The sequence below is a fragment of the Nycticebus coucang genome, chromosome 6, assembly GCF_027406575.1.
Source record: "Nycticebus coucang isolate mNycCou1 chromosome 6, mNycCou1.pri, whole genome shotgun sequence".
Classification (NCBI taxonomy): domain Eukaryota; kingdom Metazoa; phylum Chordata; class Mammalia; order Primates; family Lorisidae; genus Nycticebus; species Nycticebus coucang.
The window spans coordinates 34,594,465-34,650,862 of record NC_069785.1 but is presented as its reverse complement, the minus strand read 5'-3'; the positions used below and the strand labels follow the sequence as shown (position 1 = coordinate 34,650,862).

Here is a 56,398-nt window from a genome sequence, read left to right as displayed (position 1 = left end):
GAATAATCAAACTTTTTATTATTAATGGTATTTCATTTCTCAATACTTTTTTTTTGCAGTTTTGACCGGGGTCAGGTTTGAACCTGCCACCTCCAGTATATGGAGCTGGAGCCCTAATCCTTGAGCCATGGGTGCCACCCTTTTCTCAATTCTTTTTAACATATAATTAGTTCTTCTCTGACCCTCTATATCAGATCTTAGCTCCCTATGGCAAAATTTTTACATGTGAATGGATGTTTATTCCATTGTTTTTATCAGTACCACATTATAAAAACCAAATAATTTTTTTTCTGAGCCCTAGAAATAATTCATACTCAATAAAAATACCACTAATCCTGTTTACAAAGAAAGTCAGCGAGACCCAAGACTCTCTCTTACCTGATTTAGATCAAAGAATCCAATCTAGTCTCTTCAGACAGTAGGTCAATTCCCTCCAAATTTTGTGAGAAGATAAAAATTTCAATCATTTCAGAGCTACAATTTCTAAAGAGAAAAATAAGAATTAGTTTGACGCTGAGAACCGAATGACAGATGTTGGGAGTTTACACAACACAGACACCGAAAATATCACCTAGAATTTATCTGCTATGAAAAGTCAAAAGGAAATACAGAATACAGGAGTAGAAAGAGATACAGAATAGAAAGGGTGAAATTACCATCTGGTTTCCCTCTTCTAGAACTTCTCTTTTGGTCAAAATCCTACCATTCATTTAAGATCCAGTTTAGTGTCATCTTCTCAGAAAAGTTTTTTTTTTTTTCCTAATGAGCCATAGTTTGCTCATCTTGATACTTTTACTCTGTGCTTTGCCCAGAATACATATATTAAAAATATCTAAGATAAGAATTGAATTATTGCTTCAATTAGGAGAGGAAATATTTACTGAGCAATGGCCAGAGATCAACTATGCAAGGATGTGTTGGATTTATATCCAGTCTGCTAAACTGTAAAACATTTGTTTTACATATGTTTTACGGGTTAGTACTTTAGGAACATTTTTCTAGGTTCAGAAGACGATAATTTCACATCCTGACTGAGTCTGTAATCTTTTCAAAAACAAAGAGCTTTATGATGTTTTTCTCAAGTAAAATGGATTCTAATTAACAACCTTGAATATTGGTGACCAAATGATGGTACTGAGTCTTGGGAATAGTAAGTCTTTCCTTGATTGGATTTTCCTGGGAATTGTTTGTAGTACCTAAGAGTGTATACTGATTTTCATCCAGGGAATGAAAAGGACAAAAAAGACCAGGAGAAAAAAAAAAGTAGCTTCTGGGTACTAAAATGTAATAGTGCCTTAGCTTAATGTGCAGATTTAGCCAGAATTGCCCTTAGAAAAATATTAATGTGCACCAATGTTTTTGCATTAAAGTCAGTCAGTATAAGTAAGTGACTGAAAAATCCGGCAGTTTAAAATACTAAGGAAGAACAGCTGGAAGGTGAGAGTAACTATTCTAGTGCTAACTAGAGGTTTCATGACAGAAACACCCTTTTATTTTAAAATTTTTTTAAAGAAACACCCTTTTCAAGGAGGACAAGGAAGTGATAAGAAATGAGAAGCCACAGACTATATCACTATTTTTTACTTTACCAATTTTGCTTTTCTAAATATTTTGAGGCCCAAACCCCAGGACTTTATTACAATTTTTTTTTAATCAAAGGGCACTGTCAAGCTATAAAGTGTTAATTACTGGAGTATAAAGAGACCCACGTGAGAATGTTTTCAATTATATTCACCTTTTCTAGAAAAATCTTTGCTCACATCTAATAAGAGTTTCATATACTCTTCTTTCACAGTCCTATTATCTTTCCCTGATTATCTTCCCTGTTGCTATTCTTGCCATCATCCATCAGGTTTATTGCTTCATAGTAACTCTAACAAAGAACTGTCATTGATCAACACCAGCACCAACAGGACGCATCACCATCCGCTCATCACCTGAGCGGGAAGGCAAGCAGGCAGCATTGTATAATGCAGAGCACGTTGTCAATCTTTAACAAAGAATTGTTTTAAAAATCTGTCTCATATTTTTTCTGACCTAAGTTAGAATAATTTTTACAATTAAAAAATGGAACCAAATGGTTGATTCTCATAAACACAGACTGTACCAAAGAATAGCTATTATAAAAATTCAGTGAAGTAAAGCCATTGTCTGTGCTTTACATTTTTGCAGATGTCAAAATTTACTTTAAAAATTAATATATATGCTATTTACAAGACACATACCTAAAGACAAAGATACAGAAAGGTTGAAAGTAAAATAAGGGAAAAATGGTCATAATGGTGCAAGATTCAGTTCACCAGGAACATTTCAAACATGTACAGAAAAGTTTAGTACATTTTTTATACCACTTATAAGTCAAGCAAACAAAAAAATCAGTAATGCTATGGATTTGAACAATCACGAGCAATATTAATGATTAAATAAAGAACCATTATCTGAATGAAAAATATAGAACTCTATTCCCCACAATTAGAGAATATGCATTTAAAAAAAAAACACTAAAGCAATTATAAAAACTTATCAATATCTTGTATTAGGTAGTTAAAAAGAAAAAAAGAACCTACTGACTAAGAGAACATAGGTCTTAAAATTGAAAGAATATTATGACCTCAATATCTGATTATAATATTATAAACTTTTAAGTTTATAAAAACGTGTATTTTAAAATTCCCATACATTTGGAATTTCTAAAATTCTTAAATAATTTTTCAGTGAAGGATTTGTGAAAATTTTAGAATTCTTAAAATTTATCTTATGAGACTTAGAAACTAATGTTTACTTCAATGGAAATAAATGACTTCATGAAAAACAAGAAAGCCAAAATTAGTATCTAACTTTCCAGCATAAGAACTTAGAAAAAGCACACAATAAATTCAAAGAAAACAGATAGATAAAAGCAAAATCAAAGACGTCAAAAATAAAGATAAAATAGAAGAAACCAACCAAAGCTAGAAGTTAGTTCTTTGAAAAAACTAATAACTAAGCAGGTAATCCTCTGGTTAACTTGATCAAGGAAAACAAAAATATGTATATACACCCACATAATTCAAGGAGATAGCGATAGAGAGACAAGAGACAGAGATAAATAGAACCAAGGAGACAATATATATCTCTACATAATGTAGCAGATTATTTTAAAAAAGATAATCTTTGACTACAATGAATTTTAAAACTTAGATGAAATAGACACATTTTTAAACAAGTATATAATTTTTTCAGAACTCATTCAAGAAAACATAACCTGAAAAGTCTTAGAGAAACTAAATAAATAATTAGAGTATTTCCCCAAAGAGAAAACCCAGCTCAGGTAGTTTCTTTTCTTTCTTTTTTTTTTTTTGAAACGGAGTCTCACTATGTTGCCCTTGGTAGGGTGTTGTGTCGTCACGGCTCACAGGAACCTCTAACTCCTGGGCTCAGGTGATTCTCTTACCTCAGCCTCCCAAGGAGCTGGGACTACAGTCGCCTTACATAACAAACACCAGGCTATTTTTTGTTGCAGTTGTCATTATTGTTTAGTGGGCCCAGACTGGGTTTGAACCTGCCAGTCTCAGTGTATGTGGCTGTCGCCCTAACCATTGTGTGACAGGGCACCGAGTCGAGCTCAGGTAGTTTCATGAAGCAAGCAACTCTACCAACTTTGAAGAAATAGATCATTCTAATCTTATACAGACTCTCTACTGATAACAAAAAAGAATGAATATTCTTCTAATTATCTATGAAGGAAGTATTAACATAACATTGATACCAAAACCAATCAAATATAGAAAAAAAGATGAGTAAGAAAAACTATAGGCCCATTCAGACAACCCTACTAAAAAGTGGGCAAAAGATATAAAGAGAAGTTTTTTAAAAGAAGATTGATGTATGGCCAAGAAACATAGAAAAATGCTTAACATCACTTAATCATCAGGGAAATGAAAATTAAAACCATAATGAGATATCTATCACCTCACTCCTGTCAGGATGGCCATTACTAAAAAGTAAAAAAAACAATAGATGCTGACATAGATGTAGAGAAAAAGGAATGCTTATACTCTGTAGGTGGGAGTGCAAATTAGTACAAACTCAATGGAAAATAGTATGGAAATTCCTCAAAGACATAACTGTAAACTTACTATTCAACCCAGCAATCTCACTATTGGGTATCTACCCAAAGGAAAAGAAGTCATTTTATCAAAAAGGCAGTGGAACTTTGGATGCTTATTTGCAGCACAATTCACAACTGCAAAGATGTGGAATCAATCCAAGTGCCTATCAAGTTATGATAGTTTAACAACATGGAGTACTATTCAGTCACCAAAAGGCGTGAAATAATGTCTTTTGCAGCAATTTAGTTGGAACTGGGGACCATTGTCTTAAGTGAAGTATGTCAGGAGTAGAAAAACAAACACCATATTCTCTCACTAATAGTGGGTTCAAGTGATAGGTACACATGGGCATAAAGAGATGTAAAAGACATTGGAAAGCCAGAAGAGGGGAGGGGCACAGTAAAAACCTATTGTACCATGAACATTATTTAGGTGACATTGACAGCCCTGACTTAAGCATTATAAAAGCTAGCCATGTAATGAAAAACATTTGTATCCCCTTAATCCCTTAATATTTTATTTTTATTTGTTTTGTTGAAATATTTTCAAATAAAAAATAAAAATTATAAGCCACTCCAGTCATGAACATAGATACAAAAATCAATATATATATATGTACACATACAATTTTATGCAGTCATATATATTGCATTATATATTGTTTTCTTATATATCTAAGAAAAACACATCATGAATAATTTGGATTTATTCTAGGACTGTAAGATTGACTTAAATGTCAAAAATAATAATCCTAGTGACAATAATGATCCTACTGACAAATTAAAGAAAAATATTTGATTATCTTTTAGATGAAAACAAAAAGCACCTGGTAAAATTTATCACCCATTCATGATTTAAAAGAAAAAATTAGTTAATAATTGGTCAATCCTTTGGAATTTCCTTATTACAAAAAACATAAAAATTAAAAGGGAATTACCTTAACCTGACACAGCTATCTCCCAAAAATCTACAGAAAATGTCATTCTTAATAAAGAAAAGAGAAAAATGTAAATTTGGACCACACTAAGACAACGCATATTAGCAAAATTAATGAATTTTACACCGGAATGTGTTGGCAAAGATGGAGTAATCACTGCAAGTATTAGTTAATGCAACTCTGGAATACAAATTAATATTATTTTATAATGTCTTATTATTATTTCAAATGTCTTCATTTCAATATTTCCTTTATCTTTGGGTAAAGAAAAAAGTCATTGAGGGCCAGATCAGGAGAGCAGGGAGGGAGTTCCTATACAGTTATTTGTTTACTGGCCAAAAACTCCCTCACAGTGCCGTGTGAATTGGTGCATTGTGGTGCACTGTGCTGATGGTGCCTTTTCAAAACTCTTGTCTAACTACCTAATTTGGGTGTGCTATCTCTTGGTATCCTGGCAGGCAGTATACAAAATTGAAAGTAAATCTTTTTCTTGCCTAAAAAGCTCACTTTTTGAAGTACTTAAGGAAAAGAATCTGTCTGCTTGTCCAGACACTTACATGTGTGTCTGCACAGCAACATGCTACATGATGTGTTTTAATCCATAGTTTCACTCAGTAGTTTGTTGTGGTTGTCTTTGATCATTTAGATTTTCTGGGATTAATTTTTTATTTTAAAATATGCAGAATATGATAAATTTGACTTACATTCTTTTTTTATTGTTTCAGGTTTACTGAGGGTACAAAGAATTAGGTCACACTGATGGCATTTGTTAGGTAAAGTCCCTCTTATAATAATGTCCCACCCTCAAGAGAAATTGGGCACTTGCCAGACAGTTTGCCATACACTGTAACCCCATTTCCCCACTCTCTTCCCCTCTGATCATTTAGATTTTGAACTTTATTCCCTAATGTCTTGAGGGAATTTGATCATGTGGATGGATGTAGCATAATTTCTTTAGTTTATCATAGGTAGATATTTTAGTGTTTCATTCACTTTTAAGTTCTGTTCACTTGCATAAAGTTTTGTACAGCTAAATTTCTGTACGCATCTATAATTAATCCATTTATAATTATATAAAAATGAAGAGTTGTGCTAAAAATTTGGCACATTGTATGTTTTGGAGATAATCAGGTGATTAGAAGTTTTTTTGAGTTAATATTTCCTAATTTTTTTTTTTTTTATTGTTGGGGATTCATTGAGGGTACAATAAGCCAGGTTACACTGATTGCAATTGTTAGGTAAAGTCCCTCTTGCAATCATGTCTTGCCCCCATAAAGTGTGACCCACACCAAGGCCCCACCCCCCTCCCTCCGTCCCTCTTTCTGCTTCCCCCCCATAACCTTAATTGTCATTAATTGTCCTCATATCAAAATTGAGTACATAGGATTCATGCTTCTCCATTCTTGTGATGCTTTACTAAGAATAATATCTTCCACTTCCATCCAGGTTAATACGAAGGATGTAAAGTCTCCATTAATATTTCCTAATTTTAAGACTATAATGAGTAATTACTAATATTTGTAAAATATCCAACAATATAGTACAAAGATGTTCAATAAAAATGTTTCACTTTGTTTCCTTTTTTCTCTCTACTGTCATGTAATACGTTTTTATGTTCTTTGGTTGCCCTGGCTGAAGCAAGTGATTCTCTAGAGGCAAAGTCTAGTAGGTGCTCAAACTATCATAGTTTTTATAGTATTACTTGGTCACTGTACTCTTGAGGTCTGTGTAATTACCTTTAATTCTTCCTTTGGAAGGATATTATATGACACTTCATGTTAGAAAACACAGGAAAGTCTCAGAGCCTCTGAAGATGAGGTCCTCTTTATACAGGTAAAATGAAAGGATAGAAATAAATTTAACAGTAGGAAGAGTGGCTTTGGTCTCAGACATGTTTCTGTTGTTAAAACTGCTATGGACACAACATCAGTTTTATCCTAAGGAGCATGAATGTCATCCCAGAGCAAAGTAGATAGAATCCGGAATAAGGAATTGAGTAGCATAGGAGGATAATTGTGAAAAAGTTTACAGACATATAAGAGAAGGGTAACTGACCTTGACTTTGAGCTAGAAAAACTTTGGCCTTGGGAAATGTGAAACACATTAGAAAGAGTCAAATATCTTTGCAATTTTTTGGATTCAGTATAGATTGCAATTAATCACTCTGTTCTCGGTAATGATTACATCAATGATTCTCATCTTCCGCCATGTGGTAAACAGGCAAGGAAACTGGTAACATAACAAGGGTTATTATATTTTTATTTTAGTTGGCTTTTAAAAAGAGATGAGTATAAATTGATAATCTTCTGTAACAAGGAAAGCATATTTGTTATGATCTTGTCCAGTTTTCAAGGTGGAAAAGAGTCTCAAAGACATCTCAATAGAAATAAAAGACATGGAAGCAAAAACACTTAAAGCTGAATAAATATTTTTTAATATAATATTTAAAAATGTGATGTGGAAAACTTAATAACAAAATAATAGGTAAAGCTGCTATGAGATCGCTTTAGTTTTTCTTTTCCTTATATGATTTAGAATTAGAGCATTTGTATTAATTTTATTTCTAAATATGAGCAGAATGAAAAATGGTTTTTGAGAATGCTTATGAATGAAAATTTCGGAAAGGAAATAGAAGGCAAATGAGAAAGTCTTTCTAAGAGGAAATATAAAATGCATAGCAAAAGACTTAAAGAGGAAATATAAAATGTATAGCAAAAGACTTAACTGAATAAGGTCTTCTTGAAAAAGACCTCAATAGTACAGGCAACCAATGTGAACATGGACAAAATGGATAATATCAACCTAAAAACATCTGCTCAGTAAAGGAACCAGTCCACAAAGTGAGGAGACAATATACAGAATGTGAGAAAATATTTCTAAATATTCAACTGGCAAGTTGAATAGCAACTCAACTCAATAGCAACCCCCCACCCTAAATAATCCAGTTGAAAATTGGACTGAAGATCTGAGTAGATATTTCTCAAAAGGAGGCATACAGTATCTCAAGAATGAAAGAAAAAGTATCCAATGTACTCAGTACTATTGTGAAACTAATTTATAATCACCCCCACTTTCATATGCAAGGTAAAACATAATGATAGCCCAGGATGAAGGAGGGAAGAGGAGGGGGAAGGGAGGGGACAGCGGAGGGTGCATGGAGGGAGGGTAAACGGTGCAACCACACTTATGATGATATTGTAAGGGTGCATGTCAAGTCTATTAAGTGTAGAGTATAAATATCTTGACACAATAATTAAATGAGGTGAAGGCTATGTTAACTAGTTTGATGTAAGCATTCCAAAATGTATATAAAATCAGCACATTGTACCCCACAAATGCTTCAATGTATACAGTTATGATTTAATTAAAAAAAAAAGAAGGCACACAAATGGCCAACAGGTGCTCAACATCACTAATTATTAGGGAAATGCAAACCAAAACCACCATGAGGTCTTATCGCATCTCAGTTAAAATATTTTATCAAAAAGATAGAAAGCAGTAAATGCTGATGAGGGGAACCTTGTACACTGCCAGTTTGAAAAACAATATAAAGATTCCTCAAAAAACTGGAAATAGGGCTACTGTATGATCCAGCAATCCCACTGATTGGTATATATCCCAGAGAAAGAAAATCGGTGTACCAAAGAGACATCTGTACTCCCATGTTTATTGCAGCACTATTCATAATAAGCTAAGATTTGGAATCAATCTAAGTGTTTATCACGAGATGAATGGATGAAGAAAATGTGACTATTATTCAGCTACCCAAAACGAAATTCTGTCATTTGCAACAACATGGACGGAACTGGAGAACATTATGTTAAGTGAAATAAACCATGCAAAGATAAATGTATGTTCTCACTCATATGTGGGAACTATAAAAGTTGATTTCATGAAAATATAGAGTAGAATGATGCTGGGAAAGAAGAGATAAAAATGATGGGTTAATAGTTACAAAAATACAATTATATGCAAGTAATTAAGATCTAGTGTTCAGTAGCACAATAGGGCAATGGTAGTTAACACTAACTTATTGTATATTTCAAAATAGGTGGAAGAAGATTTGGAGTTTCACACCACAAAGAAAAAATAAATGTTTGAGGTGATGGATATCCCAATTACAAGAACATGAATTCAGAACACAATCATCCAGGAGTTCTTCCCTGAGGACGTTGTGATTTCTATATACATACAGATCATATTCTTGAGTCTCCATCTAGAAACTGCTGCATGACTTTTTTGGTGAGTTGAGATTTGGTTATTATGTCTTCAGCGACCTTAAAGCTCCTAAACTTTATGAGTTTCTATGGTCTCTGATATTCAAATGCATATATTTTCATCTTTTTAGTTCACATAGTTTCCATATTTACATTCTGCTTTAATTCACTTTTCATAAAATTCTAGGTTATTACATCATTGATCAAGACTCAGGAGACAAATACATTCGCAGTGTTGTATACAACTGACAGAGGTCTTTAAGAAATTCTTCCATGAGCTGTAGCACTTAAACCTGCTTGGACATATAGTGGTATAATTTGTTTATAATTATAAACTTTTAGAAAAGTAGGTCTAAAAGGTAATCTAAGTTGTAGCTTATATACTATTAAAGAAACCTTTACTGTTTATGTCATATATCCCCACCTTCCTAATGTCTTAGTCCTTTTTAGATTTTCATTTTAATCTCTTTTATTTCTTCTTTTCCTCTACTATTTCTTCACGATTATCAGGCTTTATTTTCAATTTTTCCTTGTTAGTTAGAAATTCTGCACAGTCTCTTTGCCTATCTTCTCTGATAGATACATAACCAGGTAAATTTTTTTTTTTTTTTTTTTTTTTTGTAGAGACAGAGTCTCACTGTACTGCCCTCGGTAGAGTGCCGTGGCGTCACATGGCTCACAGCAACCTCCAGCTCTTGGGCTTACATGATTCTCTTGCCTCAGCCTCCCGAGTAGCTGGGACTATAGGCACCCGCCACAACGCCCGGCTATTTTTTTGTTGCAGTTTGGCTGGGGCTGGGTTTGAACCCGCCACCCTCGGCATATGGGGCCGGCGCCCTACTCACTGAGCCACAGGCACCGCCCCCCAGGTAAATTTTTATGAATTTTTAATTATTCAAATGCATCCTTTTCTATCTTTAAGCAAATGTTTATTTGTCCTTATTGCGTATCTGGTATAATTTTCAGTTTGGGATAACAAGACAGATGTAGTCCCTAACTTCATGAGGGTTGTAGTTTTGTTGGGAAACAGAACTTAAATGATGAATTACTTTTGTTTTTTTTATTTTATTTATTTTATTTTTTTATTAAATCATAGCTGTGTACATTGATATGATCATGGGGCATCATTCACTAGCTTTATAGACCATTTACCAAGTTTCACATATACCCTTGTAAGATGCACCCCTGGTGTAAATGAATTACTTTTGGAGTGAGTACTACAAGGAAATACGGTGTTCTTTGAGAGCAAATATGTTGAATTTACACAAGTAAGTTTATATTTTGATTACTATTAGAACATTATTATCTCCAATTATTATGTAGAAGGAGATAATCATAATTTGTGATTAAAATATCTTATAGATATAGAATTTTGATAGTCTCTGCTCCACCTCTGGCCACTTTGAAGGCTCCCCTTGCATCTCCTTCTTGTATCTTGGCATCTGAAAAAGCTTTTCTTCTGTTACTTCCACAGTCTGCTGACACTCTCTGTGGGAGGAAGTTTGAAATGTCTTTACGCAGCTTGCATGCTCTTTAGCATATTTAATAACTTTTAGCTTAAAGCTTGCAGTGTATAAAAACTTTTTTTGACATTTTCCAAGGGATTCTCCATTAACTTTTATAAAAACATGAGCTAGATTATTACCTCACACCAGAAATGTAGGAAGAGACATATGTTGCTCTTTGTTGGCTGAAAATACTTATGTAACAAGTTGGTTGTAAGTTCAACAAAACCAATTACTGTATTCCAGGTTATCATTTTGCATACCAATAACCTCTGCTGGCCAACACCATCTCATTTCTTATTAATTCTTTAGTATAATGTATTAAACATTATCATTGGAGAATAAAAGAAAGGCAAGTAAAACTAACATTTACTGAATAAAATATTATAAAACTTTATTTTACTCCTACAATATACCTTGGGACATTATTATTATTATTTGCAATTTCATAAACATATAAAATAAGGCTTAAGAGTTTAGGTAACTTGGCCAGTATCACTTCGTCAGTGGTTGAACCATGGTACAAACCTTGGTTTTCTTTTAGAAATCTTGGTTTTTGAATCCAAAATCTTTATGCTTTCCATTATACTATGTTGGTTCTTCTAAATAAAACTGAAATTACAATAAAATGTGATAAATATTTACATAGATATTTGAACAAGATGCCCTCCACTGTATCAAAATGCCCTTCATAGTTTTAAGTTTTTAAGGTCATGTGTTAAGCACCCTAGAGTATTGCTTATCCAATTATCTTCTCGAATTATCTGTCTCACATATATTTTTTCCAATGCTTCTGGAACTGATACTTTAGTAGAATATGAGAACATACAATTTGATTTTCCTATAATGTCGCATTGCTAGAGAAGTTTCTAAACATGCTCAAATTCAGTAGCTAAGATGATACAGACTGGTAACTGATTGTTCATGGATCTGCTCCTCTCTGCGCATCAGTTTTCTTGGCTTCAGAGAATCCAGAAGTGAATGAGTCATAATCCACTTGAGTCATTAAGTGAGTCATGATTTCTGCTGTTAAGAAGCTTTCAGCAGGGCGGTGCCTGTGGCTCAAGGAGTAGGGCGCCGGTCCCATACGCCGGAGGTGGCGGGTTCAAACCCAGCCCCGGCCAAAAACCACAAGAAGCTTTCAGCCTCCTTGGTGAGTTAGACTTCTATCCAGTTTACTACAATATAAGGGACAGTAAAATAAATACAGCAAGACCTCCCAGCTGCAGTAAACATTGAATAAATCTTGAAGATGGACATTTTTCAGAGGTGGGGTGTAGGAAAGAAGACTTGTTTGCTAGAATGTGGATGCAGTCTTAGAGTGAATGCAATAGTTGAGAAAAGGTGAATAGTCTTGTGTGATTAGGGCCAGGCCATAGGAGTCATGAAGCAAAACCCAAAAAAGTTTGAGAGTAGAATTGCTGTTACTTACTTATGCAATCTTTTGTCTTACAAGGCAACTACCTCAAGAGAAAGCAGAGGGATTCTAAATGCAAAGACAACTTAGTGAAAGAGAACTTCAGACAATAGCCACCACTTCTCTGTGTGATCACAATTTCAGAGTCTGTGAGCATATTAGGTTGTTCCCCTCTGCCCCAGCTTTATTAAGGTATAATTGACAAAGATTGCATTTGTGGTGAACAATGGGATGTTTTGTTATATGCATATGTTGTGAAATGATAAATCAAGCTAATTAACATATTTATTATCTCACATACATTTTTCTAGTTAGAACATTTAATATCTATTCTCTTAGTGCTTTTCAAGTGTGCAATGTATTATTACCTACAATAACCAAGTTGCCTCATATATCTCAGACACTCTTCATCCATTTCTAAATGAAACTTTGTGTCCTGTGATCAACATCTCCCCATTCTCTGTCAGATCTCAATCAGCGGCTGGCAACCACCACTGTACTCTTTGCTTCTATGAATTTGAATTTTTTATTTTAAAAAATTGTTATTTTTTAAAAATTCAAAGTATTAAGGGGGTACATGCGATTTTGTTACATGGATGAATTCTTTAGATTTTATAGATAAGTAAGATTTTTCTGTATTTTCCTCTCCGTATTTGTCTTATTTCACTACACATAATGCTCTCCATTTAATCCATGATATTATAAATGACATGACCACCTTTTCACAGGTTGAAGAGCATTTCATTGTACATCTGCCACATTTTTATTATCCTTTCATGCATTGATAGACCCTTAGATTGGTTCCAGGTTTTGGCTATTGTGAATAATGCTGCAGTAAAATGGGAATACAGATACGTCTTCAACATACTTATTCCATTTACTTTGAGAATATACCCAGTAGTGCGATTGCCGAATCATATAGTAGTTACATTTTTTTTAACTTTTAAAATAATCTCCACATCGTTTTTACTATTGGTGGTCGAAGTTTATTTTCTTGCCATCAGTGTACAAGGGTTAACTTACTGTTCAACCTTAACAAACTTACTGTCTTTTTGATGACAGCCTTTCTAACATCATATTTCATTGTAGTCTTATTTATTTTTCCTAGATAATTGGTGATGTTGACAGCTTTTTCATACCTATTGGATGTTAGAATGGTATTAATGCTGCATTAGAAATAGGCTTTCATAACTTTGATTTCTCTCTGTCTAGTTTATTAATACAATTGCTGTAATTTACATTCTGGCCTGTTGTTCTCCTTCAGGTAGCACTGCTAAGAAAGTCAATGGATGGAGCCAATCACTCTGTGGTGTCAGAGTTTGTGTTCCTGGGACTCACCAACTCCTGGGAGACCCAGCTGCTCCTGTTTGTGTTCTGCTCTGTGTTTTATGTGGCAAGCGTGACGGGAAACTCTCTCATCGTGTTCACTGTGACCTCTGACCCTCACCTACACTCCCCCATGTACTTTCTGTTGGCCAACCTCTCCTTCATTGACCTGGGTGTTTCTTCTGTCACTTCCCCCAGGATGATTTATGACCTTTTCAGAAAGCGCAAAGCCATCTCCTTTGGAGGCTGCATTGCTCAGATCTTCTTCATCCATGTCATTGGTGGGGTGGAGATGGTGCTGCTCATAGCCATGGCCTTTGACAGATACGTGGCCATATGTAAGCCTCTCCACTACCTGGCCATCATGAACCCACGAGTGTGCATCTTCTTTTTAGTGGCTGCCTGGATGACTGGCCTCATCCACTCCATGGTTCAGTTGGCTTTTGTGGTAAACTTACCCTTCTGTGGTCCTAATGTGTTGGACAGCTTTTACTGTGACCTTCCTCGGTTTATCAAACTTGCCTGCACAAACACCTACTGGCTGGAATTCATAGTCACAGCCAACAGTGGATTCATCTCTGTGGGCTCCTTCTTTATATTGATCATTTCCTACATTGTCATCATTCTCAGTGTTCAGAAACACTCTTCAGCTGGTTCATCCAAGGCTATGTCCACACTTTCAGCTCACGTCACTGTGGTAGTCTTGTTCTTTGGTCCTTTGATATTCTTTTATACGTGGCCATCTCCTTCCATACACCTGGATAAGTTTCTGGCCCTCTTTGATGCAGTTCTCACTCCTCTTCTGAATCCTATCATCTACACATTCAGGAATCAAGAAATGAAGGTGGCAATGAGGAAAGTATGCAGACAGCTAGTGAGTTACAGAAAGATCTCTTAAATGAATGTCTGTACTGTGAAGAGTTCTCATTAGGTATTGAAGCTCATTGTGAAGGTCAAACTCAGAGAAAAGCCTCTTTTCTCTGAGGAATAATATTTGTATGAAGTAATTATTATTAATACATAAGATTGCAGAAACTTTAAGGCCTTCAGAATGGGAGAAATCTTCCCATAATCCGTTGTAATCCAGTATGACCTCATCTTCAATCAACCATATCTGCACCAACCTAACTTGCCAATGTGGTCTTATTCACAGGAGGTACTCCGTTTTATAACCCCAACATATCTATTTGGTGGAAACAAACCAAACCACAGTAGTATAGGTATCTGGGAACAGAAACAGTTGTAGTATAGCAATTTATTTAAGCAGAAATATATTCAAAATAAACAGCAGAAGTAACAATTATTCTTTTTTTGCAGTTTTTGGCTGGGGCTGGGTTTGAACTTGCCACCTCCAGCATATGGGGCCAGCGCCCTATCCCTTTGAGCCATAGGTGCTGCCCTATTCTTTTTTTAAAAAATGGAAACTATAAAGTCAATAGCTCAAAAAGTTATTTGTGTTTTAAGATACAGAATCTCTGACTACTAGGAAGATTACACAGAAGGTAAAGAAACAATTACTGCTTTTTTTTTATTATCAGAATTTATCGTTAGGGTCAGTTCCTATCTACTAGGGAGTACAACTACGTCTCAATATGTGCTATAGTCACTCTAGGGTAACAGCCATTCTGCAAAATAGTGGTACTGGGGCTCTGTTAGGCACAGATCATAATTAAGTCAGTGGAAAATGAACCCATAAAAACCCTGACATTAGTCAGCCATTACTCTAGGAAAGTTCCAGTGCTATGCAACCTGTAAGGCATCATCTCTCAGCTGATGATGAGGCTCACGGAGGTGTTGGTGGTGGAATGAAACAGGAGTTGAATCCATTTTCTACTCATCTTGACTGAGTACTATGGCTTCAAGACCGGAACCAGAAATTAGGTCTGGTAAAATCTTTTAAGCCCCCAAAGCAAGTGAAATAACACATAAAGAAGAAAAGGTCAGTAGCTAGGACAGTAAACCCAAAATTAGGTAGAACTTCAAAGAATGGAGACTTCTGGAATGGAAAAGTAGTTGGGTTTAGATGCCATTTGAGATGACCAAGAATACAACATAGGTAAAAGCAATTAGGGAAACAAATCAAATATTGAAAGTCATGCAGATACTCAGAAGTTAAGTGAAATTCTCCCCTCACCCCCTTGGGGGAAAAACTGGTTTAAAAAGATCAGAAAGATGGATCACTAACAGGAAAATGAATACCTGAGTAGAAACTGGTGTTTCAAGATGCCAAGAATATTTTATAATATACAGGTGAGCTGAGTCTGCAGGAAGGAAACATGGTTATGGCAGCCTGTTAGCCAGATTTGACATTGCAATGACATTTCTAGCAATGGCTTTGTCTTATGAGGTTCTGGCATATTTTTTGTAGCACAGATAGAGCTTTGAAGGAATGTTTTTATAACAACAATCACTGCTTCTTTGAGAGAAGAAAGAATATATTTTTCATGTGATTTAAATATAAAGTAAACCAAATTCCAGTCTTGATTTGCCATACTATTTGGCAATAAAGCATTCTTAAAATTTTTTAACATAGACGCATCAAAGCTAAGTTGTATAAACTTTGCTAAAATTTTAACATATATTGATGTTTCTATTCAGATTCATTATTTGAAGTTATATATATGTAAGGAGGGCAAATAAAATTTACTTGTTGAATCTTCTACAGCTATCTCTATCCATTGGGTGTTATTTTTTTCTGTTGACTTTTGAATTTTGGAACACCATATTTTGCTGTGTATAATGCACGTGGAATGTCCCGGGTAGAATGTGCACCTACGTTTCTGACCCAAACTTTTATTTAATTAATTAATTAATTAATTTTTTAATTTTTTAATTAATTAATTAAAGAGTCTCACCATGTCGCCCTCGATAGAGTGCTGTGCTCACAGCAACCTCAAACTCTTGGGCTTCAGTGATTCTCTTGCCTCAGCCTTCCAAGTAGCTGGGATTATAGGTGCCCACCACAATGCTTGGCTATTTTTTGTTGTTGTTTAGCTGGCCCGGGCCAGGTTCGAATCGCCAGTGTTGGTGCATGTGGCTGGCGCTGTAACCACTGTGCTATAAGGCCACTGTGCTATGGGCACCAAGCCTTGACCCAAACTTTTAGAAAGAAAATCTTATGTTTTAATTTTTTAACTCAAATTTTATTTGTTCATAATTAGGTACTTTTTGTGTTATAAAAGAATTTTGGAATTTATTTATTTATTTATTTATTTTTTGTTTTTTGGCCAGGGGTAGGTTTGAACCCGCCACCTGAGCCACAGGCACGGCCCAGAATTTATTTTTTAACATATATGTTACAAGAAATTTTAGGTAACAAAGTGTAATTACAAAACAGATACAAGGTACAAAAAATTCTTATAGGCTGCTGGAGGTTTTCGTGCAAGTTTTGTTCCTGTCTTCATGCTCAAACCTTCTGTTTTGATAAAGTTAGAGCGCCACATAGGTGTCCCTGAGAAATCATCAATGTTTTTTTCTCAAGCAATCCTTTTACCCTCTTCTTGTATTATCTTGGTCGAAACAGAAATCCCAGGCAGATGCTGCTTCAGAATCCAGGTCTTCTCCTCCTGTTCTGCCTCTGGTGACTTTGGAAGTTCCCCTGCATCACCTACTTCTATCTGGCATCTGAAGAAGCTTTTTTCCTGTTATTTCCACAATCTGCTGACACTTTTTGTGGGAGGAGGTCCAAAGTGTCTTTGGGCAACTCTGTTGCCATGCTCTTTAGCCTATTTAATAACTGTTAGCTTAAAGCTTGCAATGTACAAATGCTTTTTTGGACATTTTTCATGGGATTTTCCATTAACTTTTGTAAAAATATCAGATAGATTACTAGCTTGCACCAGAAATATATAAAGAGACATATGTTGCTCTTTGTTGGTTGAAAATGCTTATGTAGCAAGATTGTTGGAAGTTCAACAAAACCAATTGCTGTATTCCAGATTATTATTTTGCATACAGATACTGTTAAGAGATATTATATTAATGCATAAGCGTAAATAAAAGAATTAAAAACACTTATGTAGATTAGCTGGCTCATGTATTTGAGGAGTATGTGTATAATTTCCTTACCTTAATATTTGCTAATGTTCCTCTTATTTTCTACAATTCTATTTTAAAACTGTTTTTACATTTTTGCTTTGGCCTAATTTTGTACTTTATATTTCAGTGTTGTTCAGTTGAACGAATATTTAATATGTGCCAGAAAATGTATAAGGTACTAGAGATATGGAGAAAAATAAAGCAATATTCCTGCCCTTGAAGAGCTTGAAGAGCTTCTATCTGCAGGACATGGGGAGAGAAACAGGTAGTTTTGATGTCACAGGTGGATATAGTGATAAAGTATGCACAAGGTGCTATGGGAATACAGAGAGGAGCAGAGATTTTTAATAATGGTGGTGCATAAGAATTCCCGAGGCACTTCTGAAGAATACTATGGTTCTTGACCCACATTTCAGAGTGTGTGATTCAACTGGCCTGGCTGGATACATTATTATTTTTTTTGCAATTGAGACTATTTTACTTTCGTGTTTGCCTTTTTTCTTCCTTTTTCTTGTAGCTATTTTGGGATATACAATAAATTATTATTAACTATAGTCATTTAATGTGCTACTAAATGCTAGATTGTATTTCTTTTTTTCTATCTGTATTTTTCAACCCATTAATGAAACTTTTGAACTCAACCTAGACCTCCCATTTGATCCTGCAATCCCATTACTGGGCATCTACCTGAAGGAAAAAAAAAAACAACCTTTTCTTATAAAGACACTTGTACTAGACTGTTTATTGCAGCTCAATTTACAATAGCTAAAATGTGGAAACAGTCTAAATGCCCTTCAACCCAGGAATGGATTGGCAAGCTGTGGAACATATATACCATGGAATACTATTTAGCCATTAAAAAAATGGAGATTTTGCAGCATTTGTACTAACCTGGATGGAGGTGGAACACATTATTCTTAGTGAAGCATCACAAGATTGGAGAAGTATGAATCTTATGTATTTAGCTTTGATATGAAGACAATCAATGGCAATTAATGACATAGTGGGGGGTGGGGGAAGGGGAGAACAGACAGAGAAGGAGGGAGAGGATGAGGAAAAGGAAAAGAAAAAAATGAAAAGAAAAGAAAATAGTGACTAATTCTCACATAAATTAGATTTAATTTTGACCAAAGTACATTACTTAAATATTAATTTTTAATTCAACTTGTTAATATGTTGTTTAGGATATTGCATCCTCATTTATAAGTGAAATATGTTTGTAATTTCCCCTTTACAATAATATATTTTTTTCCAATTTTAATATTAAGTGTGTCCAGATTAAGTAGAATAATTCTGAAGTATTTATTCTTTTTCTATTGTCTATAAGATTTGGAATGATCTGTTTTTTGAAATTATTTTTCATTTTTACTTACAAATATTAGTTGTTTATTTTTTGACTTTGGAAAAAAAAATAATAAGAAGTTAGCTGATGACTCCATACTGAACTTCAGAGTCAAAGCATTCTATGATAGACATACTCTTATTTGACAATGTGAATGTTACTTTCTTTGCTTATTATTATTATTATTATTGCTCAATTAAAAAAAGAAAGGTTCTTTGAGCTTTTGAATGAGCTTTTATAGTTTTGAAAAAATGCTCATTCAGTACATTTTAAAACCTCAATTTTTCTCTTTCTCTTTTCTTTCTGAAGCTATGTTTATATATTATATGGTAGATATTCTGAATGTATCTAAACTATTTTATCTCTTATGCAGTGCATGTTTTCTTTTCTTGTCTGTTGGCTCTTGATCTGTCTTCCAGTTAATGAATTCTATGTTCCGCTGTGTCTAATCTGCTATGGAGACAAGATTGGCCAATGTCCCAATGGGAGAGAAGGGGCAAAAACCTGTTGGTGATGTCAGCTTATTTCCTAACAGTGCTGATTCTCTGAACTTTCAGTTCATTTAGTGCCCATTGCTGTGATTACAAAAAAAAAAAAAAATTGATCCAGCTTTCTCTGTTTAAAAAAAAAAAAAAAAGGAAACTTTATCTCTCCTTTCCCACAACCCTTCCCAGTCTCTAGGAAATGTCATTCTATTCTCTATCTCTGGGAGATCAATTCTGTAAACTCCCTTATCTTAGTGAGACTATATGACATTTGCCTTTCTGTGCCTGGATTATTACACTTAATGTTCTCCTGTTCCACCCATGTTGTTACAAGTGATAGGATTTCATTCTTTTTTATGGCTAAATAATATTCTATAGTGTATATATACCATATTTTCTTTATCTATTCATTCATTGATGGATATTGAGGTTGATTTCTTATCTTGGGTATTGTGAATAGTGCTGCCGTAAACATGAATATGTAGATGTCTCTTTGTTATACTAAGTTCTCCTCCTTTGGATATATATGCAATAATGAGATTGCTGGATCATATGGAAGTTCTGGTTTTAGTTTTTTGAGGAATCTCCATACTGTTCCCCATAGTGGTTACACTAATTATACTTCCACCAACTGTGTACAAGTGTTTCCCTTTCTCTACATCCTCACCAGCATTTGTTATGTATTGTCTTTTTGACAAAAGCTACTTTAACTGGGGTGAGATGATATTTCATTGCAGTTTTGATTTGTATTTCTCTAGTGACTAATGATATTGAACATTTTTTCATGTACCTGTTGGCCATTTGTATGTTTTCTTTTGAAAAATGTTTATTCAGATCTTTTGCCTATTTTTTATTGGATTAATTCATTGTTTTCTATTGAGTTGTTGAAGCTCTTTATATATTCTAGTTACTAAACCCTGGTCAGATGGGTAGTTTGCAAATATTATCTCTCATTCTTTGGGTTGTCTTTTCCTTTTGTTGATGTGCAGAAACTTTTGAAATTCGATGTGATACTATTTGTCAATTTTTGCTTTGGTTGCCTGTGCATTTGAGGTTTTACTCAAGAAATTTTTGGCCAGACCAATATCCTAGAGAACTTCTCCAATGTTTTCTTCTAAAAGTTTCACAGTTTCTGGTGGACATATTTTAAAAAATATCTCTGGCTCTTCTACCATATTCTACCACTTAATGTTCCTTTAGAACTAAACCACTATAGTTTCCCGAACATGCCAAACATAATGCACTTCATTCTGCTCACTATTATTTTTCCTGAAATTAACCCTTCCTCTCCTCATATCTCTCTCTCTCTTAAGCCAGTCCTCAAATTTTTCTTTCCCTAGGAAGTCTGCTTACTTCCTCCCAGTTATATTTAGGGGTTCTTTCTTCTATGTTCCTGCCCACTGCATTGAACATGCTTTTTGTAGAGCTAATATCCACATTGTATTAAAGCACTTTATTTGTATGTATGTGTCTCCCAGATACATGGGCAGCAACTGGCACATGGGTAATAGTCAAGAATGAGCCTGTGAATAAACTTCATGCATAAGTCCGATCTCTCCAAAACTTACAATCAATTATACCTAAAAAAAATTGACTTTTGTTGTCATTGTAGAGATTGTACATTGTATGCCATTTTTTTAAATGTGAAAGAGATTCAAGTAATTTGTGTTGCCTATTTTGCACTATGTGAGCCTAAGCTGATTAAAATTTGTAGTGACATCTACATGATTTAGATTGAATGTGTTCACAGTCCCCAGACACTTTGCCATATTTTAAACCATCAATAAATAAAAGCAGATAAAATCGCCAGAGGTGATGTTTTTAAAACTTCCAGTGTCAGTTTTGTTTCCTCTCTAGGGATTCATTATAAGATTTTTTTCTTTTGATTGTTCTTATCCAGCCAATCAGGTTCCAAGGACATGAGCAGCAGTGGCAAATCCAGGTATCTGCAGAGGCATCTGGTCATTATTCTTCAGTGCTGTTAATATTTTTTAAAAAATTCTTTCAGCTTTTTATTTAATAGCAGCGGCATGAGCAGAATCTCTGTTATCAACATACTCTAATTACCTGAGGATGTTGTGCTCAGGGAAGAGGTGGGTGAAAGATACAATGTTGACATAACAATAGGAAAAAAAAAATTTACTTGATCTATTAGATTCAGTTCCAGAAAATACTATAGTGGCAAAGTTTTTATTTGTAAATTTTAGATAAGTTTTTGGTTGTGTAGAGTATAATGTAGGGAAGAAAGAAGGGTATAATGTAGGGAAGAAGGAAGAGATCACATTAGGTGGTACCTAAAAGGCTAAAGATTGTGGAGAAAGGCAAATAAATGACTTTGACTTTTACCTGGTAGTGAAATGTGTCCTGAGTTTCCAGGGTGAAACTGAAACTGTGAAGCAGAGTCAAGATAAGCACAATGTAGAGTCTTCAGCAATGGCAAGGTATTTGGGGGTTTAAAAGACTTAGAAAAACATTTATTTATTTCTCATTAACCTGTTTGATGAGCGTGAAGGGAAATTGGTAAAGTACAAAAGTTAGAAGTCAAGGCCACTTGCTCTGTTTTATTTCTGTCTTTGCAGAAAAGTTACAAAAGGAAAAATTCCACCAGAGACCAGTGTGTTATGGTACTACTTGGGACCCAAACCAAGTGATAAACAACAGAATTTGGAGGATTGACTGAAAACGCCCTTGCCTGCATGCCTGATTATAGATCTACCATTATTTTCAACTGTGATGAAGAAAACCTGGTATAATGGTATTAATGGGGAATTAATTCTGCTGTAACAATATATTTATTGGGCATTTAGTTTTTCTTTTTTCTCGTCTAATTTTGGACACTACGATGTAAAATAGAGGTAAATAATTTTCAGGGAAAAATAACAAGTTTAGGAATCCAGGGGCAGGGAAATTGACTTTAAGAAGAAAAGTGAAAGGAAGAGGTAACTTAATTCAAGTATGGCAAGGTTTTATAGGAGAAGTTCCTAACAACACTTGTATTTTTACTTTTATAGAAAGACAAATGTATATAGACTTAATCAGAAAGTTCAGTTGAGGTAATTGGTGGGACCATACCTATGGTGCATCTTACAAGGGTATGTGAAATTTACTAAATGTAGAACATAAATGTCTTAATACAATAACTAAGAAAATGCTGTGAAGGCTGTGTTAACCAGTGTGATGAAAATATTTCAAATTGTATATAAAACCAGCACATTGTACCCCAAGATTGCATTAATGTACACAGCTATGATTTAATGAAAGAAATGATTGCTTAAAAAAAAAAGGAAGTTCAGTTGAGAGCAGGGAAAAAGTTTTGTATTATCAAAATGATAAAGCATAGGAATCACCAAAAAAGAGAAATATTGAATTCTCAAGTAGTTTGTCTTAGCTAATTTAGATATGCCACTGATGTGCCTAGGTTGGGAATTCTCTGTATTTTATTTCTATGGTCTTATTAATAGTACACTCATTTTCTGTTTTCTTCGACTTAAACTTTAAAATGGGTGGGAACATTAATATTCCAGATTTGTTGTTTGTCTACAAAAATTCTTATTTTATGTATCAAATTAAGGAACATATTAGGCATATAGCCCTTTTTTTTGGTCTACAGGTGATGAGTTCTTTAATGAAACTTAGTGTTTTATGAAGCATGGTCATTATAGGCTCCTGGTGTTCCTAGCAATAGGTATAGCAATTGTTCAGAGGCCTTTTTCCTTTGAGTTTCATTTCTCTCTATGTATCTATTTATTTATCATTTTTCTTTCCCTCAATCTGTCCATCCATTCACCCATCCATCTACCCACCCACTTACTCATTCACTAATTCACTAAACACTAATTAGAGTCATACCCTCCGATGGGAACGGTGTTGGGCAGTCTGAGGAATAAATAGATGGGAGACTGAATTTTCCCCAGAGGAAAATAAAAGTGTGCACATTGGAGAGATGTTCTGGATATATTCTGTCTCTGCTTTCCACTTCTGATTGTGATTAATATACTTCTGCAAAGAAGTACTTAGTTCAGTCACAAAAAAGGGGCGAAATAATACTCTAATAAGTATTAAAGCACTTTATCATGTTGACTTGTGTTGCTCTGCAATAACTACTTATTTCACAGTTACATGACAGATCCTCGTCCATGTAAATTTGGCCAAATAGCTAAACAATCTTTACTGCTGCTTTTCCTTCCAAGTAGTTTCTGTTGAAACAACTTTCAGAGGATATTGAACAGAAATGCTCGTTTTAGTATTCATTAAATGTCAAATTATTGAAAATGGGACAATATATAGAATTGGATGGAAAGAACTGAAACTTGTTATCAACTCAGTAAAATGGATTTTTCTTTTCTGTTTGACTATATTTCTGTTTTCTAAATACATTTTAAATCACATTTAATAGAAGCGTATAGCTTCTATATTAGCAATTTTTTGAGGAAAGACTTTTAATGGTTTGTTTCACACGCAAAAGAATGTTGGCAATGTTAAAATAAGCATTGAATCTAACTTGGCAGGAGATGATTACATTGATGAGATTTTTCTGGTTAGAAGTAGAATTTCACCTTTCTGTTAATCTACTATTTTGTTCTTTATTTACATTTTGGATGTTTTCTGGTTGATAATTTCATACTGCATGGAGAAGTTTATGTGTTAGCTTTTAAAAACTACTGATAATGTGGAATGTAAGTGACCAAAACAAAGATTAGTTTTGCTTTGTTGGCTTCAGAAACAATCTAACTTAGAAAAACAAGTTCAAAGAGTTCAGTGTGATTGGTCTAAAAACCAAAATCGTTCTTTAAAAGGAGAAATAGACAACTTAAATTCTCATTTAGAATATAAAAATATGACATTAATAAGCAGAGAACATTTTGAGTTTTCTCCCACTTAAAAATTCCTACTCGGTTATGACAACATTTTCAGCCTGTATCATTATTTGTGGTATTGAGTTTCATAGTTTTTTACTTCTTGTGTAAGAGATCACAGGCCGACTTCAGTATCTGTGGGGGACTGATTCCAGGACCACCCACGAGCCCCAACAGATAGCAAAATCCTTAGATGCTCAAGTCCCATATATACATGCAAAATGGTATAGTATTTGCATATCACCTAAGCACATTCTCCAGTACACTCCAAATCATCTCTAGATTTCTTATAATACCCAATACAATGTAAATACTCTGTAAGTACTTGTATATTGTTTTAACAAAATTGTAGTTTTTTCAAAATTGTATTTTTTGTTTTATTTTATTTTTCCCCAAAAGTTTTGATCCAAAGTGAGTTAAATCTGGATGTTAATTATGGATGTGAAAGGCCAACTGTAGTATTTATTTGCCTCAGACTCTCTTCTTAAAGCTTTATGATCTCTATATTATTGAGTCTTTATTAGATTTTGTGACTAAATATGTATTTACTCTATTAGTACTCTTTGTATTTTTATACATTTGGGGTCTTTTCTGTTTATTTTCATATGAAAACTCTCCAATAAGATACAGTGTTTCACAATTTCTAAAAGGTCAGGGTTATCCATAGGCCCGGAAATTTCATCATATATCATCTCAATATATCCAGAATCTATTGCCTCTCAGTACCTCTGCTACCACTCTGAATTAACATTTTCTCTTGCATCATTGCTTCCTCATGATAAAAAATGTGTTTCAAGCCAATGCCTCTGCATTTATCCTTGAAATTCCAAGATATATTCACAATGCTGCAGGCAGAATGACTCTTTAACAGTGTAAGCTAGATTTTTGTTGTTTCCCTGTTCAAAACCCAGTTGTTTATTTTCTCATTCAGAGTAAAAGCCAGAGTTCTTACCATGGCCTAGAAGGACCCACATACCTGTATGCCTGTTACCTCTCAAACCTTATCTACTATACGCTCCCTCTTGCACACTCATGTTCAGCCTTTTTGACCTCCTAATTCTTTGAAAATGCCAAGGAAGCTCACACCTCTGGGCTTTTGCTCTTGCTGCTATTTCTGCCTGGAATACTCTTCTCCCAAATCCTTCATGACTTGTTCATTTAAGATTTCTGCTCAGTCAACTCATAAGCAGAAATGTTCTTATGAGTCTTATTTTACAACAGCCCTCCCCATACTACCTTATGATTCTTCCTTGCTTAATCTTTCTGACCGAACACTCTCTTAATTGCTATGGAGAGCAACAGAGAGATGACGATAGCAGTTAGGAGAGGGTTTGGTCAGAATAGTGGAGTTCTTTTCTGAAATTCTTTATATTTATTTATTTTCTAGTTATCTGACTCTGTCAAAATGTAAATTTATGAAGATAGGGACTTTTACCTACTTTGTTCTTAGTAATTAGACTAGTTCCTGGTGCATAATAAAAGATAATTACTTCAGCCTAATTATTCATTCACCCCAAAATCTCTTTTGGTCACCTATTATTTATAAGATTCTGTCTGAGAAAATTAGGGGTATAAAAATGTAAGGGGTGATGATTTATAGCCTTGCTTACTTATAGTCATATAGGGGAAATAAACATCTGATCAATAGGCATCACAGTAAATTTGGCTGTATACGTGGGTCCTGAGGAAGGTTTAACAGATGTGGCATAATTTGATTTGGATATTAAAGAGTAAATAATATTTGAAAAGTGTAAAATAGAGAAAGAACATTCTGACTTGAACAACAAAATCTGAGTCATAGTTTCTTACAAATTGCTGTCATAAAATAGCCCCCTTTGTCTAATTAGTGTATGTAATTGGCTATTACTCTTCCAGAGAGAGGAGTTGATTATTGTGATAGAGCAATTTAACATTAAGTGCCCTTTCATTTTGGTTTCATCAGGTGCAAAATGGGTACCAGTCCACTAGAGCATTCACCATCCCTCAAGTTAGCAAGCCCCAGTGGCAATTCACTTACTCTCATATGTAACAATAGCATTAGTGGCCAAAAGAATGCTATTCAATGCTCAGGTAATATTTGACTTCTATAATTTATATACTTTTAAATAGATATTATGAATACAATACTATTAATTTGAATTTTCTCATTTTTTCCCTTGTAGGTAACATGAAAATAGACATTCCAAATGGGCCAATAAATGCAGCCAACCACTCTGTAGTGTCTGAATTTGTGCTCCTGGGACTCTCAAATTCCTGGGAGATTCAGAGTTTTCTTTTTTTCTTTTCTTGTCTTTTCTATGTGTCCAGCATCACAGGAAACCTTCTCATAGTGGTCACTGTAACCACTAACCCTTATTTGCACTCCCCCATGTATTTTCTGCTGGCCAATCTCTCTGTCATTGATCTGATATTTTGCTCTATTGCAGCACCCAAGATGATTTGTGATATTTTCAGGAAGAGGAAAGTCATCTCCTTTGGAGGCTGTATAGCTCAGATCTTTTTTAGCCATGCTGTTGGCAGCACAGAGATAGTGCTGCTCATAGCCATGGCCTTTGACAGATATGTGGCCATATGTAAGCCTCTCCACTACCTGACTATCATGAGCCCACGAATGTGCATTCTGATTTTAGTGATTTCCTGGACCACTGGTCTCATTCACTCATTGGTTCAGTTGGCTTTTGTTGTAAACTTGCCCTTCTGTGGCCCCAATGTATTGGACAGCTTTTACTGTGACATACCTCGGCTCATCAAACTTGCTTGCACTGATACCTATAAACTGGAGTTCATAGTTACTGCTAATAGTGGGTTCATTGCCTTGGCTGCTTTCTTCTTGCTCATCCTCTCTTATATTTTTATCCTGGCCACTCTTCAGAAACACTCCTCAGAGGGTTCATCAAAGGCTATTTCCACTCTGTCAGCTCATATTGCTGTCGTAGTTTTATTCTTTGGTCCGTTGATTTTTTTCTATATGTGGCCGTCTCCTTCAACACCTCTGGATAAATTTCTAGCCATATTTGATGCAGTTTTGACTCCTTTTTTAAATCCAGTCATTTACACATTCAGAAACAGAGAGATGAAGATAGCAATTAGGAGAGTGTTGGGTCAGGTTATGGGTTTTAGAAGAACCAATTAAGTGCCTTTGCTGAAACACAAAATTTCCAAGTGACTATTGAAGTCCATAATAGGCAAAGCTTGTAAAGAAGGGACTTTCTATTATGCAGCACTTTGAATGTTCACAGACCTTCATTGCCCATGCAGTAGGTTTATTTTGTTCCCATGAAGAATGTGTGATATTCTTCCTTGAAAAGAAAGAAGGATACAACCTGTAGAAATCAAAGATTATATTAACTCTTACTTTTCAGTTCTCAAATAACCATGCTAATAATATTATTTACATATATTAAAAAATGTAAATAAATTTGTTTCTCAGGATAACTGTACTGCATTTTCAAGCTATCTTGCTCTATAATGATACTTGAAGCTTTATTATCTGTTTGCATTCCAAACTTCATTGTTATTTGTTCTGTTTTGCTACCTCAGCCTTTTGGTTATGAGTAAAATGTGGCAGTCATTTTAGGCTCTGTGGTCACTTATACTTTGCATCCACAGATCATCTTTCATGCTTTGTTCCATATTTTGGAGAGTGTTTTCACTTATGTTTAATCAAGTAGACCAGCTGTTGGCAAACTTTTTCTGTAAAGGGCTAGATTGTAAATAGCCCTGGTCTTGTGTGCTACTTGGCCTCTGTTACAACCACTCAGCTCTGCTGTTGTAATGTGGAAATAGCCACAGACAACATACAAATAAATAGGCACCATTGAGTTCCAATACAACTTTATTTACAAAAACAGGAGGCAGGCCATTTTTGGCCTAATGGCTTTAGTTTGCTAACTTCTGAAGTAGATTGTGCCCAACATATGGATTTATTTCCCCAGATATCAGTTTTTGTGTTACAATAAGAGTCTGAAATGAAAAAGTCGGTATAGTATAGCACAAAAATTGCAGTTAAAATACAGAGATTCTGGTCCCAATAGCATCAACTGAATTACTGTGTTACCTTACCAAGTCGCTTAAACTTTCTGAAATTCAGTTTCTTTAAAGGTTTCGTCATAGGTTTATGACAATACTTGAGTGAGATGGTATTTGAAAAGGCTTTATCAATTTGAAAGTTAACCAGGATTCCTTTCCTGGAATGTGACCATTTTCTTAGAGTAAATCAACTTATAAATAAAGTTTGTTGTATCTTCTAATTTATCTATCACACATTAAATTTACTCATTCTGTCTTATGCACCCACAAAATATCTTGCAATGTATCTCCATGATCTTGTCTTTTTATTGTATTTTCGGTGTGTGTTTTCTCTGTGTCACCTGCAGAACTGAAGATTTCATAGTTTACTGCTTCTATCTTCATGTCATTGGTAAAAAAAAAAAAAAAAACAATGAAAAACATTTATAGAGTACATACTATATGTCTAATACTGTTCTTAGTATTAATTCACTTGATCTTCACAGTAGTCTTGAGATAGATATTTTTATCACCCTCATTGTGCAGATTGGTTGATGGAGGCTCAGAGAGGTCAAATAACTCTATTGTTAGTAAATGGCAGATTTGGGTTTAAACCCAGGCTGTTTAGGGAAAACTCTCAAATTGTATTTTACCTCTGCTCTTGTACCATGACAATCAACACAGAAGAATTCTGTGACCAAATGTAGGTTTCTTTTTCTCCCATACAATAACCAGTGGCTACCAGCTGGGAATCCCCTACTTCGATTCAGATACTGTCTACCTGAAGATAGTCAGATCCCACAGGGTGAGGGCTCAGTTACCAAGACTGCCCTCTCCTTGCATCAGTCACACATCTGGACCTGTAGAACTTCTGACTGATTAGCTTCAAGTCAGGGTTCCCATGACCTTTTCTTTGGGTCTGATTAATTTCCTGGAGAACTCACAGAATTCAGAAAAACACACTTATCAGTTTATTATAAAGGATATTACAAAGGATACAGATGAAGAGATGCATAGGGCAAGGGTAGGGGGAACGGGCATGGAGTTTTTATGCCCTCCAGGGCATGCCACCCTCCAAGAGCCTGCTTATGTTTAGCTATCTGGAAGCTCTCTGAACCCTGTCCTCTTGCGTCTTTATGGAGGCTTCATTACATAGGTGTGAGTGACAGCCATATAAAAATGTGATTGGACAAAATGCATGTGTTTCAAACCCAGCAAGGCCTGCCTGTTCAGATTCTTCCTGCTCTCTCTGTGCAGTATTCCTTCATCCAGGGTGTGGGGCAGGACACTGTCTGGAATGAGGGTCTTTCGAACACAATTAGATAACAGTCCTGTCTAGGGCAGGTGAAAGGAGGACAAGAGAGGTCAGAGACAGAGATTCTGTCTCCTGAGGCCTAAAGTGTCCTAACATTATAAGAATGACTATGGAAGCTGTGATCCAGGAACCTGGACTTAACCTAATAAATATATCAAAACACCACACAGTTAGTATGGCTCTAGAGGCTGAATTCTTAATCATTATGTGACCTTTCTTTTTATAAAATTGGTTTAGTATTGCTCTCTGGTGAACCTTAGTTTATATTTCTTCATTTATAGGAAATTTGTCTATATTCTTCCCCATCCCTCGTGTTCATTTCAGTTCTATGTTGATGGCAAAACAATTCTAAATTAAATGAATTATTTTATGAACACGATGGAATTATGTTATGTACTACAGTTTAGCTATTATAGAATAATACTTAATAACATAGAGAATTGCTCCAGATCAGTTAATAAGTGAAATGGAGGTAAGAAAGCAAAATTTAAAATTTGATCTATTTTAAAAGTTATGTATGTATGTCAAAATGTTAATATTGCTATTTCTCCTTGGGGAAGAATGGTGATTATTACTACCTTCTTCCACTTCTCTGTAAATTTCATTTTTTATGTTACATATTTGTTAATTTTTATTTATTTTTATTTCTGTACTGGCACAGATATTCTATTTATTCATGTTGCTATAATGGCAATAATAGAAATAAATGAATGTTACATTAATGAAAGAGGAACTCAGAAATGAGGTCATTAAACATAACTAACTACATGTCAAATATTGATACAATGTATTTCCCTGACTATATCAGGTCAATACCTAATCTATCTGTCCAGAATTCTGGTCTCAGAATGGTCAGAGACAATTACAAAGAAGGTGCTTTATATCATCAAGTCCATTTTAGAAATGATGAGATCCTTTGGGAAAATCGCTTAAGTCTTTATTTTTATCAGAGATTTCTGTTGGTTCTCTTGGCAATCCATTTACGTCTCTACCCTTAACAGTCTACTTTGCCTTTATTTTTATCGTTGGATTCTTTTACAACTTTTCTAGGCCATATATGACTAACCAAAGGGGAATTCAGAGGATATATGTATGTCTCCAGGAATTTTTTGTAGATCCAGAGCAGAACAGGAATGATGATGCCAGGAATGCATACCACTTTACCAGGCTTGAGCTCCTAAACTTGTCCAAGCCAACAGGTGTGAGCAAAATGGATAAAAACTTCTGCCAAGGAATCTTCTTTTACTCGACTTAGTCCAAGACAATAATGGAATGAAGAAAAGGCTGAGGCTCTATCCAAAATAAGGCAGGTATTGCAGGGAAAGTCACCTCTCTTTAAGTAACCCAGTTCAACATATCACACGGATAGTGACAGAGGGAGCATGGACAGGTTGAATCAGACAACGCCCAGATCACGAGGCCCTATTTGTTTATTTTTAATTGACAAGATTTGCTATATCTATCATGTACAACTTATTGTCTTAAAATGTGTATGCATTTATGGAATGGCTAAATCAGGCTAATTAACATATATATCACCTCACATACTTATCATTTTTTGTGGTAAGAACACTTGAAATCTTTTCAGCTATTTTCAAGTGTACAATACAGTTATTATCTACAGTTACCATATTGTACAGTAGATCTGTTGAACTTGTTCCTTCTGAAATTTGTGTTCTTTGACCAACATCCACCGACCTTCCCTCTCCTCCCCTGGCAGTGTCCACTACTCTACTCTTCACTTTTATGAGTCCAGCTTTCTTAGATTCCACCTGTAGTGAGATCGTGAGCTATGTGACTTTCTCTGCCTGTCTCATTTTAGTTAACATCATGTCCTCCAGGTGCATCCATATTGTTAAAAATTGTAAAATATTTACAAAATTGTTTGTACAAAGAGGCGGCTAACAGGAAAGTGATCTCCTGCTACCACAGGTGCTTGTTACATTAGTGGGTTGAATGAACTGGAAAAAACGCTGTGTTCAGCTGTGTCCCTCTTGCTCTCCATTAACTTGAGGAGCCTCTCTACCCCGTCTGTTTGGCTTCCAGGGTGGCTCAGACTTTTACAAGTGATTGCTCTAAGCCTCCGCATAATGGAGGCTTATAGGTTCTTATAGGTTCAGTTCTGGGTCGCCAAACTGGCGATTTTTTTGGTTAAAGCAGTCAAATAGTTCACCCAGATTCATGGAGAAGGGACACACACTCAACTTTTCAAGGGGAGATTGCTACACAATTTCTACTCATTTTTAGTTCACCACAGATATAAATATGAACAGCTCATTTGTTGCATGATTTGGGAATGTGGAATACATAAGTAAAGGTATTTGTTAGTAGATATAACAGTGGGGGAAACATGAAGGTTTTTTTCTTATTGCTTCAATTTTTTTCTCCCTGACATACAATGTGAATTCTCTGCCTGAAAAGGATGAGGGTGAAAAAGAAAGTCTGGGAAGGTGGAAGCATGAAGGATTTAGAAAGTATAGGATGATTGCCAGTGTGGTCATGTTTTATTTAGTCATGCGGAGATGAATGGTGGTAATATGTGGTAGGCAAAGTTGAGTTTACTGTGATTATTGTTTGGCTAAGTGGGTACAACCAAGAAGACGGGGCAACGTATTTAATCATGGAAATGTAAGCTGGAAAAAGAAGGAGGAAAAGAAAGATATCAGTGAAGTGAGGAGCAGTACATATGTGGCAGAATTAGTGGATTGCTGGCTCTGGCGGAATTGAATATTTCTTCGATTCAAAGCATTAGATGGGGAGAGTACATCTCCAACTAAATCCATCACTAAGTCCTGTTGATTTTTCCTTTCAAGTGTATGGTAAACTTATCTACTCGTCTCATTTCCCAAACTCCCGTATCTAGTTTAAACAACCACAGTTCTTATCTTGGTAAGTATGTTGCTTTCTTTCTTTTTTTTTTTTTTGAGGCAGAGCCTTAAGCTGTCACCCTGGGTAGAGTGCTATGGCATCACAGCTCACAGCTCCTGGGCTCAAGCGATTCTCTTGCCTCCACCTCCCAAGTAGCTGGGAATACAGATGCCCACCACAATGCTTGGCTATTTTTTGGTTGCGGCCGTCATTGTTGTTTGGTGGGCCCAGGCTGGATTTGAACCTGCCAGCTCAGATGTATGTGGCTGGCACCTTGAGCCACAGGTGCGGAGTCAGTATGTTGCTTTCTAACTGAACCCACCAGTGTCTAAACTAGACTCCTTCAAATCCACTTCATAAACTGAAACCAGAGTGATATTTATACATGTGAAGTCTAGTCAAATCACTCTTCCACTTAAAAATCTTCTTTGACTTCTCATTCTCTGAGGAACCGTCTCCTCCTACTTACTTTGCCCCTATCCTGTACAACACTTCTCTTTCCTTTCTCACATTGTGGTTCCGGGCACAGCTCCCAGTGGCCCCTCTGGCCTCACAGGGTGAAGGTGTCAGGACAAACTTCTATCTGCATGGAGACCTTTGTCCTCCACTCCGCTCTTTACATCTGAGCTCCAGCGACATTTCCTTAGGGATACTTTCCCTGACTTACATCAAATCCTTCACTTACAGTAATTTTCATTTTTTTTTTTTTTTTTTTTTTTGTGGTTTTTTTTGGCCGTGGCTGGGTTTGAACCCGCCACCTCCAGCATATGGGACCGGCGCCCTACCCCTTGAGCCACAGGCGCCGCCCAGTAATTTTCACTTTATTTCAGAGTTATAATCATTGTTGCAATTTTACAATAGTTTGTGTGATTGTTTTATTACTCTTTCCTCATTAGTGTGTAAAAATCCATATGCAGGATCTATATATTACTAGCATTCAGCATAATGGTGTTCAATGCATATGAGTAAATAAATACATTTTATGCCTTCATTTTAATATTTTCAGTGTATTAATATTTCACTGTATATAAAATTGTCTTGTAGGTGCATGTTTTCTTTTAACAATTTAGAGGATTTATAATTAAGTTTAGTTATTCATTGTATATAACACAGTTAATTCTTTAACTTTTGTGTTACCTCCAAGGGCAATATCCATGCACTCACCACTATAAAATAGAAAGAAGTTAATATACTCTTACTCTGGGGTTGGGCACGGTGGCTCATGCCTATAATCCTAGCACTTGGGGAAGCTGTGGCAGGTGGATAGCTTGAGGTCACAGGTTCGAGACCAGCCTGAGCAAGAATGAGACCCCGTCTCTATTAAAAATAGAAAAACTGAGGCAAGAGGTTTGCTTGAGCCCAAGAGTTGGAGGTTGCTGTGAGCTATGATGCCACAGCATTCTACCCAGGGTGACAGCTTGAGACTTTGTGTCAAAAAAAAAAAAAAATGTTTTTACTTTAACCCTTTGACCCTCTTCCTTTCCCACCCTTTGTGAAGTAACTTTATTTGATTTTATTATTCTTAGCACTTCTATTTTTTTTTTTTTTTTTTTACAATTTTATGTGTTTATTAAACATTGACTACAGGTGCCCACCACAATGCCTGGCTTGTTTTTTTTATTTTTAGTAGAGATAGCGTCTTGCTTTTGCTCAGGCTGGTCTTGAACTCTTGAGCTCAGGAGAGCCACCTGTCTTGGCCACCCAGAGAGCTAGGCTTATAGGTGTAAGCCACTGCACCTGGCCTATTTTCAAAAAAATCTTTTTTGAGATAATTACATGATTTTAATTTAAAAAAATGCTATTTATTCATTTATTTTTATTTTAGATTAATGTGTACTCAATACTAATATGAAACAGTAGATGAACTAATACATGGCAGCACACGAGAAAAACTCAGTTCAAGTTGTGGGGGTGGGGCAAAGGAGGACTGCGGAGGAGGGAGGGGGATCCGTGTTTTCCACCTAACAGGCGCGATGTAAGGGATTATAGCACACCTCCTGGGTGCGGGACACAACTTCAACAGGCACTTTACTTAACAAATGAATATTTTTAAACCAAATATTGTGAGTTCTTTTTAAGGAACATAATTTTTTACTTGTTAGATTTGATTTTGATCTATATTTTCTGTCTAACATTTTAAAATCTTAGGATTTCTATTTCATTCTACTCAAGATAGTTGAGTCTATCATTTATATTCCTGACCATGTTTTTTCTTTTTTTATTTCAAATTAGTACGAGGGCACAGATTTTTAGATCACATTGTTCTCACTTCCAGGGTAAAGTTCCAGTGGTAAAGTGCTCCTCCCCCAGGGGCAGGGTATACACCCTTGCAATTGTCCATGTTTTTAGCAGCATTTTTCTCCCCTTTTCCTACTTTCCCTGTTTTTACTTATCTTTATTTCTATCATGGTTATCTTGATTTATTATTTATTTGTTTATTTTTGTTTTATTAAATCATAACTGTGTGCACTGATGCATTTATGGGGTTCAGTGTACTGATTTGATACACAATGTGAAATTCTTAGGTTAGGTGAGGTCCCAGGAAGTAGAAGGGAAAAGGAGAGACAGGGGAGGTGTGGGGGAAGGGCTATCTTGATTTAATACCCTTAAATTTTGCCAGATTATCTTTTATCACCTTGTATTTTCTACTATTTATTTCTTTTCACTCATGTCTTCCAATTGTCTTTTCAGAGAACATAGATTTTAGCAATGGCTTAAACAACTTAGAAAATTTGCTTATAATTTTTGCAGTTTCATGTTGTAATCTTGTATTATGTGTAGTATCTGTAACTTATGTAATTTTCTCTTTTCTTCTTCTCCTAGTTTTTTTTTTAGAGACAGAGTCTTATTCTGTCACCCTTGGAAGAATGCCATGGCGTCATACAGCACACAGTAACCCCCAACTCTTGGTCTTAGGTGAGTAGCTGGGACTACAGGCACCTGCCACGACCCCCGGCTATTTTTTTGCTGCAGTTTGGCTGGGCCGGGTTTGAACCCCCACCCTCAGTATATGGGGCCAGCGCCCTACTAATGTCTTCTAGTATTTTTACATAGTTCATCGTCTGTTTTATTTTTCTAGTAAATTATTATAAATAGTTATAATGTATCCTATTGTTACCAACTTTTGAATATTCTAGACATTGGTGATAGGATATTGTGGAGGAGGAGTTAGGGTGATGGGGAGATACGATAGATGGCAGCTGAGTGTTGGAACGTTGTCTCCAAAATGCCTCTATCTGTTGAGATGATTTTTCTGGGATACTGGGAGAACTACTAACTCAGAGTGGAAACATATTTGTTAGTTGGTCATATGTCCTGTGATTTTATCCTTTTCTCATTATAGATTAGGGATTGTCATCTATACAGCTGCTTTTCCCTCCTTTTGCCTGGATTTTTTTTTCTCATTACACAAACACACACGCTTTCTTTCTTTCTCTCTTTTTTTAGAAACAGAGTCTCATTTTGTCACCCTTGGTAAAGTACGGTGGCATCACAGCTCACAGCAACTTCCAGCTCTTGGGCTTAAGCGATTCTCTTGCCCCACCCTCCCAAGTAACTGGAACTACAGGCGCCCTCCATGCCCAGCTATTTTTTTGTTGCTGTTGTTTAGCTGGCCTGGGCCGGGTTTGAATCCGCCGTCCTCGGTTTATGTGGCTGGCGCCATAACCACTGTTCTATGGGTGCTCAGGCACACACACTTTCTAATTATGTCAAAGGTGGTATGTCTGTATGTTTCTCTTTAAGCACCTTCCTCCCACCCTCACCCCCGGGCTTCAATAAGTATTCCCAGTCATAGACCTTGGATCATGTATGTACTCATGAACCAAAATTTTATTTCTGTCCCTCTCACCTACCTGTTTTGCCAAGGGAACTAAAAAACAAAACAAAACAAAAAACGAGCATCATTATAGATTCAGATAGACATAGTTCTCACAAGATCCACCAGATCCAATGCAGAATCACTACAGATGTGCACAAATAGCAGCAAAAATAAAGGAGCTGCTAATTACAACCCCAGAGGGTAGTGGGGTTCCTTTACAAGCAGAGACCACTGGTTTTTGTCCTCAGTGTATCCACCAGTTTTCCTGACTAGCTCACCATCTTTAGAAGCATGTACTTTTTTTTCAGGCATGCTTTATTTCAATTTTCGTTGTACATAAGGTTTTCTTCATGTGTTGTGGCTTGGACCTGCAGACATTTCCTACTTTTTGTAAGGCTGTAGCTCACATCTTTGTTTCTCCTGGTTTGAAGGAAGAAACAGGGAACCTTGGGGTGGAAGTTTGAATTTACTTACATCGTTCAGGTTAACCCGAGTTTTATTTTCACTGTTGTATGTGCATGGAAATTTCTATTCAAGGTCACATGTACTTCATGAGTATGTTGTGTAACATCTTGACTTTTCTATAATTTAAGGAAGTTCGGTGTAGGAGAAAGAGGAATGTTTTCCTAAAAGAGTCCTTGAAAGAGCCCTCAATTTGGGTAGTGCCTGTGGCTCAGTGAGTAAGGCGCCGGCCCCATATACCGAGGGTGGTGAGTTCGAACCCGGCCCTGGATAAACTGCAACAAAAAATAGCCGGGTGTTGTGGTGGGTGCCTGTAGTCCCAGCTACTTGGGAGGCTGAGGCAAGAGAGTTGGCTAAGGCCAAGAGCTGGAGGTTGCTGTGAGCTGTGATGCTGCAGCACTCTACTGAGGGCGACAAAGTGAGATTCTGTCTCTAAAAAAAAAAAAAGGAAGGAGTCCTCAATTCATGTGTGGCCTAACCTTTTTACAGCTGTGTAATTTTGTGACTTTCTTTTTTTTATTGTTAAATCATAGCTGTGTACATTAGTGCAATCGCCTGTACCCATTCTAAGATGCACCATAGATGTGGCCCCACCCATTACCCTCCCTCCACCAAAACCTCCCCCCTCCCTTCCCCTTCCTTGGACCCTTTCCCCATAGTCTTGTGTTATACTTGGGTTATAGCCTTCATGTGAAAGCTATAATTTGGCTTCATAGTAGGTACAGCTGTGTAATTTTGGATGATAAATAATTTATGATTATGCAGCAATGACAACATCTGTTTCACAGTGTGGTTGTGAGGGTTCAACAGAATATGCATGTAGAGTGTTATTACTGATGTTGCTTTAAACTTCTTTGCATTTATATTTTCTTTACTTTCTTTCATGGAAAATCATATGCTTTTATTTCCATGTCAGTGTCATAATTTTAAATATTATTCCATGGTTAAGTTGAATATAATTGTGGCAATCATCATAGAAATGACTAAATCATTAAGAAAATGTTTAGTGTTGCTATGGCATTCACCCTTTAGTCATCATAAAATAAAGATTTTAAGTATCCCTATAAAATGGCAGAAAGCCTTTTTGTAAAAAGAAAATTAAATACCTTTTATTTATCCTAATTAACATTTTCTGCGCTTGGCTACTTTGGGAAAATCAAAACGACCACAGACAGTAATTCCCTGGGCCATGTGATCTCTGTCTGGCAATCGCAGATTTCTGCAGCATCATTTAGGTCACCAGCCTCTGGGGTTGTAATTAGCAGCTCCCTTATTGTTTCATGCAGCTATTTGTGCACATCTGTAGTGATTCTGCATTGGATTTGGTGGATCTTGTGAGAACTATGTCTATCTGAATAGACATATTCAGAACAGGTAGGTGAGAGGGATAGAAATAAAATCTTGGATCATGAGTACATCCATGATCCAAGGTCTGTGACTGGGAATGAGGAAATTAATAGTTTTCCTCAGCTTGGTGTGATGGCAGCTCTCTGTGTGGCAATTTGCTAGCGGCACTAGAGAAGGAGAATGGGGCAGGAATCAGGCAGAGTGAGGGAAAGGCACTGTGAATGGACAGTTAAGGATACGGGCAGGGAAAAGAGAATATCTGAGCCCCCAAAGAAGGAGAACAAATCTGTGGAAAAATCAGAGTGTATCTTACAACTACTCATCCTCTGGCCTGAGTTTTCCCAGTGCTTTGCCACTTTTTTGGCAGTGAGTCTCATTGGCCTCCTGTGTGACCTGAGCTTTGTAGGCAGCCCCACCACCCAGTGGTCTATCCAATGCCTAGAAACCTTTTACTCCTTGTGACCTTCTGCCTTCTACCATTCCACTTCTCAGCCTTGTCATTCTCATGATTAGACTATTTAAAAAAAATTGATTTCAAGCTGTTAAGCATTGCTGGTGTCACAGAGAGTGGCATGTAGGCTCTCTAAAATCTTGTCACCTAATTTCTAATGGGGACTTTTAATTAATTCATTTTTGACAAGTCTATCACATTTGTTATATTATTCATTTATTAATTAACTCATTGACATTTCGGATCTGTGCCTACAGTATACTAGGTTAAAACTTTACATTTTCAATGTAGAAAATTATGGAAACTCCTGTGTCAACTTTCTTACACTTCTATACTCTAGCCTTCCATTTGCTTTGCTGTTACAAAATTTCTCTTCCTCCTCCCTTTGTTTTCTTTTCTCCTCCTTCATTCTTGGTGCCACCTTCTCTCTTGGTGTCTCAGGTCCACCACTGGTAGTTCTCCTACCTCTGTGATTGTCTGCCTAATTTCTTGGCTCCTATACCTACTTTACATTATTATTGTTTGCATAGTTGTGTCTTTGCTTAGAAATTATTTTTCCTATATGCTCTTTCCTTCAGAAACCTTATTTATTCTTATTCATCCACCTATTACTTTTCTGTGGATGATCCTGTAGTTATGTCTTGAATCTATACTTCTTTCCATACATGCTGTTTCATATTTTCACCTGAATATCTCAATAGTGTCAAAACTCTATTTGCTTAAAAAACATGTGATTATTTATTTTCTGTATCCTCACATAGTCTGGGCCGAACATTCTTATTTATAAAAATAGACGCATCACTGTCTACTCATGCTTTAACATCTTGGCATTTTCCTTGTGTTCCCTCTCTTTTGTGTTCTCTCCGGGTATAGTAACTCACTAATCCCTTTGGGTTTTTGCTTATCACTGTTTCTATTCTCTATCTGCAGTCTTACAGCTAGCATCGCATGATCCCTCTTCTTCTCTGTCGCTCTCCAGATCTGCTCTATTTCAAAATTTTCTTAAGTGGACTCCTGTTTTGTACTTTTCCCTTTCCTCTGTTTGAACCGATCACACTTACAGATGGAGCATCTTCCCTAGTTACTGACCTCACCATTAACAATTTGTGCACACATCTTCATTGCCTCCCTAAATTTATTTAATATTCTCATGTATCTTTGAGACATCCCCAATGATAGGCAAAAATGAATCTTGACCCCATTTCTCATCTTATTTTCCAAAACAATTTCCACGCTCTAGACAATCCGTATGCTTCAACATTAACTCACAGTACACCAAACTTACCAGCTTCTCATATTTTAAAATCTCATTGAAATGAATTGTTTAAACCCTATATTTGTGTATTTTAATCTTTATCACTTTTTTAGTTGTACTCAAATGCTGCATAACTAAAGTGCCTTATCTCATCACCCTGGCTATCTCCTTTTATTCAATTCATACTTTAGAGCTGTGGTTCTCAACCTGTGGGTTGCAGCCCACAGGAACTGCATTAAAGGGTTGTGGCATTAGGAAGGTTGAGAACCACTGCTTTAGAGGATTTGTTCCACTTTTGTGATATGTGTCACACAATGTCTGATGTATATTTATATGCATGTTGGTTAAGGAATGGCTTTGTACAACATTAGTCTTTCTTGATGAACGACAGAATTAGCAAATCTACGTTAACAAAAATGAATAAGTGAGAAGACTTATTGAATAATGAATAAGACTGGAAATAGAACAGAACTGTGACTAGGAATTGAGTCCTAAGTAGACATTTGATTTTCTATTGTGCATAACTACTTGTTTTCTCCACCTGTGAAATTTAACTTGAAGGTAAAACTGAAGAATTTTATGTTTCTCACACACACACAAAGGCAGTTCAGGAGAAGTCTGTTTGCCTGAGCAACAAGTATTTTATGGTTCTGTTCTTTGCCTTGGCTTGACAACACAAATTTATAGCTGGATAGCTGGATGGGTATGGTCTTCAGAAATCCCTTCAAGCACCTACCCCAATCCTTCTACTTTTTCCTGTCTCTCATCCTTAATGACAACTTATGTTATCTGAAGTAGTCAGGAAAGATACGATTTTTTTTTCATGTGGGGAATTACATTTTATGGCTTTGAATTGTCGGGTTTACCATTGTGGAAGAGGCGTGTCTTGGTCAGAGTACAAAGCTTCTGCCTGCATCCCACAGCAGTCTTTGGTTAGTGTCTCAATTAAGCAGCAAATTTTTCTTTGGTGGGGGGAAATAATAAGTTATTGAATGTTAAGTATAGATTTGAAACATTTACTTAAAGCCAGGACTAATACAGATAATTACTGTATCTTAGAATAATGGAGGATTCAGAATTTGAGGAATAATTTTCTATACTTGAAAGTCACTCATGGTTGGGCATGGTGGCTCATGCCTATAATACTAGCACACTGGGAGGCTGAGGCAGGTGGATTGCTTGAGCTCAGGAGTTAGAGACCAGCCAGAGCAATAGTGAGACCTTGCTGCTACTAAAAATATAAAATCTAGCCAGACATTGTGGTGCATATCTTACTTGAGAGGCTGAGGCAAAAGGATTGCTTGAACCCAAGAGCTTGAGGTTGCTGTGAGTTATGATGATGCCATGGCACTCTACCCAGTACAATAGAGTGAGACTCTGTTTATTAAAAAAGTCACTTATGTAGAGAGCCCACCATATATACAATTTATTGTGCTGAACAATGTGGTAGGTACTAGGTTAGGTATTTTTACATATATCACTTATTTCTTACAAGGAAACAAAGGTATTATTATCCCCATTTTATTGACTTAATTTTGATTTTTTTCTTTAATTTTTGATTAACGTACATTGTGTGATATTTTGATAAAAGTATATGATGTGTAATGATCAAAATCAAGGTAATCAGAATCTCCATCATCTCAAACATTTATCTTCGTGTTGGAAATACCATAATTTTTCTCTTATTGCTATTTTAAAATATACAATACATTATTGTTCATTATAATTTTTTTTACTGAACTATTGAATACTAGAATTTATTCCTCATCTCTGTGTATCTCCATTTTAATAATGAGAAAACTGAAGCTCAGAAAAGTCTAATAACTTTGTTTCCACAGCAAATGTCTAGTGTAACCTGGATTCAAAGTCAGGCCTCACTAACCTCAAAATACAAGTTATTAACCATCCTACTGTAATGTATGAAAGTAACTGTGAATTTTTGCATTTTTAGGATTGAAGAAGAAAGAGATGAAAATTTGGAAATGGTTTGTGGACTTTTGAATGTTAGCAAACAGCTTTGGAATCAGTCCACCATGCAGGAGAACCGCCATCTTTGGAAATACCTCTACTGAGATCCTCAGGAGCAGAAGATACTCCTGTATAGAACACCAGGAAAATACACACTGGGAGAATTTCATGCGCCTGTTGTCTGTTCCATACACGTCCTTCTCCTGATCAGCATATGCTCGTCTCTTCATATCATGGTAACAATTACATTCTTTATAGTGTAAGTGTATTCTTTGCATGTGTATGTCACTCAGAAACTCTGTGAGCCTGACAGGGGAGGTAGTAGGAGCATTTGCCTTTTTTCTCCTTTAAATAGAGCCCAGTGTCAAAGTCAGGAGCAGTCCTGATTCAGTGTCTTAAAGGGGAGAAATTTCTTTTTTTTTTCCTTTTTTTTTTATTTATTGTTGGAGATTCATTGAGGGTACAATAAGCCAGGTTACACTGATATGGTAGAAATTTCTTTTATTTATGTTGTCTTTAACTAACCTGTGTTCTCAGGAGCAGAGACTGTCACATCTCATCCCATCTGAGATTTGTGCAGCTCTTTCTCTTTTCTCCTGAGGCATTATTTTTTTTCTTTGTCATTGTGCCTACCTTTCCTAATCTCTCCTTTACCCTATCTTTCCCATTTTTTTCTTAAAAATTTTAATTATTGTGGGTACACAATAGTATATGTTTATAGGATATGTGCAATATTTTGATACAGGCACATAATGTACAGTAATCAAATCAGGGTAGTTGTGGGGTTCATCAAGCATTTATCATTTTTTTGTGTTAGAAATACTCCAGTTCCGCTCTTTAAGTTATTTTAAAGTCTATGGTAACTTATTGTTCACTACAGTCACTTTGCTGTCTGTTCTATCTACCTCATGATATTTTGCACTCATTAACCCTCTACATCTATTCCCCTCTCTACCCTTTCCTAACCTTTAGTAACCATCTTAGTCTCCATGAGATCAATCATTCTGATATTTAGTTCCCACATATGAGTGAGAACATACTAGATTTGTCTTTCTGTGCTTGGCTTATTATTCCCATATTTTAAATGCTCATTCTTTTCCCTTTATCTCTGCTTCAGTTTTTCTGTGTCTTAGATTATTTCATAGACTTCAGGAAAATAAGTTGAATGCTGGCTGTTGGTTGGGAGATTAAATGCTACCTCATGCCTAAAGAGTAGTAACTTGTAAAGTCTTAGATGCTTTCTCACTGGGATACCATTAGCAATGGCTACTATAAGGTTTTTCTTTCTTTTTAGAATTTTTCCCTTAAAATTATTGAAAAAATGATGGAAAGAAGAAAGATAAGAATAATAAGGGTCATTGACTTGAAGGTATGGTCTTACTACCAGCTGGGGTTACTAATCTGATTTGTCAACCAAGCACTATCTACCCACTTTCTATATGTGCCTGGGTATATAACATGGGTCATATAGACATGAATTATGATAACTGATGCTAAAGAGTATTTTCTTATTATATTTTTAAGGTATACTTTTCCTATTACATTTTCACTAATTTCTAAAGGGCTAGGGCAATGCTTCTGTCCTTGGCATAGCCAACCCCACCTGCTCTGGATGGCAGTAGTATCTGCTGCCTTCAAATGTCTATAGCACTTTCTTTCCCAGTCCCCCCCCAATATTCATCTTACTATTCACTTAATATGTATTGTATACAACATTCTTATACATACAATTTGTGTTTTCTCAACTTTTTTTGGTTTTTTGATTTACAGGCCCTAGAGAAAGAACAAATCAGCATCAAGGAGAATTATCAGTAAAACGACAAGAAGAGATTAAGATTTTAATTGACTTTTGAGAATAATAAAATTTAGAAATACCAAAAGGTTAGACTTCACAGAAACATAATCTATTTTACAGTTATAATGATGAATTAACTAGCAAAATAGGAAGAATGATTACACAAATCATGACAGTAATGAGCAATCACTTTCCAAAATATTATTTACTATTGTATCAGTTAATCTTCAACTGTGTACACGTTTGTGTTTTGTTTATTTGTTGTTACACTGCTGTATAATTTGGTTTTGATAATGGATGCTATGTATGAAAATTTCTGGTTAGTTTTAATTTTAACTAGCAAAAATTACTTTGTTGAGTTTTGCTCTTTTTATTTGATTGTTATAATGCTTTGTCTTTCTAGAATAGGAATCAAGAAACCTGGGTTCTGGTCCCCATTCTACCAATCGTATGAATTTTGGAAATTCAGTTTACTTTTCTGGGTCTCATGCTTTTCATCTGAAATATGATCAACTTGGATAAAATGGTTTTTATAAAATTCCATATGCATTTCATCCCACTGCACTGGGGACATGTACTTTCCCTCACCAGGACCTCAGATGTCTTTCAATAATGATGGCGTTTTCCTGCTCCCTTCCCAGGGCCTCATGATTTCCCTAGGCATGTTCATCTCGTCAATTTTCTTTCACACTGCCTCACCTTACCCTCATCAGTAGTGCCGGTGGTTGTTTTTGCTCCATAACACAGGCCATAAGTTTCTGGATCTAAAAAGTATGTACTTTGAGACTATTATCTTGGAAGGTGAAAGTATAATTAATCACTATGTTTAGATGACACCAGAGACTCATGTCAGTGGTGGTGATCCAGAATTAGAGTCAGGACACAGCATGTGCCTCTGTTGAGTTTTGGGGTCTGCGGTGAATTATGGCATCAGGCAGATTGCTGTTTGTGTGAGAAGGTCTGGAGTTGGAGGTGCAAAATGTAGGATATCAGTATACTGGTTTTATTTGTACCTGAGAAACTTCTAAAACAACCTGTATTGTTTCCAGGTTTCTTTCTACTGTAGGAGAATGATTTAGGTGAGTATCTATCTGGACACAGAGAAAGATAGCACTATTTTCTGCTCCCTCTCTACTTTACATATAAATATAATATGTACAAAAGGACTAAATCTCCAGTGTCACAGTTTGTACTTTACAGTTTAAGGTTAGTAAGAAAGCTCATGTACTCTCCTAAAAAGTGCCTCATTGAAACTCATCTAATTTTATAATCATGAATAAAAAGTATCAAATTACAAATTTTCTTGAAGATAAAATATCTGAATGGGTAGGAGGCACTGAGGAGAGGGAGATACTGGTGAATTAAAACTCAGTATCTTAACTATTTCAAGTGCTGATCCTCAGTACATTCCCGTGTATGGATAGAGAAAAAACTGTAGGAATAGCTTACATTCTCTGTGGCCACTTTAGACACATGCCTTAGCAGAGACTCAGGTGAAATCCCCTCTAAAACACACTTACATGTATTAAGCCTTCATGACAGATGGCTCCTAATGAAATCCTTACAGCATATGAAGTTATTTAGGGCTTTGTAATTATGAAAGATGGTATAGAAACTGGAAGTACTTAGGTAGCAGCGAATAGGAGAAAACATGACGGATAACAGTGGCTGTTCCCTTTTTTTATGCACGTCCGCACACTTCCCCTGTTGTATGCAGTTGTGCAGTCTCCAAGTTCATATACCCCAGTGTCTTCATTAAGCCTCAGTCTACAGCCTACCTTACTTTAGTCTGTCTCGTTTGCCTTTTACTCCATCTGTTATCATGGTGTTCCTTTTACCCTTACTTTTTATCAGACAATTGTGAGGACAAACTGGGGAGGGAAGGGAATTATGAGAATGTGCATGCATGCAATATAGAATATGTCAGAAATGAGGAATAGTCAGTATCACAGGCAATTTAAACACCTGATAAATGTCGAAGAGAGGCATGAATGTTTTGTTCTTCATTGACCTGTTAATTTAAGAACAGAACATTATATAGAGAGAATTGGTGATAAATATAAATCATGTTTCAGTTCACAGGCTGTGACAATATTATGTTGATTTTTTGTCTTTTTTTATATTAGAGGAGCTGGATAACTATATTATTCATTCCTAGCAAGAAAATTGAGATACTACTGATTTTAGTATCTATTATCAGCCCCATAATCACGATTTTCTCATTTTCTTAGTTCTTGTAATTTCAGTCACAAGCCACTTGGATGGATCAATGGATGGAGGGAATCACTCAGTGGTGTCTGAGTTTGTGTTCCTGGGACTCGCCCATTCATGGGAGATCCAGCTTTTCCTCCTGGTGTTCTCCTCTGTGCTCTATGTGGCAAGTATGACAGGAAACATCCTCATCGTGTTTTCTGTGACCATTGACCCTCACTTACACTCTCCCATGTACTTCCTATTGGCTGGCCTCTCTTTCATTGACTTGGGAGCCTGCTCTGTCACTACCCCCAAGATGATTTATGACCTTTTCAGAAAACGCAAAGTCATCTCCTTTGGAGGCTGCATTGCTCAGATCTTCTTCATCCATGTCATTGGTGGGGTGGAGATGGTGCTGCTCCTAGCCATGGCCTTTGACAGATATGTGGCCATATGTAAGCCTCTCCACTACCTGACCATTATGAGCCCACGAATGTGCATTCTGTTTCTACTTGCTGCCTGGGCTCTTGGTGTTAGTCACTCACTGTTCCAACTGGCATTTCTTGTTAATTTACCCTTCTGTGGCCCTAACATATTGGACAGCTTTTACTGTGACCTTCCTCGGCTTCTCAGACTAGCCTGTGCAGATACCTACAGATTGCAGTTCATGGTCACTGTCAATAGTGGGTTTATCTGTGTTGGCTCTTTCTTCGTACTTCTCATCTCATACATCTTCATCCTGTTTACTGTTTGGAAACATTCTTCGGGTGGTTCATCCAAAGCTCTTTCCACACTTTCAGCTCACATCACTGTGGTTCTTTTGTTCTTCGGTCCAACCATGTTTGTGTACACATGGCCACACCCTAATTCACAGATGGACAAGTTTCTTGCTATTTTTGATGCAGTTCTCACTCCTTTTCTGAATCCAGTCATCTATACATTCAGGAATAAAGAGATGAAGGCAGCAATGAAGAGAGTATGCAAACAGCTAGTCGTTTACAGGAAGATCTCATAAATAATACGATAAGGCCTTCTCATTGGTCATGATGTAGCTATATATATATATTTTTTTTTTTTTGATATTTTAGACTAAGGAAGTTTGAGTCCTAAAACAATGATATGAATGTTATTATATTTGTAACATAATTTTTGTCTGGTGGATATATTTATTTTTTGTGAACAATGAATCATGAATACAGTGTATCTTTCTATTTATGTTAGTCCCTTTTAATTACTTTTGGCAATGTTTTATAGTTTTTGGTAAACTGGTCTTGCATACGTATTTTTATATTTATCCCTAATAATTTCATTTTTTTTTGTAGAGACAGAGTCTCACTTTATGGCCCTTGGTAGAGTGCCGTGGCATCACACAGCTCACAGCAACCTCCAGCTCCTGGGCTTAAGCCTCAGCCTCCTGAGCAGCTGGGACTACAGGTGCCTGCCACAGCACCCGGCTATTTTTTTGTTGCATTTTGGCCTGGACTGGGTTTGAACCCGCCACCCTCAGCATATGGGGCCAGCGCCCTACTCACTGAGCCACAAGCGCCGCCCAATAATTTCATTTTTTGATTCTCTTTTCATGGCATTGGTCTTGTTTCAATTTATAATTGTTTATTTAGTATATAGGACCATAACTTCCTGTGTGACATTGTATACTGCAAACATGCAAAATTTATTTATTAGTATTTTATAGTTTCGTAAGATTTTCTTTATAGATGATCATGTTGTCATGAATACACACATTTATATACTTATTTATTTTAATCTTTTTTAAATTTCATTTTTTTAAATTAAATCATAGCTGTGTACATTAATGCGATCAAGGGGCACCATACACTGGTTTTATAGACCATTTGACACATTTTCATCACACTGGTTAGCATAGCCTTCCTGGCATTTTTTTAGTTATGGTGTTAAGACATTTACATTCTACATTTACTAAGTTTCACATATACCCTTGTAAGATGCACTGCAGGTGGTAATCCCACCAATCACTCTCCCTCAGCCCACCTCCCCTCTCCCTCCCCTCCCTTTCTCCCTTCCCCCTATTCTTAGGTTATAACTGGGTTATAGCTTTCATATGAAAGCCATAAATTAGTTTCAAAGTAGGGCTGAGTACATTGGATACTTTTTCTTCCATTCTTGAGATACTTTACTAAGAAGAGTATGTTCCAGCTCCATCCATGTAAACATGAAAGAGGTAAAGTCTCCATCTTTCTTTAAGGCTGCATAATATTCCATGGTGTACATATACCACAATTTATTAATCCATTTGTGGATCGATGGGCACTTGGGCTTTTTCCATGACTTAGCAATTATGAATTGGGCTGCAATAAACATTCTGGTACAAATATCTTTGTTATGATGTGATTTTTGGTCTTCTGGGTATATGCCTAGTAGAGGAATTATAGGACTGAATGGCAGATCTATTTTTAGATCTCTAAGTGTTCTCCAAACATCTTTCCAAAAAAAAAAGAATTAATTTGCATTCCCACCAGCAGTGTAGAAGTGTTCCCTTTTCTCCACATCCATGTCAACATGTCTGGTCTTGGAATTTTGTGATATGGGCTAATCTTACTGGAGTTAGATGATATCTCAAAGTAGCTTTGATTTGCATTTCTCTGATGATTAAAGATGATGAGCATTTTTCATATGTCTGTAGGCTGTGCGCCCGTCTTCTTCAGAGAAGTTTCTCTTCAAGTCCCTTACCCAGCCTGTGGTGGGATCACTTGTTTTTTTCTTGCTCATACATTTGGGTTCTCTGTGAATTCTGGTTATTAAACCTTTGTCGGAAACATAACCTGAAAATATCTTCTCCCATTCTGATTGCAGTTTGCTTGCTTTACTTACTGTGTTCTTGGCTGTGCAGAAGCTTTTTAGTTTGATCAAGTCCCAGTAGTGTATTTTTGAAGCTGCTTCAATTGCCCAGGGGGGTCCTCGTCATAAAATACTCGCCCAGACCGATTTCTTCAAGAGTTTTCCCTGCATTCTCTTCTAGTATTTTTATAGTTTCATGTCTTAAGTTTAAATCTTTAATCCAGTGAGAGTCTATCTTAGTTAATGGTGAAAGGTGTGGGTCCAGTTTCAGTCTTCTACAGGTTGCCAGCCAGTTCACCCAGCACCATTTGTTAAATAGGGAATCTTTTCCCCACTGAATGTTTTTAATTGGCTTGTCAAAGATCAAATAACGGTAAGTAGCTGGATTCATCTCTTGGTTCTCTATTCTGTTCCAGACATCTACTTCTCTGTTTTTGTGCTAGTACCATGCTGTTTTGATAACTATCGATTTATAGTATAGTCTGAGGTCTGGTAGCGTGATTCCTCCTGCTTTGTTTTTTTGTCTGAGTAATGTCTTGGCTATTCGAGGTTTTTTCTGATTCCATATAAAATGAAGTATTATTTTTTCAAGATCTTTAAAGTATGACAGTGGAGCTTTAATAGGGATTGCATTAAAATTGTATATTGCTTTGGGTAGTATGGACATTTTAACAATATTGATTCTTCCCAGCCATGAGCATGGTATGTTTTTCCATTTGTTAACATTTTCTGTTATTTCTTTTCTTAGAGTTTCATAGTTCTCTTTCTAGAGATCTTTCACGTCTTTTGTTAGATAAACTCCCAGATATTTCATCTTCTTTGGCACTACTGTGAATGGAATAGAGTCCTTAACTGTTTTTTCAGCTTGACTATTGTTGATATATATAAAGGCTACCAATTTATGAATGTTGATTTTGTAATCTGAGACACTGCTGTATTCCTTGATCACTTCTAAGAGTTTTGTAGTAGAATCCCTGGTGTTTTCCAGATATACAATCATATCATCTGTGAAGAGCGAAAGTTTGATCTCTTCTGACCCTATATGGATACCCTTAATCACCTTTTCTTCCCTAATTGCAGTGGCTAAAACTTCCATTACAATGTTAAAGAGCAGTGGAGACAATGGGCAGCCTTGTCTGGTTCCTGATCTGAGTGGAATGGTTTCAATTTAACTCCATTCAATACGATATTGGCTGTGGGTTTGCTGTAGATGGCCTCTATCAGTTTAAGAAATGTCCCTTCTATACCAATTTTCTTAAGTGTTCTGATCATGAAGGATGCTGGATATTATCAAAAGCTTTTTCTGCATCACTTGAGAGAATCATATGGTCTTTGTTTTTTAATTTGTTTATGTGCTGAATTATACTTATAGATTTACGGATATTGAACCAGCCTTGAAACCCTGGGATAAAACTGACTTGGTCATGATGTATAATTTGTTTGATGTGTTGCTGGATTCTGTTTGTTAGGATCTTGTTGAATATTTTTGCATCTATATTCATTAGTGATATTGGTCTATAATTTTCTTTTCTTTTTGGGTCTTTTCCTGGTTTGGGGATCAAGGTGATGTTTGCTTCATAGAATGTGTTGGGTAGTTTTCCTTCTTTTTCTACATTTTGGAACAGATTGAGTAATATAGGTACTAATTCCTCTTTAAAGGTTTGGTAGAATTCTGATGTGAAGCCATCTGGTCCCGGGATTTTCTTTTTAGGGAGCTTTTGTATGGTTGATGCTATTTCTGAACTTGATATGCCCTGTTCAACATTTCCACTTGATTCTGGCTAAGTCTTGGAAGGTGACGTGCTTCTAAGTATCAGTCAATTTCCTTCAGATATTCGTATTTCTGAGAATAAAGTTTCTTGTAATATTCATTAAGGATTTTTTTAATTTCTGAGTAGTCTGTTGTTATTTCGTCTTTGTCGTTTCTGATTGATGAGATTAGAGATTTTACTCTTTTTTTTCCTGGTTAGGTTAGCCAAAGGTTTATCTATTTTAGTGACCTTTTTGAAAAACCAACTTTTTGATTTATTGATGTGTTGTATAATTCTTTTGTTTTCAATTTCACTTAATTCTGCTCTAATTTTGGTTATTTCTTTTCTTCTACTGAGTTTGTGGTTGGAATGTTCTTCCTTTTCCAGTTGCTTCAGATGTCCCATTAAGTTGTTAACTTCCTCTCTTTCTGTTCTCTTGAGGAAGGATTGCAGTGCTATAAATTTCCCTCTCAGGACTGCCTTTATAGTATCCCAGAGGTTCTGATAATTCATGTCTTCATTGTCATTTTGTTCCAAAAATTTAGCAATTTCTTTCCTAATCTCATCTCTGACCCAGCTATCATTCAGCAAAAGATTATTTAACTTGCATGTTTTTGTATGAGTATGCAGATTTCTGTTGTTACTGAGCTCAACTTTTTTTCCATGGCGATCCGAGAAGATGCCAGGAATAATGTCTATTCCTTTAAATTTACTGAGGTTAGACTTGTGACCTAAGATGTGATCAATTTTGGAGTATGTTCCGTGGGCTGATGAGAAGTATGTGTATTCAGTTTTGTTGGGATGAAATGTTCTGTAGATGTCTGCTAAATCCAAATGTTGGATGGTTAGGTTTAAATCTAAGATTTCTTTGCTCAGCTTCTTGTTGGAGGATGGATCCAACACTGCCAAAGGAGTGTTGAAATCTTTGACTATTATGGAGCTGGAGGAAATCAAGTTGCTCATGTCTGTTAGAGTTTCTCTTATAAATTGAGGTGCATTCCGGTTGGGTGCATAGATATTAATAATTGAAATCTCATCATATTGAGTATTACCCTTAACAAATATGAAGTGACCATTCTTGTCCTTCCTTCCTTTTGTTGGTTTAAAGCCTATTGTATCTGTAAATAGAATTACAACACCTGCTTTTTTCTGATTACCATTTGCCTGAAATGTGGACGACCATCCTTTCACCCTGAGTCTGTGACCCGGCCTGCGGGTCAGTCGACAGGGATACCTGGAGGAGGGGGTGAGAATGAAAAAGGGGCAAGGGGCGTGAAGAATGGAGACAAGACAGGAGTCTGATCAAGTCTTGTTTATTGCGAAGTTCTTCCAGGGTATATAAGGGTAGGTGAAGGAGGAGGTTTACATCACCAGGTATCCAAGCAACCTGGCCTTGGTATAGATAAGTTCCTGGCCTTGGTGGAGATAAGTTCCAACAGCAAGCTTCAAAGTTTCGCTCACGTGATTTATGAGAAGAGGCCTGGCGTTAGCAGGGAAATAGAAACTTAGGCCTAGCATTTGCAGGGAAATAGAAACTTAAGTTTGTTAGTACTGGAAATAGCACTTGGCCTACAAAATAGATGCTGTGGGGTCAGCCTTCCACAGGTCCCCCTTTTTTTATAATATTTTTAAATGTACATTTTACTTTTAAAGTTTTGCCAGCTCTCAACCGAGAGGGCAGGGTGACTGTGTCTGTCTTAGGTTGGGACCGCCTTACCATCTCAGCTGATCCTCCTTACCCATCATGGGATACACGGTAGCTATCTGACCGGGCTCCTGTCTTAGGTTGGTAGGATAAGCAAAGTCTGAGATGAGGGTCCTCATTACCCGTCCTTGACTAGCCAGTCCCCTAAGTAGTTATGGTTATGTGGTCATCTTCCATAGCAAGTCTGTGATAATGAACCTGGAGGGGCTGCATTTTAATAGCATCAATTTGTTGTTTTATAAAGGCCATGACTTTATTAAAAAGGAAAGGTCCTAGCGACAGTAATATTAGTAAGCCAAGGAGGGGCCCTAAAAATGGAAGGAGATAAGGCAGAAAGTCATCTAGCCCGCTCCAAAACGGGTTGTCCATAATTTTTCTTCTTCTTTCCTCTAGATTATCTTGTAATTTCTTTATTTTGTCTCAAACAATTCCTGATTTATTTGCATAAAAGCAGCATTTTTCCTGTAATGCTAAGCAGATGCCTCCTTGGTTAGCTGTTAGAAGATCTAAACCTCTTCTATTCTGTAGTACTACTTCAGCTAAGGAATCTAATTGATCTTGAAGATCTTTAACTGTGCCTGATAGGGCTTGTATATCTTTTGCCATAAGTTGAGATAGTTCAGTATATTTATGTACAGCAATGCCCATACCAGCGGTACCAGTGGCCATGCCAGCAGTGATTCCCAGAGTGGCCAAGAGAGGGAGAAATTGGATAGCCCTTCTAGAACGGCCAGATATATAATCAAAGGATGGTATAGGTAAAGATTCATTTCTATTGACTATATCTATATCAGGTAGCAAAAGGGCGATAGTACATAATCCTGTCCAATTAGTGGGTAGAATGGTATATGCCAAGTTATTGCCACAAACAAATACCATATCATTGGGAGCACACGGGGAATAAGTAATATTGATGATGTCAGTGCAATTGGTCAAAGAGAGTATGCCAATATCAATAGCATAACTGTCATCTCTATAAGGGGAGACAATACAGGATGCTTCAGAAAAGATAGGTTGTACTGGGCATGCAGTTATTAGATGCTAATTCAATGGAATTAACATTGATAGCAATAGGCATAGATAATCCTAAACGAAGACATAACCAGCAATTTTGAGCCAAAGAAGGGTTGGATTGATTAAGTAACCTATGTGTGATGTCTAGCATTTTCAGGGTTTGGGGGTCTAGATTTGCATCCTTATTTTTGGGTTAAAGCTATTGGATGGTAGTTAAATTTAGGAGACATGTGGTTTACAATGTTTTCCAGTTGCTTTTGGACTATATTCTGTCTCACCTGATCTTGGGGTCCACCTCCATCAGAGACGTGCACAGGTGGAGTCTTATTCCAGCAAACTGTTTTTCCTACTGTATCGGGACAGTCAGATTGGGCATATTTATTTGAGGTCCCCTGGACCTGAGGGACTGTGTCCCACTCGCCTCCAAATGTCCCTGAAAAATGTCTGGTCAAGATTGCTGTAAAATAGGTATTATTATCTGTACCAGTACATAGTTGAACCTGCTCATAACAGGTATTATGTACAGATGGATGGAATTCTATACAAGGGCATGGTCCAGGCTTGTTATTAAAGGTGGGGATAATTTTAGCCTTTTTGCTACAGACCCATGCCTGTGCTCCATGAATATTTTGTCTCATTACTAAGTATGCTGTTTTATCACCACAATCTACATTTAGGAGAGGGGTTGTTTCACCGTTCCAGGTGCCACCACGGCACTCGCAAGGAGTACCAGTTAATTTTTGTAAGAGTGCCTGAGCCTCATGGGGATTACCGAAACCACCTTCATTTTTTCGTATCAGGAGAGAGATTTCCAGCAGTAGCCATATCCAGGTGCTCATAGTTATCTGCAAAGACAAGGAAAGAAAGCCTTCTCAGGGGTCTCTTCCTCCCTGGATTTAGAGGTGATGATGTTATCTACTTGTTTGACCAATCGTTCAGGTAACCATAATGCTGCTTCCATCTTCTGTGAATATATGCATACGGCACCTCTACCCTAAATTAAAACCGGATCGGGGCCATGCCATTTATTATCTAATGGATCTTTCCATAGGGCAGTGGCAAAATCCCATTTAGTATCTGGGTGCCAGAGCGGTCTGCTGCAGACTGGCCGTCTTGGTCCAGTGTGAAAAAATTTAAAATGAGTAATGAATGGGATAAGAGATTTCTTGGGGACCTCTTAACAGGGTACCATTCCCCCTTCTTTATTTTTTCTAAAGTGGTTTTTAAGAGATAAGTGGGCACGTTCTACTATGCCTTGCCCCTGGGGGTTAAACGGTATACTGGTAATGTGTTTGATACCGAGGTGTTTACAGAAGGTGTTAAATGCATGTCCTGTGTATCCTGGACTATTATCAGTTTTAATTTGTTTAGGGGTGCCTAGTACAGCCATGGTGGCTAGTACATGGGCAATGACATGTTTGCCAGCCTCCCCTGACTGGCCAGTGGCATAAATAAATCCACTGAAGGTATCTATGGTTACATGAACATACTTGAGTTTTCCAAATTCAGGTAGATGAGTAACATCCATTTGCCAGATGGCATTGGCTATGAGACCTCGAGGATTTACTCCTAGATGGGGAGTAGGGAGTAGAATTACACAAGAAGGGCATTGCTTTACGATGTGGCGGGCTTGTTCCCGGGTAATTTGAAACATGAGTCTAAGGGTGTGAGCGTTTAGATGATGTAATTGGTGAGCAGCAGAGGCTAATGCGATCCGATCAGGCTCTGTGGTGGTTTGGGCAGTACAGACTAAGTGAGTGGCTTTGTCTGCTCTGCGATTACCATCAGTTAGGGGGCCAGGTAAATTGGAATGAGCCCTAAGGTGTCCAATGAAAAAAGGGAGGGTCCTTTGGTGTATAAGATTCTGGAGTTGCAAGAAAAAGGTAGCAGTTTCTGATACATGTTTGATTTGCGCTGCTGTCTCTAATAAGGGAACTGAATGAGCTAAATAAGCACTATCAGTATAAATATTCAAAGCTCGATTGGGAAATGCGGAGAAAACTGCGATAACTGCTTGAAGTTCTACAATTTGTGCAGAATTTGATTTTACTTGAAATTGCACAATCTCTGTATTAAAGGTGTAAGCTGCATGACCAGAAGAGGAACTATCTGTGAAAACTAATAAGGCATTGGGCAATGGGGAATTGGAGGTTCTTGTGGGAAATACAAAGTCATGTGTACTAATAAATTGTAATAATTTATTGGGTGGATAATGATTGTCAAGTTTACCTGAATAAGAAGCACAAGCAATAGGCCAATGTTCTGTAGTTTGAAATAACCAATTAATTTGTGCCTGAGAGTAAGGCTGTATAATGATATCTGGTTCTTTACCAAAGTAGTTTTTACTATTTTCCCTTCCCATAATGATGATATCCGCGACAGCCTGATAATAGGGATAAATAACTTTTGTGGGAGAAGCAGGTAAGTGGATCCACATTATGGGGGCAGTTTGCCAAAATACTGCTGTGGGTGTAAGAGAAGTTTTACAAATGATGTAACTCAGGGGCTGAATGTAATCTATGCTTGTAAAAATTGTGAATGAAAAGCTTGTTGTACTAATGTAAAGCCTGACGGCCTTCTTCTGTTAATGTTCTAGGAGAATTGGGGTTGCTATCGCCTTGTAAAATAGCAAATAAAGGTTTTAAATCCCCTGTAGTTAGTTTTAAGTAAGGTCTAAGCCAGTTTATATCTCCTAAGAGCTTTTGAAAATCATTTAGTGTTTTTAATTTGTCTAATCTGAGGGCAGCTTGAGTATTAGTAATTCTGGGTCCAGTTAAGTGGAAACCAAGATAAAGGTAGGGATCTTTTAGCTGAACTTTTTCCAGGGCTATTTAAGTCCCTGGTTTGCAAGGGAGGATGATAAATCACTGTAACACAGTAAAACCTGCTGAGCATTCTGTCCAGCAATAAGAATATCATCCATATAATGAATGATGTACATAGAGTTCCAGTGAAACCTAGTTTCCTGAATAGCTGCAGCAACAAATTTTTGGCATAAGGTGGGGCTGTTGGCCATGCCCTGTGGTAAAACTTTCCATTGGAATCTTTTCATAGGTTCCTTGAAGTTAATAGAGGGCAGACTGAATGCAAATCTTTTTTGATCTAATGGATGGAGTGGTATAGTGAAAAAACAGTCTTTAAGATCAATGATAATTTTATAGTAACCAAGAGGGATGGCCACAGGAGTAGGTAAACCTGGTTGCAATGCCCCCATGCAGACCATACTGGAGTTTACAGCTCTTAAATCTTGTAATAGTCTCCATCGCCCTGATTTCTTTTTTATGACAAAGATTGGAGTGTTCCATGGGGAGTTGCTTTCCTCTATATGCCCAGTTTTTAGTTGTTCCTGCACTAACTGCTGAGTGGCTTCTAATTTTTCTTTTGAGAGGGGCCATTGATCAACCCATACAGGCTT

At 36.4% G+C, this 56,398-nt stretch overlaps 3 protein-coding genes and 1 pseudogene across 3 annotated transcripts; 3 read left to right on the top strand and 1 right to left on the bottom strand.

The window, feature by feature from the left end:
* The first annotated feature begins 13,452 nt into the window (after positions 1-13,452).
* On the top strand, positions 13,453-14,391 carry LOC128588289 (olfactory receptor 4F3/4F16/4F29-like). The gene has a single exon (XM_053595023.1). It carries the CDS (start codon positions 13,453-13,455, stop codon positions 14,389-14,391), a length of 939 nt encoding a protein of 312 aa, XP_053450998.1.
* An 11,772-nt stretch (positions 14,392-26,163) lies between these two features.
* LOC128588659 (olfactory receptor 4F3/4F16/4F29-like) lies at positions 26,164-27,347 on the top strand. The gene is made up of 2 exons (XM_053595535.1): positions 26,164-26,284; positions 26,377-27,347. The coding sequence occupies exons 1-2, from the start codon at positions 26,164-26,166 to the stop codon at positions 27,345-27,347; spliced, it is 1,092 nt and encodes a 363-aa protein (XP_053451510.1).
* Positions 27,348-30,434: 3,087 nt separating this feature from the next.
* On the bottom strand, positions 30,435-39,430 carry LOC128588658 (UPF0729 protein C18orf32 homolog; annotated as a pseudogene).
* Positions 39,431-45,756: 6,326 nt separating this feature from the next.
* LOC128588293 (olfactory receptor 4F3/4F16/4F29) lies at positions 45,757-46,744 on the top strand. Its single transcript, XM_053595026.1, has one exon. The coding sequence runs from the start codon at positions 45,773-45,775 to the stop codon at positions 46,709-46,711; it is 939 nt and encodes a 312-aa protein (XP_053451001.1). The 5' UTR covers positions 45,757-45,772; the 3' UTR covers positions 46,712-46,744.
* Positions 46,745-56,398: the final 9,654 nt, after the last annotated feature.

Coding starts and splice junctions, on each gene's coding strand:
- LOC128588289 (XM_053595023.1), top strand. CDS start 13,453: ATGGATGGAGCCAATCACTCTGTGGTGTCAGAGTTTGTGTTCCTGGGA.
- LOC128588659 (XM_053595535.1), top strand. CDS start 26,164: ATGGGTACCAGTCCACTAGAGCATTCACCATCCCTCAAGTTAGCAAGC. Junction 26,285..26,376: donor GAATGCTATTCAATGCTCAG/GTAATATTTGAC, acceptor TTTCCCTTGTAG/GTAACATGAAAATAGACATT.
- LOC128588293 (XM_053595026.1), top strand. CDS start 45,773: ATGGATGGAGGGAATCACTCAGTGGTGTCTGAGTTTGTGTTCCTGGGA.